General features: G+C 48.2%; 1 protein-coding gene across 1 annotated transcript; it reads left to right on the top strand.

Moving 5' to 3' along the window:
* Positions 1-3,496: 3,496 nt before the first annotated feature.
* SLC7A5 (solute carrier family 7 member 5) lies at positions 3,497-53,807 on the top strand. The gene is made up of 10 exons (XM_053399943.1): positions 3,497-4,169; positions 19,874-19,999; positions 40,245-40,350; positions 41,400-41,444; positions 44,183-44,306; positions 45,250-45,353; positions 45,737-45,833; positions 49,063-49,212; positions 50,239-50,416; positions 52,904-53,807. Exons 1-10 carry the CDS (start codon positions 3,563-3,565, stop codon positions 52,957-52,959), a joined length of 1,593 nt encoding a protein of 530 aa, XP_053255918.1. The 5' UTR covers positions 3,497-3,562; the 3' UTR covers positions 52,960-53,807.
* The last annotated feature ends 4,981 nt before the right edge of the window (positions 53,808-58,788 follow it).

Below are 58,788 nucleotides of genomic sequence, written 5' to 3'. Positions count from 1 at the left end.
CCATAAAATGGGGGTTGCCACTGCCTTCGCAGGAGGAGGAATGAGAATGGGAAGCCTTTGTGCCTACCCTGAACCATTGGGGATACGGCAGGCCATTCACCTAAATAGATGAAGTTCATTTGAGCTGCTTCTGAAAAACTGAAAGGAGTAAGTTGAACGAAACCAAAAGCCAGGCAAACAGCTTGATCTTAGAATTGAATGGAACATGGATGGTTGCTTACAAATCTTCACTGGACCCAGGCAAGAACTGAATTGGGAAAGAGAGAAAAAAGTTACTGGCCCCAACATAAATTTCAGGGCCCACCCTATTTTGGTGATTGTAATCTGTTTTAACTGTTTTTCATCTTAAATTGTTGGTAACCTGCCCTGGGACCTGCTAGGGAAGGATTGGTAATAAATGATCATCTTAATTTGATACTGGCTTCTAAGGCCATGTTGCCCTTTTGGATCAGGCCATTCCCGCCAGCCGCCTCCTAGAGACATCGTAAAAAAAATAAAAATCATTGTATGTATGAATTTATTGACTAGAGAGATCTAGAAACATCACACAAGTACATTCAAATATGTGTAAAAAAACAAAGGCAGTAATAATGAATAGTGCAGAAAGGCTTGATGTATCCAGAATAAGCTGTTGGCTCTGCCCTTCAGGAGGGCCTGGCACGACCCCTGCTGCAGTCTGCTCTTTGCTGTGATGTCAATCAAACTAAAAAAGAAAATGTGTGCTTGATAGGAAGCAAGCAGGACACTTGAGAGGCCTGGAGGTTGGGAGCTTCTTTCTCCCAGGAATGCTTTGAAAATGGCTGACAGCCTGTCAAAGCCTGCAGGAGGTCTCTGCTTAGCTCCAGCTTTCCCCCCATGGCAGGATGGTGGAGTGCACTTATTTGTGTTCATGTCTTGCTTTCTGGTCTCCCACAGGCATCTGGTCAGCAACTGTGAGAACAGGATTCTAGACTAAATGGGCCATTGGGCTGACCTAGCAGGTTCACCCTGTGTTATGAGTTGGAGTCCAAAAAACTCTAGATTCTCCATCCCTCAGGTAATAGGCAGGAGATTCCACAATGGGCCTGTGCCTTGAGACCATGTCCACCCATCTCTTTGATGGTAGCAAAGTGCTTTAAATGTGTGGTGTGGACGTCAATGTGATGATCCTTAGAGCACTGAGTCCACTAGGGGGCAGGAGCTGATAATGGAAAAGCCCCAAAATGAGTGCAATAAGGATGAACTCCAGTAGCCTGGATGTTGTGTATTAAGAACTGAAGCCCAGCCTGATTATTTTACAAGGACTGAGATGGTCACCTACCTTTGAGCCTAGATAGGGAGACTATGCAGACAACTCTGAATGTTTGTCAAAGTTGTTGTTCTTTAACATGTATAACATTGTCTGCAGCAAGCCAGGCCACCATACTGGTGATCTAAGGAGGATGACATTGCTCTCTGATGCAAAAAACTTTTATTTAAAACTGGGGCGTTTGTGAGCTTTCTTCACATGATGCAAGTTGACATTTTAAATCAGGGGAGGGTAACCTTTTCCAGCATTCAGACATGGATATCCTTCTGGGGACTGCTTGCCTATGGTGGCAGGGCCAGAAGCAGAAGCGTGTGAAGCAATGGATGTGGAGGTATTGCAGGGATACTCATCAAATCTGGAGATGGCCCCAAACTGGGAGGAATAGCCAATGGTGCAGAAGACAGCATCGGGATTCAAGGTGATCTTAATGGATTGGACCCAACAGGATCCAAACTAACAAAATGAATTTCAGTAGGGACAAGTGTAAGCTTCTACACTTACGCAGGAAGAACCAGATGCACAGATGGGGGATACCTGGCTTGCCAGGTGAAAAGGATCTAGGGATCTTAATAGACCACAAGCTTAACATGGGTCAACAATGTGATGCAGCAGCAAAAGAAGCTAATGCTATTCTAGGCTGCATCAACAGAAGTCTAGTGTCCCCATCAACAGAAGTCATAGTCCCACTGTGTTGGCCAGACCACACCTGGAGTACTGTGTTCAATTCTGGACACAATAATTTAAGATGCATATTGATTAGTTGGAACGTGTGTAGGGGAAGGTGACCAAGATGATAAAGGGTCTGAAAACCAAGCCTTATGAGGAACGGTTGAAGGAGTTGGGTATGTTTAGCCTGGAAAAGAGTGAGAGGATATAGGATAGATATTTCCAGATATCTACAGAGCTGTCATATGGAAACTTGTTTTCTCCTGTTCTGGAAACTAGGACCAGAACCAATGGTTTCAGTTTACAAGAAATGAGATTTTGACTAAACACCAGGAAGAACTTTCTGCCAGAAAGAACTATTTCACAGTGGGATAGCCTTAAAATAGGTTTAAAACTAGAATTGGCTCTGTCCCTCATTGGGTCTGGCTCCGCCTCCCACAGGGCCTGGCTTTGCCAACTGATGGCATCTCTGCCTTCTATCCTGCCAGTCCCAATGGGCACCAGCCACTGCTGCTATTCTACACTCACTCAGTTCTGTACAAATTTTAAAAGGTGAGGCGAGCCCTTCTCTCACAAGCAAAAATTCAAAACCCAAAGGCTGCTGAGACCTGCCCAACTCTGCAGAAAAAGAAAAAGATGATAAAGATAAAGATAAAGAAGATGATGGCATCGGAGCGATGATGCTATTCAAGCAGCACTGCTTTGGGATGCTCTCTACATGTTGGGTCAGTCAGAATGGCTTTGCACATCTACATTGGCTACACTTCCACGGGGGGCGGGGAGTCGCATACAAAACGTGTTAGCAAGAAACGTCTGTATATAAGACCACGTGTCAGTAAGAAGCGGCAGCCAGCTGGGAAGCTGCTTCCTGCTGGCGCGCTGCGCTGGCGCTTTCTGTTCCTTCGAGGCTTTAAGGCGCTTGGAAGCAACCTTGCAAAGGCAAAGAGAGTACCAGGCAGCGTAAACAGTCCCCGCCCAGTGCATGCGTAAAGCCACCCTTGGGACTCTAAAAGGGCACGAGAAGGCGCACTCTTGCCTTCGGCTTGGCCCGTGAGGGGATCTCGCTTTCCCCGAGCGGTGCGCTCCTTTGCATCCGATCAAAGGAACCCCGCCGCCAGCTGCCACCTCTTCCTTCCTTGCAATGGCTCTGCGGGGCGATCAAGAACCGGCTTGAAGCGGCCGGTGCCAGGATGCACCGAGTCCCTTCCCGCGCGGCCCCGCTGCTGCTTCTCTGGGGCTCCTGTCAGGCGCCCTTCCTCCTCCCGGCCAAACGGGGGTGATCTCGAGTCTCCCCTCTTTCTGGCGCGGCCAGCACGTGTTGGGGAGGGGCCGGGCCGGCCTCCCATTCATTCTCCCCACCCTCCAGCAGGAGGTGCCGGCACCATAAAAAGGGCCCGCGAAGAGGGCGCCGCCGTTCAGGGTGCCAAAGGCGGCGGAGGGAGCCGGCGTGTCGCGCGCCTTCCTCGTGCCGGGGCTGACAAGCCAGCGAGCGAGGAGCTTCGGGTGGCGCAAACGGGCTCGGGGGAGCGGCCATCTCGGCTCTCCGCGGGCGGCAGTGCCCACAACAGCAGCAGCAGCCTCAGCAGCATCCGCCAAGCCGGCCTCGCCATGTCCGGCGCCGGCGGCGTGGTGAAGAAGCGCGGCTCTGCCGCCTCGTCGGGGCCGCCGCCGGAGGAGGAGGAGAAGAAGCAGATGCTGTCCGGGGCGGCGGGCGGCGGCGGCGACGCGGGGCCGGAGGCTCACGAGAACGGCTGCGCGCCGCTGCCGTCTCCGGGCGCCGAAGGCGAGGACCCGTCTTCGCCCGGCGTGGCCCTGAAGCGCAACATCACGCTGCTGAACGGCGTGGCCATCATCGTGGGCACCATCATCGGCTCGGGTATCTTCGTGACGCCCACGGGGGTGGTGAAGGAGGCCGGCTCGCCGGGGCTGTCGCTGGTGGTGTGGGCGGCCTGCGGCGTCTTCTCCATCGTGGGCGCCCTCTGCTACGCCGAGCTGGGCACCACCATCTCCAAGTCGGGCGGCGACTACGCCTACATGCTGGAGGTCTACGGCTCGCTGCCGGCCTTCCTCAAGCTCTGGATCGAGCTGCTCATCATCCGGCCCTCCTCGCAGTACATCGTCGCCTTCGTCTTCGCCACCTACCTCCTCAAGCCCATCTTCCCCGCCTGCCCCGTCCCCATCGGCGCTGCCAAGCTCGTCGCCTGCCTCTGCGTCCGTGAGTATCCGGGCCCGGCGCGCGCCGTCCTCGGAGGCACTCTGTACGCGCTCAGGGGCACGCCGGACGAAGTGCGGAGGGAGCCTCGCTTTCGGAAAGCGGGGCGGGAGCTAGAGAAGGGGCTGCGTTGAGCACGTGGCCGGTGCCATTTCTGACACCGCCCAGGTGCCTAACTCAGGGTCGGGGGCGGAGGAGAAGGGGCTTCTCGGGGCGCAGTTGCTGCCGGTTCAGGGGAGTCCCTCGCGGTTGAGGCGCTGAGGAGGACTGGCCTCCTAAGACGAGGTTATTAAAAAAAAATGGCCTCCTGGGACTAAGGGAGACGAGTGGGTCTCTTCGGTTGGGTGCTGCGGTGGCGAAGCGAGAGAGCTGGTAAATCTCAAGGCATTCATTTAATTTGTTAAACAGAGAACATGGTGCGAAACGCCAACGTTTTATAAGCAAAGTGGCTTACCCTGATGTCCTACTTGGAGTAGACCCACTGAGGTTAATGGATATGCCTAATTTTGGTTCATTAATTTAATCTGAATAGAACTCGGATAGATGCAAACCCTGTATACTAAATAGCAATAATTCCTTAAATGAGACCAGTAATCGGAAGACGTCGGTAGTAATGGAGGGTGCTGGGAAATCGGGAGTGTGTGTGTGTCGGAGCCTCAGCACATGTTGCCGCTTTCAGGTGAGGTTTGACTTGTAGAGCCGGCCCTGTGACTCAGGGAGAGCTGGAATAACAAGGGGGGGGCGCGGGGCGGAGACTCAGTAGAATGAATTAGGCACTGTGTGAAAGCTGCGTTTTGTGCAGTTCAGGGTTTTATGAAAAACAAGATGAAGTGGTCTGCTTTTTAGAGGGGCATTTTTCTTTTGGAGGAGGGGGCAGGAGATCCTGCTGTGGCCTGCCAGGTGTTGTTGGACTCCAAGTCCCATTTGCCATAGCAGCAGCCAGCATGTCCAATGGTCAGAGACGATGGGGACTGGAATGGGGGGGCACAGCAAGATCCCCACCCTCTGCTTTAGAGGACTGTTCTCAGGGAAATAATGTTTCCTTGACTCTTAGTGCCCCTCCCCTCTAGTTTCTGCAAAAACACTGGAAAATATACCGTGCCTTTTTTTTACCTGGCAGGTAGTGTTTCTGAAGAGCCACAATTATCAAAAGCTGGTTCCACTTTCATCTAGTATGTATGTGGTCCCAGTTCCACTTGGCCCCAGAGAAGAGATCTCCTTGCCATGAAAAAAAAATCAATATTTTAACAATTGTGTTGTGTGTGTGTATTTCTGATCCAGAATTTTAGCTCTTATCTTATCAGTCTTTGGGTAACTTGTGTGTTTATGAAGTTTTCTGTTTACTCTTTTTGCTATTTCTCCACTTGCCCAGTATCTGGTTCTGATAAGAATCACCATGCTGAATCAGGCCCAAGGGTCTGTCTAGTCCGGCGTCCTGTTATCACAGCGGCTCGTGGTGGCTAGGAGCTGCCGATACCCTTGTCCTTCATGGACGAGGTGTAGGTGCCTCCTCCACAAGCAAAGTAGGTATTGCTATTTATCTAAAGGGTCATTTAAACACTGTACATTCAAAGCACATTTTCCCTCTAGAGAATCCTGGGAGCTGTAGTAGCAGCTCTGTGAGAGACTGTGGTGTAAATGTGCTTCAGATGCATTTTGTTGCAACTGTTTTGAGTTAAAACTCTTACCTGATGTGATTTGGGGATTAGGGTAGCTGTTTTCTGAATGGATTCTTTACCTGAAGTATGTAGAATCTGTGGCCCTCCCCGTTATTAGGAGACTCCAACTCCCATCATCCCTGACTGTCTGTGTGTGGTTGGGGCTGATGGGAGTTGGTGTCCAACAATATCTAGGATCCAGGTTCCCCATGCCTAGTGTATTTCCATTTCCTAGCAAATGTGGCTTTTCCCTATTGAACTGTTCTTAGTTCTGTTGCTGTTTTGTTAATTTATTGTTTTTAGAAGTATTGCATAATAAGCTTATTCAGCACCTAAATTTTTAAAACTGGTGGATTAGAAGCAGAGTTCATGCTTTGCATCGAAAGGGTTCAATCCCTGACACTTCCAGGGAGAGCCAATGCCAGCCAATATATAAAGACAGTGCTGAGCTAGATGGGCCAATCGTGTGACTTGATATAAGGCAGCTTCTTATGTTGCTATGCACATATATCAAAAGATTGTGCAGGCACACATGCCTAGCAGACATGATACAAAAGGAAAAGTTAATGGGTAGGGCAGAGGAAAGCAAGCACTGGACCAGCTGCTCCTTCACTGGGCAAGGGATGGGGTCCAATTGGTCTCCCTCTTGCCCTGATGGTTCTTCCTTGGAAGCAGAAAGTGCAGCCTCCCAGTGGCTTTCTAGATTACCTGGCTGATGGCAGAGCCCAGAGTGTGCCTCACTGTGTTTACTTTTGTTTCTCCCTTTCTGTCCATGGAGGATTTTCAGTAGGATCCAAGGGATGCAGGCTGTTACTGTTTACACTCCTCCCGGCTTAACCTCCTGCGTAGATAGCTCAGGGCAAATTGTGTTCTGTGCAGGAGTCAGCAGTGCTTTAAAGTCTCCCCTTGCATGTACATTGCCACTCCCTCTTTAATTCCCTTGGCTCCCGCCATCTGTCATTTTGCAACCTCTCCTCCTCTCCCCAGTTCATTTTGCCTCGCATACTTCATGGCCTGTGTCTGGCTGCGGAGGCTATACCTGTCACTTATTTTAATTCCAAAGCATTTATAAAATATCTAAGCACAGTACAAAGCAATAACCGTATCACTGAAAAGAAAAATACTACATAGAACCAATAAAACAGTAGTATAAAAGCATATAAAGAAGAGTCAAATTAAAGCGGAGTCTAATTTTATGGCCTAGGGAAAGTCTGGGCAACAAGATCTGTCTTTACAAGACATCGACTGACGGTTGCGGCTTCACATTCCAAAGTACAGGGGCAGCAGTGAAAAATACGACCGTTTTGGGGTCACAGCCCTGTGATATTCTGTAAGGTGTGATGTCACAAATAGAATTTCATCAGATGAGGATGGGCCCCGTATGTCACCCACTTTGCCTTGGCTGGCGCTAAATAAGCATTAAACATTCATGGGGCTTCTAGTTTCAAATTGCACTTTCTCCGTTGGGGTAGATTTTCTCTCCCCTCCTCTCGCCCCAGGGCACTTGGTCTGGAGCAACCAAGGGGAAGAGTGCTTTGGAATTTGAAAATTGCACAATTGGTTTCGCCAAGAGCAAACCTCTCCTTGGCGTGATGCTCGTTTTGATTGTGGCACTCTTCCCGATAGGTGGGGTAGCTTGGCCTTGCTTGGTGCAGCCCAGCCAAAATTCTTAACTATAAATATATCTTCTTACTTTTCACACCCGTAAGGCAGGGCAGATTCCACCTGCCTCATCATACTTACCTTGCATTCCCTTCCTTGTTTACAGGAATGTTTTCAAAATAAAATGCAAGAGCATCATCAGCTTTCCATCTTTGCTTAATGATGTTGTCTACAACCATGGAGTGTGTGTGTATGGGAGAGAGGTACATTGGAAGCTGTCTTATTCCAGTCCAGGCTTTTTGTCCATCTAGCCCAATATTGATTGATCTGACAAGTAAGCTCTCCAGGGTTGTGCCTTACTGGTCACCTGATACTCAATTCATTTAATTGGAGATGCCAGGGATTGGCCCAAGGCCTTCTGCATGCACAGCAGGTGCTCTGCCATCTAGGTCTGGTCCCTGCCTTCTCAATGTTACTGGCTCCCCTTGTCACCTTGAGGCCCAGTGGTAACTTGGGGGAGAAAAGAAAATGATAACTTGGGGGCACTTTCACGGGGGGTCAATAGTGCGTGCAGATGAGTCTCTTCTTGGGTTGAGCACAGCTGAAAATACCTGGATTGTCTGGAAGCAGCAAACTCAGCATCAGGTTGTGCAGTATTTGGGTGCAAGGTTTTTGTTTGACACCTGCCTGGATTATCTCACGTAGCAACTACAAATAGGTTCACAATTTAGCATCTCGTTGCTATCCTGACTTAACCTCTTCCTGGTACAGAAGCTTTTAATGCATGTCAAGTAAAAATTGTTTTCTTACTTCGCAGGGTCTGAATTTAGGGTACGTGGAGTGAGCTGCTGCCTGGCTTTTTTCTTCTGAAGCTTTTGGTTAAATCCTTCTATATGTTTCCTTTGCTTTGGGAGATTACTAGATCCCTGCTAATTGGTGCCTTTTGATGTGCTCCTCCTTCCCTCCCTGTTCCCCATCCATATACATGCTTGAATTAACTGTGGAATCTCTGATGTGGCTCAGAGGGATTATTTCAACCCCTGTTCCTAGACTGAAAATTTGAAAGGCAGAGATTCCAGCCACACTCTCTAGCCTCCCAAGAGCTTTAGAAGGAGGGGAGGTGCTGGCCTGGAGCCAGTGCTAACAACTTGATCTGATAGTGTTACTTGGGAGGGTAACTCTCCCCCATGTAAGTGTGCTTTGGATCACCACCTTCTGCCATGATCATCCGAACAGGCAAACAATGACCTTTTCCATTGCAGGAGAAATTGCAACTGCAGCGACTGGTATTCAGGGACTACTGACTCCGACAAGTGGCAGCCAAACATGCCCGTTTGCATGTATGTATGTATGTATGTATGTATGTATGTATGTATATTTCATATACCATCTTTTAATCCCCCTCATTTAATCCTCACAACACCCCTGCAAGGTAGGTTAGGCTGAGAGGCAGTGACTGGCCCTAACACATCCAGCGAGCTTCATGGCCGAGCGGGGATTGGAACTCGAGTCTCCCAGGTCCTAATCCAGCTAGTAGCTATGCATAGCTTCTTTTGTCTGCCATGAATTCTGCGCTCTCTCCATTTAAAGCCACCCACACCCGTCAGTGCTGTCCAAAGCGGCAGCAAGCAATATTTGAATCCCTCTAGAAAATTACATACTTAATTTTATTTGCATGCCGCTTTTCTGCTGTTCAAAATATTCTCAAGGCAGATTACAGCGTGGCAAAAATGCATAACCACAACCTAACAAAAGGAGTCATAAAAGGTAAATAAAAGATTAAAAATACACAACCGAACCATCTCCACATCAATCACAAGATCTAAAACAACGTTGTAAAAAACCAGCAGCCCAAGAGTCTGTTCAGCAGGCTCAGCTTTTGTAGCTGGAGTCCGTCCTGGCCCCACCCTCCCAGGCCATGTGGGAAAAGGCCTACAGGAGAGGGAGCAGGTCTTCCAGGACTCAAAACCAAGATGGTCTCTGGCCTCTTCAGCAGCCCCAGCTTTTGTAGCTGGGGTCAAGCAGATTCCCCTTCTCTCGTCAGGCATTTCTAAACTCTGTTCCTGCACAGAGCTTTGTGGGAGTGATCAGGTTATGCCTCATTCCCAAGTCTGCCTCCATTGGGGATTCTGCATGTGCTGCTTGCCATGTTGGAAGCAGGGGCCAGCCTCGCACTGGACCATGTGACATGGTGGCGGAGGCTCTCTTTTGACTTCTGCCATTTTAGCGCCAGGTACTTTGGCGGCAGGCACGGCTGAGCTCAGCAAGCCTTAAAGCGAAAATGGAGACGGGGTGGGGTGGGGGGAGAGACGCACATAGGGGAGGAGGGGTGTCACGTGCTGTTGCCAGGCAACCCCTCGTGGTCCCACGTTGCTGCTGGATTCTAACGGGAATCAATGGGAGACAATTGTGTGGTTGCCCAGCAACTAGGCACGTGACTTCTCCGGTTTCCCCCCTCCTCTCTTTCCAGTTCAAGGCTTACTTCACCTCCTCCCCCCCCCCCCCGCCTGGCCACTTGGTGGCTTGGCTGAACAATAATAAAGATGGCAGACAGCTGTCTGGGTGGGAGAATTGGCTCGCCGCTGGCTACACAGGAATGAGAGTGTTTTATGTTTTTAGGGAGGCTAGCTGGTGGCTTTTACTTGGGCAGAATTGTGCCCAGGGGCTGCCAGTTGCTGACCCAGCTCTGACATGTCATCGGGAGGGAGAGGAGAATTTTGCAAAACTGGGCTTCAGAAATGTTTTGATCTGTGCTTCGGATGGTTTCGTGTGAATGCACCTTCGAAATCTGCTTCCTTGCCTACAACAAAGCCAGCTTTTTGCCCAAGGTGGGAGCAAATCTAGGGCAAAGGGTTCAAAGTGCTTGATCAAAGCAGTTTTGATCCAGAGGGTTTGGCTCACTTGAGAAATGTTTGCTCCAGCTGCTTAGAATTGGCTGTTCTATGATTGCAGTATATCTTTTCCTCGCTCCAATTGGATGAGCAGACGGTGATAAATGGCAAACGCTAAAGATTGCACTGTTTATACTTTCGAAATCCAGGATGTTCTTCCAGAGCTCTCGGCGCTGCTGGTAAATACATCCGTCACAAGTCTGCTTGCCTAGACCGTCCCTTTGCAAGGAGCAAAACAGAAATGACTTCAGGGTTCTAAATCAAAGTTAAGAGGAGCTTCTTCACACAGTGCCATAGTTAAGTCATGCAACTCGTTCCCTTGAGATGTAGCTGTGGCCACCAGCTTGGCTGGCTTTAAAAAGGGAGTCTAGACCAGTAGCTAGGAACTGCTCCCTGGGGGGCAATGGGATTACCTGGGCACAGCACTAAGGCAGGGGGCACTGGAAGCGCAAATGACTATCAGACATCTAAAAGCTTGTATCAGTGCATCACGTTCATCAATTTCATTGAATTAATTAAACTAAATAGTTTTAATTGCATTTGGGGGGGGAAACCATACAATTAAGTGTTATTATTGCCTTTATCTTATCTGTGCAAAAGTGAGAATGGACTGAAGTAACTTGTAACTTGAACACCAGAGCACATCTGACCAAGTGGCAGTCCGGTGTAGTGGATGGAGTTTGGATTTGAGTTATTTATTTATTAAAGTTCTTCAGTGCTCTCAAAACTGTTGATCCTGCAGGGGAGAGTTGAGTTCAAATCTCCATTCACCCATGAAGCTCTCTGGATGGCCTTGAGTATGTCTCCCTCAGCTCCTAGCCTACTTTGTAGGGTTGCTGTGAGGATAAAATGGGATACCCCTGAGCTCTTTGGAGGAAAGGTGGGATGAGACCATTTAGTTTCATTGCAAAAGAACTTATGTGCTTCTGTGTTCCTTGGTTTCTTGAAAGCCCTGGGCTCCTCAATAAATGTAGTGTAAGTTGAGCTCTTTCTGTTTTTCACTCCTTTCCCCCTCCCCAGCCCTGCCTACCTGCATTCAAAGTTTGTACTTGGGAGCAACTTCTCAAACAGTTTCCTTTCTTGTACGTTTTCAACCTGACTCTTTTAATGTGCTTTTCATGCCTCTCTGCAGAGGCAGGATCCAAGCTGCACCCATAATCTCCCCGGTTTGCACAATTCAGGGCTTGTGTGGTGGCTCACTGCTTGCTCCGCTACACTGAGGATCATAAATATTTGTGCGTTTCCAGGGAGCAATGATGCTGCTTTGACCATATTAGGGGCTCGGTTGACTCTGAGCATTGATCCTTTAGCTGCTTGGCCGGACTAGGCGTCCGCTGATTGAGAGCTGCCCTCCAGATCCTGAAAGGTTTTACATCAACATAACCACCTGCAGCAGTGCCCATTTGCTACTGATGCCTTAGAGATGTGAGCTGTCCCACTGCAAGCCAGTAACCTCCCAGGGTCCTGGTTTTTATCTAGGTTATTTATGTGTGTTTGGTCAGGACTCCCCAAAGTGGCCTGCTGGGAAGTCTAGCCATAGTTCCTACCCCCTTTTTGTCTCCCTGCTACCCTCTTGCCACAAATGGGGCGGAAGAGAGGAACATGTGAGAAGTGCATTCCTCCTACCCTTTCAAGAAATCTGGTTAAGCAGGCCAGAAAAAAGGGGTTAGAGGTTCGGGGGCCAAATGGTTCCAGTCCAAGAACAGTTTTGCTTTGAGGGCTGCCAGTTGCCGACCTCCACTCTAAGACTGCGTTTTGATGCTGTAGGTGCCTGATTCCTGTTTGTCTTGTGTTTATCTTTCTTTGTGTGATGCTGCCTTGGCCTCTTGCCTCCTCTCCTAGAAGAGCTTACCTTGCCACAGTCTTTTGGGCTTGTTACTATGCTACCTGAAGGACCATCTCTCCCTGCATCAACCAAGCTGCAGTCATCTGGGGAACCCGTTGTGCCTCCCTCTGCAGCCCAGTAATGTGTGGAGCATAGGGATGCAGGATAGACCTTTCTCATTGAGCTGCAAGTCAGACAGTCTCACTCCATGCCCCAAGAGGGGTCTAGTTCACTGTTTCGCTGAGCGCACATTGGTAGCAGCACATTTTTCTTCCCGCCTGCATCTGGTGGAAATGCATAACCTGCTTTCAACTCTCCTTGCTTTTTCAACTTCAGGCGTCTGGCTCAAGCTTCTTAATCCCTTTGGCCACCAAACTTAACCAGATTTGTCTGTTGCAATTACTCCAAGCTATGAAGTGTGGTCATATCAGACCTGCCTTTGGTTTTCTGGCTTGCAGAAATTGTTCAGTACCTTCACTCAGTTACAGCTGCACTGTGTTTGCAAAGGCACCACTTGCTTTTGCTTGCATCAGGCTCCCTGGCCTCTGGAAGGGCATGCTCCATAACTACTCATCCTGGTGGGGTGGGTTTTTTTTGTCCTTTCGGAAGTGGAGCTTCAGGTCATAGGGATACAGGCTCCTCTCATTATCTGTGTGGCTGTGAGAAGATTTGCTGTTTCCAAGATCACCTGACGCTAACACTGGTGCCTGTGGGGAATGCTTTTGCTCCAGTTGTTTCCTGGGTATGTTTACAGTGTAGGAAGCATCCCTTGCTATCTATTCTAAATGATAGATAATGAATAACGCTGGGTCTGGGATGAAGAAGCCTCTTCTTTTGGCAAAGTTGCCATGCATATTAACAAAAGGTGAGGCTAGCAAAGTGGAATGCAGTTGTTTTTGCTTTGCAAGGCAAGCTGGATAATGAGATTCAGGCACCTTCATTGATAGCTCAAATGGTTAGAGCATGGTGCCGATAATGCCAAGGTTGCAGGTTCAGTCCCCGTATGGGACAGCTGCATATTCCTTCATTTATAAACTGGGTTACAAGGGATGAAAACAAAGTTAATATATTGAGACAGTTGTTCAGTGGTACCTCTGGTTATGAACTTAATTCGTTCTGGAGGTCTGTTCTTAACCTGAAATCGTTCTTAACCTGAGGTACCACTTTAGCTAATGGAGCCTCCTGCTGCCGCCGTGCCACCACCACGCGATTTCTGTTCTCATCCTGGGGTAACGTTCTTAACCCGAGGCACTACTTCCAGGTTAGTGGAGTCTGTAACCCAAAGCGTTTGTCACCTGAGGTACCACTGTACAGCAAAGCAGAGTGTGGGTTCTTTCAGTTTCCTGGGACTTGTACTTGCTGGGATGGAAGGTCCAACCTTTTAATCTCTGGCGTGCTTACTAACATTGGGAAGTTTTCTCTCTAATGCCACAACTGAAGTGTTTAGTTCACAAATCAAATCAAATCGCTCATAAAAAAATAAACACTTTAAACCAACTGAAAGGTTACTCTGCGATCTAAACGAGACAGCAGATTTTTATTTTGAAATGGAAATACTTATTAAAAGCTCCAAATGGCGTGCGCCAACTTCAAATAAGCATTCACTCATATGTGCATGAGAGATGAGAAGCGATACCTCTTCTGATATTGTGCCCTGCGAGAGAGACATGTGTTCCTATTTTAAAAGAAGCCTAGCAGTAAGAACTGTTCAGCCCTTTAAGAGCAGAATCCAGCTCCAGATCTGGGATGTAAATAGTACTCTGAGCAAACACGCACAAGATGCTACAAAGGTAGTGAAGACTGTGGCAAGTCTGATCGAATTTCAGAAGTAACTGACATCTCCTGGTAGCTCATAGTGTTGGCTTCCTTGGTACACAGTGTAGACCAGCGATTCTCATAATGTGATCCGTGGACCATCACGTGAGCTTCATTCAGATGGCATGTATAAAAATGCAGTTAAAACGCATGCAGCATTTTAGCATAACACATTACAGTGGTACCTTGGTTTACGAACTTAATCCATTCCAGAAGTCCGTTCTTAAACCAAAGCATTCTTAAACCAAGGCATGCTTTCCCATAGCAGCGGGGGACTCAATTTACAAATGGAACACACTCAACAGGAAGGGGAACATGTTCTGCTTCCAAGGCAAAGTTCCCAAACCAAAACACCTACTTCCTGGTTTGCAGCATTCTTAATCCAAGTTGTACATAAACTAAGCTGTTCTTAAACCAAGGTACCACTGTAACAGGCAGACAAATTATTAACTGGTCCACCAAGACCCTCAGCAATTTTCTGCTGGTCTTGGAGGTGGGGGAGTTGAGAAGCCCCTGATGTTGACCCTGCAAAAGTGATCAAGCCTCTTATGTGAAAAGAAGCATTGCAGCATAGGAAGGTGCACCATGCAGAGTCAAGTCAATTAATCTACCTAGCTCAGGATCAGTGGCACTGCCTGGAAACTGTTCTGCAGGGTCTGTGACATTCTTGGGCCCCGTTTTGAGATGCTAGGGCCTCATCCTGGGACCTTCTGGGTACAAAGCAGATGCCTTGCCACTGAGCCATGGCATACTTTTTTCCTGGAGAACTATTGGCCTTTCTGATTTCCATTTTCCCATGCATATTTCCTCCGCTGACCAATTCCTATAAGTGAGTGGGCTTCCAGAACCCACTGACTGAAAAACCTGTTCTTGCATCTCTTGGAAAGCCAGACAACCTGTCTTCATAAAAAACAACAACCCCAAAACAGCAGCTGCACCCACTGCACAAGTTCAGTTTCCTGTTGTCTGTTGTGGTAGATGCAAACTCTCTTAGTAGGCCAATCTTTTGCTGAGACCTTCTGCTTTTATGGTGTACTATCACTGCAACTGGCCTTCTTACTTGCTCTTCCATTTGATTATATATTTTTTTTACACCTATCTAATATGTTGTATTTTCCGCACCTTCATTTCCTGGCTGTTGGGATTCCTCTCTGGCTTCCGTTCCTGGTTTCAGAACCCTGCATTGCGCCGCTTCTTTCATCCGGCTCTGGTGCTGTTTTGGTTCCTCATTCGTGGCGCCTTGGAAAGGATGTGGGTCCCTATGTGGGGGAAGCTCCTGAAAGAGGATCACGTGTAAGAAGCAGTTGTTTGACAGCAGATTTGACCAATTTCTGTTGAATCAAAGTTAAGGAAGGAGAGGCCACCACATTCAAAGGTAGATTCTTCCACTGTCCCATCTACAAACGGCCATATTGCAGAGGACTCTATAACCAGTGGGAAACACATATTCTATTGCTTTTTTTAAAATCCTTTGGGAGGCAGATGGGGGGCTGCTTTGGCTTAATACCCCCCCCCCGTTCCTCTTGTGGTTTTAGGAAACACATTGCTTGCATTGTTTGACTATGCTGGGCTGGCTACTCTACCCAACAATCGTTAAATGCTCAGCAAGATTTCTGTTCTCACCCTGAAGCAAAGTTCTTAACCCGAGGTACTATTTCTGGGTTAGCAGAGTCTGTAACCTGAAGCGTATGTAACCTGAAGCGTATGTAACCCGAGGTACCACTGTATCACAATTTTTCCTACTAGACACATATTTAAAGTAGTTTCCCCCCAACACTGCACATTTATGTATGTTATTTCAACTAATACATACATTTATATGCACACTTTACCCTAACCTGAGGTACTGCCTTAGCTGATGGGGCCTCCCGCTGCTGCCGCTCCGCCGGAGCACGGTTTCTGTTCTCATCCTGAAGCAAAGGTACTATTTCTGGGTTAGCGGAGTCTGTAACCTGAAGCGTCTGTAACCCGAGGTACCACTGTATTTATTTTTTAACGGGAGGTTGCTGCAACTAAGAGTTGTGTGAGCTTCTGGCTTACATGTTACTCTCATGCGTGAAAGCAAGCAAGAAATGAGCACCTTCCTTCCTCCGGGAGGGGGTGTAACAGAGGCCCGTGCAGAGTTCCTTCTTTGCAAACACACGTGATCTTGTTTTCTTATAACACTGTGCTCTGTCCCTGGCATGTTATGTGAGGGTGGTGTGGCAGAGGAATACCTCCCTCTGCCTGAAACCTTGGGAAGCTGCTGCCGGTCAGAGTTGGCAATGCCAAGCTGCTTGGACCAATGTTCTTTGACTCAATGCAAGACAACATCATGCATCTGTGTATTTAGCGGGGAAACTGTGTTTCTGAGTGGACTTCTGACTGTAGGAAGATTTCTGTTTTGCTAATTTGAGGGAGGGAGGTGGAGTCAAGTCACTGACACATTACACACAAACACACTCCTTTCCTTGAGGCGTTTTCTGCTACTGGTTTGTTCTGTCCTGATAACCCCTATTTTCACTCAGAATCCTGCTAGTGTGTTCTGATAGTGCCACTCTCTTCTCTTCTTCCCAAGCAGTCTGATGATTTTAAAAACTACTTATGTGTCTTGAAAATGACAAATTTGTGTCCTGTGCAGGCCTAGAAAGAGAGATACACAAATAAGTTACTATGTGGAAGATAATGAGTCATCTTAAATGGCTTGTTTGTACAGTGACTTGGTCTCGCTTTATCTGTTAATGGTGGGAACTTCTAAAATTTAGGGAACGAAGGAGCCACTCATTACCAGCAAAGTTTTGTAACTAAAACCTTCCCTGCTACCCCAGTAAGGTTCTATAAACTTTTTAAAAGTTTCTGCGTTAGGTGACATAATAGAAGTTTGTTTTCAAAATGCACAGCATAGAGAACCGGGATTATTTATAAAATATAGTTTTATTATTTATCAAAGTTCAGAGACACGAAGAGCACCTTTTAAGGCTGCATTCCTTTGCACATTTACCTGGGGATGAGTCCAATTGAGCTTTGACTTTCTGACAGAGCTGTTCGACAGTGGAACAGACTTCCATGAGAGGTAGCAGACTCTCCTTCCTTGGAGGTTTTAAAGCATCTGTCATGTATGATCTAGTTGAGATTCCTGCATTGCAGGGGGTTGATCTAGATGACCCTTGGGGCCCTTCCAACTCTACAGTTCTGTGCTTCTATGAATGTCACCTTGCAAAACAAATGGAGTAGTGCAGCCATCCCAACCATATGTGTTGGGAATGCGCTTCCCACCAGCTCCAGCCAGCATGAGTGTATGATCCTGTGGTTGCTGGGAGTCCAACACATCTGGAGGGCACCAGGCTGGATGGAGAAACAAAGCAAAAACCTTTGGGCTGCTTGCCGCTCCCGTGGGGGGGGGGAGGCTTAAGCAGCTGCTGAGGATGCCACCCCTTGGCATCCTTCCTCTCTGCTGTTTTTACACATGGCACAGTTAGCCAGTTAAAAGTGTGCCAAAATGACAAGGGTGCCAGCCTAGCCCGTCTGAGTTCAAAGTGTCAGGTGCCCTGCTGGATCTTGCAGTGCCGTCTTCAAATGTTGAGTCAGCAGATCTGGCTTCCTGCATCTGTGGTCTTGTAGGGAGTTTGAGATCAGCTCCTGCTGAACATATGTATCTGTTTACTTGTTGCTGTGTATATGAGCCTTGAAAGCTTCTGTCTGGCTGCGCTTCATTTCTATACTTAGATGTGCAGGTGTTCTGACCAGCCTGGGAGGGATGCTACATTAAGAGTGGGAGCACATGATTCAAATCTTTGTTTACTCGGGTGAGGGAAACATGCACTCTGTATATGCTTCAGGGTCCTCTTGGCACTGACGCATCACTCAGTAAGTGTTTCAAAGTAACGTGTGTTGCCGTGCTTGCAGTCCTCACCAAGAGCCCTGTAAAGTAGGGACAGTATTGGCATCGCCCAGTTTGCAGATAGGAGCACTGAGGCTAAGCCGAGAGAGACGGACTTGCTTAAAGCACCCGTCCCCCGTGAGTTCTTGGGAAAGGTTCCAGGGCTATACCTTGGTGCGCCTTAAGCCCTGGAGGTTTTTAAATAAACAGGGCAGTATTCTGAAGGGAGGAGGTTACACAGATGTTGCCCGAAACTTTCAGGCAGGAGTGCCACTGGATGGGATTGCAGTGCGCGTTTTAAAACCGCACTGCTCTAGCCTCAAGGGGAAATGTTCTTTCTCACACTCCTGTGCGCTTGCATTCTCATAGTGTGCAAACATTTTAATAAAAGTGTGATGCAAAGATAGCCAGCGTCCTCTAGATAAGGCAGTGACTGACTCTCTGCAAGGGGATGCTGGGTGCCCCCACCCTGCCGAAGGAGGCAACAGCAGCTTTGCAGGCAAATACAATATGGGGGTGGAGAGGGGATTATGCAAAGGAGCTTCCGGCTTCTCGGGTTGCTGCCTCTTCCTTGCTGCAGGGCCAATCGGTGGCGCTGGGGGTGGCACCTACTGAAATGGGCGAAGGAGCTCTTAGGTGTGAATGATGCAACTGTCCTCCTCTCTTGCTTGTCCTAGCTTTGAATCATCTGCAAGGAAGTTGAATCATTCATTCATTCACTAGGGGGGGGAAACCCCAACTAGGACTTCCTGGATAGCAAGCATTTTGAGTGTGGCTCGAGTCTCCCCTACTCACCATGTGTTACTGCGTCAAAAAGATGCAGTAAGCTTACTTGACGGGAAAACTCCCCAGCTAGGAAGGAGGTATCACCCTCCCCTGTGTTTCAGAATCTGCAGCTGTGAGCTTTGAGTGATACCGTTGTTTCTGCCTTAGGATGTGAACATCTGCTTGTGGGGAAGTGTTAGTGTTTTTTTGTACCTGGAACTGTGCTAGGCACTGCTGCTCATAGACCATCCACGTGGCCCTGTCTTTGCAGAGAGTGTTTTCAAGTCTGCATTAGAGGCCAGGGTGTGATAGGAGGGAGACTGGGGGTGGGGGGGAGAGATGGGCCAGGGAAGAGCTGGGTGGCAGCAGAGAGATCCAGGTACAGTATAGTTTGGAGAAAAGTCCTCAATCTTCTTTCTCACGTTTATATTCTACAGGATGAGCCCTGAAGGGGCCCCAAAGCGGCTCTCAGTTGCCTTGTGTATCCGTGTTGCTTTTAAAACAGTTACCAGCTTAACTTCAGTGCAAAACAATGAAACCAAAAATAAGGTGGGGAGAGTGCTCTGGTCCTGCTTGTGGGCACCTCGGAGGCACCTGGTAAGAACAGGATGCTGGACTGGATGGGATTCTGATCTAGCAGCCAGGCTCTTCTTGCATCCACAGTCAGAATATTCTGAAACGGAACCAGTGCAATGTCTGCTGCTTCCCTAGAGTCTTCCTCCAGAGCTCCCCAGCTAGAGTAGAGGCTGAGCTCTCTAGGCTTTCCCTTTAAGGGGGAAAAAGAGCAATCCTTCAGGTGGAAAAGCTCTCACCAGACAGCACTCTAGAGGAATGTAGAATTGGAAGGAGCGTGCCTGTGTGTTTGTGTGCAGGTGCCGGCAGCATGGGTGCATTTATAGTGGAGACAGTTTCAGAGGAAGCAGTCTGCCAAGTGGAGTCCTAGCAACCACAAGCTTCCAAAAAGTTTGGCCGCAGAAGTGCATCTGTGCATTGGCGAGAGTAGTGCAGGTCTCATTTATTTTGTATGTGTGTGTGTGTTTTTCCCTGGTGTGGGCAAGGGGATATTCATTGGCCTGGATCCATTTGCACAGATCCTACACTGTGCTTTGCAGGTACAATTCCAGCAGATGATGGGGGTGGTGGAGTTGTGCTGAATGTGGCATTCCAGCTGTGCCTTGCCCTCAATCTTTAGTTTGGTGTATTTCTTTTCCTGTTTCTAAAAAAAAAGAGGGTGGCTTGCGAAGCTCCTACTCCAACAGTCAACTAACCCACCTTGATCTGTTCCTTTCCAGTACTGCTCACAGCTGTCAACTGCTACAGTGTGAAGGCTGCCACCCGCGTCCAAGATGGCTTTGCGGCTGCCAAGCTCTTGGCTCTCGCCTTGATCATCATCCTGGGCTTCGTTCAGCTGGGAAAAAGTGAGTATGTGTGTTTTGCTTCTTCAAAAAACAGGATGGAAGTGGAGGAGAAGGTGGTACAGGGGAAGGGGGAGGGGTGGCAGGTGGTTAGGGAAGACTTCCCCCAAATTCTGGCTCTAGCAGCAGAGGCAGAACAGCTTTAAATACTGTACCTGATTTCGCTGTCTGCAGCTCCAAAAGCTCCAGGAAAGGGAGGCAGATTTAGGGGAGCGCAGCCACTTTAGTTGCACTTGGCATGGAGCAACTATGTTGTAGAATGGAAGACAAGAGGTGGGGGCACCAGATTTTGGCGTTTGGGACCCCAAGGCCTGCCACTGCAGGCAGCCCCCCTGTTTCTTCTATTTGAGACTAGACTTGATCGCTCTCATTATGGTCCAGGGAAAACAAAACTGCATTTTCTCAGGTACCTGCAAAAATAGGAGAAACGTTCCAGAAAATGCCTTGTAACAGCGCATCTTTCACTTGGGCAATGTGGTAGTTCTGAGATCTGACCAGATGCTCAGGACAAGCTTTCAGAAAGACGAAATTCAGCAGCTACAGCTATTCCTAGCCTTCATGGATATGAAATGCTAGTGAAAGCTTCATTTGCACAGAGACATCCATGGCACATTTGGTCTCTCTGTTTCTTCTTATTCTAATCTTAAAATTCAGTTCCCTGTATTGTCGCCTTTATTTGTGGATTTCATCTCTCCCCCTCCCCCTCCCCCGTTTAAACCACTCAGGAAAGTTAGCATTTTTAGTGCGAATTTCTCTGAATAGAGACAATTTTTGTATACAATTGTATACAATTTGTATACAATTTGTATACAATTTTGACTACTATACAGATTTTGGAAGCAATTTCCTCTAACGTCAGGCATTATTGTCTGTTACACTCACAAAGTGCATGTATTTTTACTCATATTTCCCTATGGCACACACGTTTTTGTACACATTTTATGGTTGCCGGACTGCACTGCAAAAAAATTCAGAGTACAAATGTCGAAGTGTGGTGTGTTCTGGTTTGCGTATTGGTTTAAGGTGTGCAAATTAGGAATTAGCTCATTAAAATGCAAACAACATCAAATGTCTCCCGCATCCTTAACGATGAGCGACCCTTGACAGCCTTTATCTTCCTTCCTCTGGCAATTGCTGTGCTCTCTGCCCCACATCAGCCTTTTATGAAACGAGAGTTGCTTGGGAAATGCCAAGTTTTCCCCTTGACCCTGTCCGACCTTCCCTGGCTCAGATCTTGTCCTCTTGACTGCATGTACCCTCTGCCCTTCCTGCCTGTATCGCTGTTGTTTTTAGCATGGCAGGACGTGGTGGGCACCTGAGCCAACCCCTCATTCAACAGGGGTCCAGGCAGGCTGGTCACATGGCTTGTGGCAGCCTGTTTCTGCTTTCGCTGCTTGTCTAGGAGAAGAGATCAAATGCCAGGATGGCGTTTCCCTTCTGTGTGTTTTCGCCAGCCGGCAGGGCTTGCTTGGTGCAAAATAGCACACACATGCACACCCCTTCCACTCCCACTTGCTGGATATTTGACTCCCAGAAGAGAGATGCAGGCAGACGAATGACGTCTGTGGGCTGTCAGTACAGGGTAGTCTTCATGAGGAAACTGCGCCCCCTCCTGTCCTTTTGGGGAAATCTAGAAAGCAAGCAGGGGGCTGTTGCCTCCACCCCCATCCAAAGAGATACATATAGAGGATCGATTGCCACAGGATGCTAGAAGTCAGGAAATAGGTGCTTGTAATTTTAACCACACTTGCTTTGCATGCACATGTTCAGTGCTGGTGTCTGTCTTCAGGTAGGGCTGGGAAATTCCTCCTGCCCAAATTCTGGAAAGCTCCTGTCAATCAATGTAGAGTTTATGCTGGGCTAGCTGAACTGGTGGTCTGACTCAATATAAGGCAGCTTTATGTGTTGGTAACATAGGAGTAACGTAGGTTTCCAGGAATTCAGGCATACAGTTTGTGCCTGGGGTTATCTCAAGGGCTTGCCTTCTTCTGTACAAACCCAGAAGCTTGTCAATAGCCATCAGCAGAGGCCTTGCTACACATCTTGCCACCTTTCGGCTTTTCCCTACCGACGCCTAGATGAGCCCCGGGCCCTTGTATGACCTCCATGGTGCATGTGTTTATGTTTCCTGTCAAAAACGAACATTGGAAGAGCCCTGCTGGATCAGATGAGAGGCCCATGCAGTCCAGCATCCTGATCTCACAGTGACCAACCAGATTACCCATGGGGAATCCACTAGTGGGACCCAGAGTGCAGCTTAAGATTTCCAGTAACTAGTGTTCAGAGGCTCTCTTTCTCTGACAGCGGAGGTGGGGCAGCAGCCATCAGGGTTAGCAGATAGCCTCACCTCCCATGAATTTGTCTTCTTAAAGCCACCCAAGTTGGTAGCCATTGCTACATCTTGTGGGAGCAAATGCCATAGGTGACCTATGTCTGAAGAAGTCCTGAATTTTGTGTCTCCTGGATCTTCCTGCTTCCGGCTTAATTGGATGACTCTATGTCTCTCTCTCTCTGTTTCTCCCGTCCCCAGTTAGTAGGCATTGGTGGCCATAACCATGACTGTTCTGTTTTTATTTTGTTAGGGACTGGAAGGTCTAAATGGATTTTTGTTTTAGTTACAGCCCTGGTCTTCAAGTGTTATGCGGTGTGTGTGTGTGTGTGTGTGTGTTTACAGATGGAGATTTGTTTTGCTGCTCTCTCTGTCTTGCACACTCTTGTTTATTTTTGTGCGTGCTTAACTTCGCAAGCTGCTTTCAAGCATCTTGCAGCTTACAAGCGGTCTAGAAATGCAAACAAATAAATGGAGCTTAGTGAAGCAGTTCTGTCCAATGAAGACACAAAGGGATAAAAAAAAGAGCCTGTCTCTTAAGTTGAAAGATTTTCTTCCTTCCTTTCTTAACATCTCAGCATTTTAAAAGAAGAAAGCTAACTTTGTTAATTGTGTTTATTTCCTTCTAAATGGCAGAGCCTCGTGACACAAACTCTCGAAATGTCTTGCCAACCCGGACCTGGTTGGTGTCAGCACAGATCTCTCTGCTCAGCATTTTTTAGTATTTTTTGATAAACGGATAAGAAGCGGATGGGAACTTTTGAGGGAGGAATTCCTCCTTCTGTAAAACAAAACAGGAGGTTGTTTGGGGAGGGGAGGGAGCCCCCCTATTCTGGAGCAATATAAGGGACACTTGTTTAACAACAAAGGATTCAGAAGGAATTCTCCACTTCTCTTTGCCCTCTTCGGAACTTGCAAGATATTATTTTTCCTTTCCCTCTTCTCCTGTTACTGCCTCCCCCTATAATTGCCTTGTGACCTTTGGGCAGTTTTTCAGCGGTGATACTTGCAAAACACACTTCTTTCTTCTTCCCACCCCTTCCATATTGCGTAGGGTGCTTTGCTCAACTTATTTCCTCCTTTAAGGTGGGCTGTCGTTAATGGCCATGGAATGCCGGCATCACCTTTTGGGCTCTATGCTAATAATAGCCTTCCTTTAATATCTTCAGAGATTCCTTTCTCACTCACAGGAATCTGCCTCAAAGGTCTTCTCTGCATCTCAGGTCATGGTTGTGCAAGCAAGAAATCTGCAGACTCACAGCTGTAAACTGACTGTAGATTTTGAAATAGTTGACATTTGTGTTTCTATCACACTCCCCCCCCCCCCATTACCTGTGTGCATCAATAAGAACTAGGGAGTTGGTTTCTTTTTCCTAACAAGATCAACACCCCGAGGCACTCGGCTTCTGGAATCTGCACATGATAACAGGTTCTGCGTTCTTGTGCTCTGCCATCACAGAACTCTCGCTTTGTGCACAGGATGCAACCCAAAAAAGGTAACCTGCACATGCTGTGCATAGATAATAATGGGAAAACTGTGTTGTCTGGTTAAGAGCCATTTGGTCTGGTTGTTGGGTTTACAATCTCAACCCTTAATGTGCTGCACTTCACAGTTCCCAGAAGCGATTCACAGTTTTGATTTTTTTGTTTTTAATGGGCATTTAATGCATTTTATATTAAAAACTTTTGTTGAGGTGGTTCACAGGTCTTATATGCACAAAATAGCCATTAAAACAACCTTGAAACCATCAAATACAATAATATAGCATCAAAGAGGAGCTATACATTAATAACCAAGTAGCGAGAACAGAAAAACTAAGTATGCAGGCAGATCCTAATCCAACTTTTGCCAGCCTTCTTCCCTCCAGATGTTTGTCCTGCCCCAGCCCAGCTTTCTCAGCCACTACATCAAACCCCCAAAATGAGATTCTTCCTCACCTCATGGCTTTTCTCTCACTGTGCCTCAACAAAAGCCCTATATCAGGGCACTCCCATCTTCTCTGGATCCGCATTGCACCATTTTTTCCTGCTTGCAAAGCGGCCTTTGCCAACCCTGGTGCTCTCCAAATGCTTTGGAGTACAATTCCCATCAGCCCCAACCAGAAGAGCCACATGATCCTGGGCTACAACTTCCACCCTCCCTTCTGCATGCTGATGGGAGCTGGAGTCCAAAAACAATGGGAGGGCTTCAGGTTCCCTAGCCCCGACCCCCGTAAATGGAATAGTTTTGATCCGCTGACAAAATGATGCTGAAGTCAGCACTTAGCTCCGTGAGGAGCATTCCATAGCAGGACTCTTTTCTCTGGTCACCACTTACGAAGGGAGGGGTACCTAAAGGCCTTGTGCAGTTCCAGATAATTGGGCTGGGGGGCTGGGGGCAATAACCTATTCCCATCTGCCTTTGAGAACAGAGATCTTTCCAGTACAATGTGCACTTTCAGTGGCCCAGTGAGTAACCGCTAAAGGAAGCATTAGCATCAAAATCTGTAATGGCAGAGATGCATAAAAGCCCACCTCTTCTTCTACTAAGTTGGCTTGGGCAGGGATGGCCTGGCCACAGCAATTCATGCATTGGTAACTTCAGTGTGCTATATGCGGGGCTAACCTTGGGCCTGGTTCAGAGGTTCCAGCTGGTGGAGAATGCTTTGGCCAGACGGTTGATGGGGACGCACTGTTGCCAGCACATAACTCTGGTGCTCAAAAGCTTGCACTGGCTGCCTGCATGCTGCTGGGCCAGCTTCATTGTTCTTGTATTCAGCTACAGGCCCCTTAACAGCTTGAGTCCAGGATGTTTCAAGGGCAGCCCAAGCCCTTACATCCCTGCGTGATCATTGAGGTCTGTTAGTGGTCCTCCGTGGCTCAGACGTACGGCTCATATCCACCAGAAGCTGTGTGCTCAGTATCATGGGCCTGATTTTGCGCATCTCTCTTCCAGTTGAGTTCAGACAGGACAGCTCCCTGTTGAACTTCTGCCATCTACTGAAAACGTTTTATTCAGCGCTGGCATTTTTTATCTTTTCTATATTGAATTTTTGGGCACTGCTTAGAGACAACTGTAGGTATTTAAATTGTTTAAATAAAAAAAATTAAGTTCTGGCTGCTTTTGCATGACTTTGAACTAAATAATTTTTCAGGTCAGCTGTCAGACCCAGCTTTGCAGTAAAGCCATTTTTCTCCCGTCTTCTGGGGCTCTTCTCCTGAGCTTCTGCTGAACAGATGCAGGGTCATTTAAGGACGCTGCAAGCGCACTTAGCTTTGGTCGCTCTTCATGGGAAGCTTAGGTGTGTGACTTTGGCTGAATGTCTTGTTTTTTTAAAATGGTGTTTTACACATCTGTCACACAGATGGGGAAGTTGCAGCCTTCCACATGTCACCCTCCCAACTCCCTTCACCCTTGATTACTGGCTGGAGGTGCTGGGAGTTGGGAGCCCCCGGTAACAATTTCATTACATGCCCTTGTTTTTTAAAGTTTGATTTTATCAGTATTTTGGATAGCTGTGTTACAGTATTTTATGCTGACCTCTTTGATAGTTTTCTTTTCAAGCCCGGATAAACACTTTTGTAATTGTCATGTGGTTCAGACATCTTAGCATGATCTCAGCATTGCTTTTTTTGAGAGGGGTGCCTAAATAATGAAAAGTTGAAAGTAAACGAGGAGAAAAACAACACATTTCATTAGGTGCGATTACATACTTAATTACTTCATCCATTAGAAATTAGTATAATCAAATACAAAAGACACACACAGGAAATCAGTAAAGAGAGGTAGAGAGATAAAAGCCGATGATAATAACTACAATTTGAGGATTTAAGTGGTTTATAAATTTTGGGGAGCGGGAAATTGGACTAGGAATAAAATGTTCCCTTTACACTCCATAAGAAGGATCTCTTGCAGTGTTGCAAAGGATTCCGAGGCAGATCATATATATAATTTCTAGCCGAAGCTTGTGCAGTTGGGCCGCTCTTCACCGTCTAAGGAACCTCATTACCTTGTTCACTCTTGTGAAAGAAATATTTACCTCCAGAAGAAAGAGCGCTTTGTCCAATTCGTTTGGCCGGTGATGCTTCTCCCAGGGGAGGCTGGTGTCTTTATTGTACTCAGATTCCCTTTATTGGTGGACATCGCCCCTTCCCCACCTCTTCCAGCGAGGCTTATCCGACTAATTCCTTGGTTTGGCACCAACGTTGGGGAAGAGGGGATTGTCTCGGATTTTCTTATTAGAACCAGACCTGAAAGAGATGAGAACAGCCTTCTTTTCTCCTCCTGGATGGATGGCACTTGAGCACAGGCACCAAAGTGCGGAACACTCACCTGGCGCTTTTTCTAAATTGTGTACCTCCATTTATGACTGTATATGATGCTGCAGCAAAACATATGGCAATGGCAAACTAGAAAGCACCGGAGCCCTGCTTCTGGGTCCTTCCCAAGGAAAAGCAGTGGTGATCTTCAAAAGCAGAAATTTCAGGAATGACATGGGGTTTGTAGACTGGGCTGCCAGAAGAATTGAAGCCTTTGAGCCTGTTGCGCATCCATTTTTAAACATCTTATTAGTATTGTCAGGTGATCAGTCAGGAACCTTACAGTGCACTTCTGTGTGTTCCTTTGCAAGTGGGCTTGTAGTCAGTGCTGTTTAAATCCAGCACCAGATGCAAGCTGCACTGGGTTCTGTTCCACTTGGGATATCCCAGTTAATTAAAGTTCTAGCACAAGTCTTTAGGGAGGAGCCCGGAACATAGGAAGCTGCCATATACAGAGTTGGACCATTGGTCCATCTAGACCAGCATTGTCTACAATGACAGCCAGCAGCTCCCCAGATTTCGGACAGGGAACAATCACAGTCTTATCTGGAGATGCCGAGGTTTAAACCTGGGAAGGTAGATTCTCTAGCACTGAGCTGCAGCCCTTCCTATATAATGGAGGGACTTCTTTTCATCCCTCCATATTGTGAGGACTGTCCCATTTGTTCCTACTCTGCTTCCAGTTTCTGATCCAGAAGAGGTTCTTTCCTCTTATTCCATGACTGCTAAGCAAACTCGGGAGGTTTTGGGGAGGAACTTCCATTGAAAGCCTTTTGGAAGCTCAAGCTCACCTCTTTAGGTGATGCTAAAATCCCAGATTCTGCTTGTGATGAAAATCCCCAGAGCAAAAGGCAAAGTGGAGTTGGCAATGCCCAAACCCTAAATCACTCCTGATTTGCAAAGTTGAGCTGGCAACATGTTGCGTCGTGCTCTCGGCCGTGCCCGCCTGGCTTCAGGCACCGTGGGCACCCGCCTTTGCCAGCTGGGCACGCCTGGCCCCGCAGGGCCCTCTTTCACCTTGGAACCTGTGATTAAAAGCAGGCAGGCCATATGACACATGCACACTTATCTGTGCAGTTATGCTCCTGACCCTACAGTGCAAGACTTGGTTAGGTTTTACTGTTAAGCTTCTCTGGCAGTGTTGAGGGCTGTGTAGGCAGCTTGTGGCCTTAGACCAGGGGTGAGGAACTGGGGGCCAAATGCAGTCCCTCTTGGTCTCTCTGCTTAACCCTTGGGGCACCTACCAGGACACCCTCTCCTCTAGTACTTTTGCCTTGCTGCCATTTAAAGTCTTTTGCGAAGAAAACACACTTGTCTTAACAGAAGCAGAAAGCCAGACTTGCAACTTTGGTGTTTCTTCCAAAAGCTCAGTGTGGCAGCTGAAATTATATTGGGGCGGGGGGGGGGGATTAAGCAGAGTTTGCATCACATCACATCTAGCATGATTTCCTTTTCTACGTAACTGTGCACATACTTGTCCCCCCCACTGTCAGGGAACTGCCATCTGAGACTAAGGAGGTGAAAGGGCTCATGGAGGGTGAGAGAGACCATTCAGCGGAGGAGGGGACCAGCAGGGGGAGAAGTGGAGTTCCTAGGGAAAGTGAGTCGGAGGGAGGGCTCAGAGACACTTCAAGCGGGAGCAGCGGGGAGATTTCAGGACCTCCTGTAGGGACACCCACTCCTCAGCGGAAACTGTCACGCCGAGAGTCCAGAAGACGCGTTTCCGTTAAGGAGCTTTTATGCTGGAAGAAGTTCCGTAAACGCCCACTGTCCGATTCAACGAGCGATTGATGGAGTCATGCTTAAGGAGCTCCATCACAGACAGAGGTTTGGGGACTTAGCCAAACTCTGAGGGATTAGGATTTTACGCACAAGCAGCTCATCATCCCATCACAGCAATCGGACAGTCCCTGAAAGCAGCTTGTGCAGAGAGGCATCATGAGTAACCCAGCCGGAGCCGGAGGAGCAGCAGGAGCTGGAGAGGGTCCAAGCCTGGAAGAAAGGTACAGAGTGTTGGAACTCCAGCTAGCAATGCAAACGGCGAGGCTAGAAGAAAGGAGGGCGCAGGATGCAGAAAAGGCAAAAGGCGCTACACTAGCAAGAAAGATGCCAGGAATGGTGCAGAAGTTTGGGGGGGACCCCAGGAACTACCAAGCCTTTAGGACAGAGATGCAGTATGCTCTCGAACTGCAGTTTAACGACTTTCCCGACGAGGCATCGAGAGTGGCGTTTGTGATTGGCCATCTCGAAGGAGGGGCGAGAGATTGGGTCAGACCCCTGATGGCAGGGAATAGTGACATGCTGAAGGACGCGAGGAAGTTTTTTCGCGCCATGGATTTGATGTTTTCCAGCGAGATTGAACAGGGGCTGGTGCGCAGACAATTGATGGCGTGCAAATAGGGGAGCCGATCGGTTCGTGAGTACTGGACTGAGTTTACAATGTTGATACATAGATTGGGGTGGGACCTATCGGCGGAACCCATTCAAATGCTCTTTGAAGAGGGGCTTTCTTCGGCGGTGAAAGACGAACTTTCCCGGGCGCCCAGGGCGGAGTCTATGGACCAGCTGACCAAATCAGCGCTGACCATTGGAGCGCGCCAGGAGGCAAGAGCCTTGGAGAAGCGGGAGGGGAAAGGAGAGCGTTGGAGGGATTTCCGCATTCCAGAGATTCCAGAACCAAGTTTCCCGCCAGGAGAGCCGATGGAAGTTGGAACAGCGCGCGCGCGCGCAGTTTCAAATCCCAGTGAAGGGAGGAAGAAGGAGGGAAAGAGCGCCAAGAAATGTTATCTCTGCCAGCAGCCAGGTCACTTTGCCAGAGTCTGCCCGCAAAGAAAGGAATGGCAAGGGATGGCGGGAGCTGTTGGGGGGAAGGAGGAGGAAGTCCAGGAGCCAGTAAAAGCCAACGCCTGTCTGCCTCTGTCAGGGCACTGCAGACAGGCCAAGGAGCAGTAAAAGTGCCCACTCCGGAACCTCCAAGACCAGCCCTAGTAATAGAGGTGTTGCTAGAGCTGGCAAACGGATACCCACTAAAGACTAAGGCGCTGCTGGACTCAGGCAGCTCCTGTAATTTTATGAGCAAGGAGTTTGCAGCTGAACACCAGATACAGACACTCCCTTTAAGCAACCCCCTGCAGGTCACCACGATCGATGGGAGGGAGCTGCTGGGAGGAGAAGTCAGCCTACAAACCGTCCCAATGGTTATGAGGGTGGCCAGCCACACTGAGAAGATAGCGTTCAATGTGGCCACCCTGGGAGGGGCTCCAGTCATTTTGGGAATGAGCTGGCTAGCGTTGCATGACCCGCTAGTGGGCTGGCATCAGAGAGTGGTCTCCTTTGGGTCAGCACATTGCCTGGAACACTGCAGAGAGGGAAAGGTGCCAGAAGGGGCAAAAGCCTCTCTAGCAGGGACGGAAGTGGCGGACAAAGGGAAGGTGCCCAAACAATACGCTGACCTGAGCAAGGTCTTCAGTGAAAGGGAAGCAGATAAATTACCACCGCACAGAGACTTTGACTGCCAAATTAACCTGGTCCCTGGGGCCCAGCTCCCCGTGGGCAAGCTGTACGCCATGTCAGACAGGGAAATGCAGGAGTTAAGGGAGTTTATTGATAAAAACCTGAAGAGGGGCTTCATCAGAGAGTCCAGAGCGGTGGGGGGGAGCCCAGTGTTTTTTGTGGACAAAAAAAACACGGATAAACCGAGATTGGTCGTGGACTACCGGGCCCTAAATGCCGTGTCAGAACCAGTGACTTTCCCCATGCCCAGGATTGATGACATTTTGACCAGGGTGAGGAAGGGAAAGATATTCACGAAACTGGACCTGAGAGGAGCATACAACCTGATACGAATAAAGAAGGGGGATGAATGGAAAACCACCATGTTCACCCCTTTGGGGGCGTTTGAATATCTCGTTATGCCATTCGGATTACAATCAGGCTCCGCCTGTTTTCAATCGCTCATGAACCACGTACTGGGACCTTTGCTCTACAAGAATTGCGTGGCCTTCCTCGATGACGTGCTGATATATTCAGAGAATGAGGAGCAGCATGTAAAGGATGTCAGGGAAGTGCTGAGCCAGCTGCAAGCAAACCAGTTGTGGGTGAAATTGGAGAAGTGTCAGTTCCACACCAAGGAGGTGGAATTCCTGGGGTACCGCTTATCAGACAAGGGATTAGCCATGGATCCAGGCAAGGTCCAGGCGGTGCTGGAATGGAAGACACCGAAAACGAAAAAAGATGTGCAAAGGTTCTTAGGGTTTGGGAACTTTTACCGTAAATTCATCAAGAACTTTGCCCACTTAACGGCTCCCATCACGGACTGTCTAAGCAGCAAGAAGAAATTCGTTTGGACGGCGGAGGCGGAGCACGCTTTTGAGGAATTGAAAAAGGCATTCGCTTCGGAAGAACAGCTCCTGCCTGTGGATTTACAGAAACCCATGAGAGTGGAAACTGATGCCTCAGACTGGGCGGTGGGGGCGGTGCTGCTTCAGCCAGGGAGCAATAAGTCGGAATGGAGACCGTGTGCCTTCTTTTCGCGTAAGCTGAACAAATCCGAGAGGAACTACACGGTATATGACCGAGAACTACTCGCCATTCACGAAGCGTTCCGGAGATGGAGACACTTACTAATTGGCGCACAACATAAGGTGCAAGTGTGTACGGACCACAAGAATTTGGAGTATTGGAGAACGGCACGGGTGCTCAACCAACGACAAGTGAGATGGGCCCAGGAGTTCTCCAAATTCCATTTTGAAATTTGCTATGTGCCAGGTCCAGAAAACATCAGAGCGGACGCTCTCTCTCGCAAACCTGAATATTTGGAGGGGGAGGGAGCGCCGGAAGAGAGACATATTATCCCAGAGGACCACTGGGTGTGTGGTGCGGCCTGGGTGGGGCAAAGAGAACTGGTAGAGGGAACGGTAAATGATGAGTACGCCCAGGATAAGCTCAGAGGTCTAAGGAGAGAGGGAGAAGACCCCGGGGGTTTTGAAGAAAGAAACGGGGCATTGTATTACAGAGGGGCGCTATATATACCCGAAGGGGAATTGAGGGGGAGAGTACTCAAACAGCTGCACGACAATCCCACAGCGGGGCATTTTGGGCAACACAAGACCATGTGGTTGGTGACCAGGGAGTTTTGGTGGCCCAAGGTGAGGGAGGATGTACGGGAGTATGTGAGAAGGTGTGACCAATGCCAGAGAGCCAAAGGAGAAAGGCGGGCACCAGCGGGGTTATTAGAACCGTTACCCACACCAGAACGACCGTGGGAGGCGGTGTCGATAGATTTTATGACTGATCTGCCCAAATCCCAGGGGAAAACCGCCATACTAGTCGTAGTAGACCTGTTAACTAAGATGGGTCACTTTGTAGCTTGCTCACATGCAGTCACGGCGGAAGAAACAGCGAAATTGTTTGTAGAACATATTTTCAGGCTGCATGGCGCCCCCTTGAGGGTGGTTTCCGACAGAGGGAAACAGTTCACGTCCAGATTCTGGAGGAAACTTATGAGCTTGTTGCACGTAGAGGTCAACTTTTCGACTGCCAGGCACCCTGAGACCAATGGGCAGGCGGAGAGAGCAAACGGTATCCTCCAACAATACCTGAGGTGTTATGTCAATGACAGAGAGAACGATTGGGTCGAAAAGTTGGCACTAGCGGAATTTGCTTACAATAATGCACAGAATGTGTCCACCGGGATGAGCCCCTTTTTGGCTAATTATGGGTGCCACCCCAGGGCGTTTCCAGGGGAAGGAGGGGAAAGATGGAGTGTTCCGGCCGCGGAACTTTTTGTAGAAGAAATGGAAGCGATCCATCGTCAACTCCAACTCAACTTAGAAAGGGCCAAGGAAGAATATAAGAGGCAGGCAGACAAGAGCAGAAGGGAAGGTGAAACAATTAGGGTGGGGAGTCGGGTCTGGCTATCAACCCAAGGGTTGCCGTTCAAGGGGGGTTGCAAGAAATTGAGACCCAAAAGATTGGGACCATTTGAGGTCATCCAACAGGTCAACCCAGTGGCGTTCAGACTCCGGTTACCGAACCACATGAAACTGCACCCAGTATTCCACAGGTCATTACTGTCACCATACAGGGGGGAAGGTGAAGGGGCATCCACACGGGGGCCAGCCATAGAAGAAAGGGAAAGCCGCAACCATGTGGCGGAAATCATCGACTCCAGGTGGAAGGGTAATCAGGTGGAGTATTTGGTCGCGTGGGAAGGGGAACCGGAGTCGGAAAACACCTGGGTGAAGGCAGAGGAGGTCCGTGACGAGATCTTGATCGAAACGTTCCACCAAAGGTTCCCCAGGAAACCTCAGCCAGTAGCGAGGTTTCGGAGGGAGTACTTTGGCACCACCGACGATGAGGAGGAACTGGAGGGATTCAGGGAATCGGAGTTGGAAGGAGGAACAGACTCCGATGAGGAGGAGTACTTGGAAACCGGAGACAGCAAAGGGTGGAGGGAAGTGTTCGAAACTTCGGAAGATGAGGGAGGTTCCTTCAGGGGTTTTGCTCCCTCGCCTCCCGCAGAGGAGGGGAGGGAAGGGGGTGAAGGGGGCCCTGGAGGGGAGGTGGATGTCAGGGAACTGCCATCTGAGACTAAGGAGGTGAAAGGGCTCATGGAGGGTGAGAGAGACCATTCAGCGGAGGAGGGGACCAGCAGGGGGAGAAGTGGAGTTCCTAGGGAAAGTGAGTCGGAGGGAGGGCTCAGAGACACTTCAAGCGGGAGCAGCGGGGAGATTTCAGGACCTCCTGTAGGGACACCCACTCCTCAGCGGAAACTGTCACGCCGAGAGTCCAGAAGACGCGTTTCCGTTAAGGAGCTTTTATGCTGGAAGAAGTTCCGTAAACGCCCACTGTCCGATTCAACGAGCGATTGATGGAGTCATGCTTAAGGAGCTCCATCACAGACAGAGGTTTGGGGACTTAGCCAAACTCTGAGGGATTAGGATTTTACGCACAAGCAGCTCATCATCCCATCACACCCACTTTCAAACTGGCACTGCCCTGTGCTGGATTACTCAGTAGGCAGACTAGGAACATCCTTAAAGCACCAGTAAAGCAGGAGCACAAAACAAAAATGAGAATTTTTGTTGGAAACAATTGGACTTTTCAAAAAACAACATTGAGGTAGTTATCATGGGAAAAATAATAACATTGTTAGACTTTCTTACCTATCGTTGTTGTTGTTGTTGTTGTTGTTGTTGTTATTATACCGCCCCTCATCTGAGGATCACAGGGCAGTTTACAGTTTTAAAACACAAAAATACATAACATAACAACAATCAAAACAATATCCCCCTCCCCTGTTTAAAAGGCAGTTGATTGTTTAACAGCCAAAGCCCTGAGTGAAGAGGAATGTTTTCACTTGGCACCTAAAGATATGTAATGAAGGCACCAGGTGAGCCTCCTCAGGGAGAACATTCCACAAATGGGGAGCCACCACAGAAAAGGCCCATTCTTGTGTTGCCACCCTCTGAATCTCTCTTTTTATTATTTATCCCCACCTAAACCAAGGGGACGTCCTACGAACATAGACTGAAATAATGCGAGGAAATCAGATCTGGCCATGAATTGCACAGGACATACATGCATGTAAACGTTTTAGCATGCATGTAAGTTTTGTGCCATTTCAGAAATAACACTTTGTGGTTCAGTATTGTTTTTATTTTAACTGTCTATGTGGCAGCAGCATAATCTTCTCAGTGCTTAGGACCTCTAAAGGTCTTAATCCCTCCCTGGCGCTGCCCCTCTCCATGTCTGCAGCAAAGTTGCTATTCTCTGCGCTCTGAGTTGCTCCATCTCTCGTGGCCTCTTGCTGAAACCAAGAACAGCCAGCAAGCTTCCCTTGGGCAAATCTGTACCGCAGATGAAGGTGTTTTGTTCCTGGCTGTGTTGTGAGCCAAGCAAAGACCCTTAATTAGCTTGTGTTCCGTTGGCCTGGAAGCCCAGTTGGCCGGCTTCTTACTTCTTCATCCTTTTGTGGCCTCTGATCCAAATCTTCTGAGCGGCTCAAAAGCCAGAGGAAATAGGCTTAGGGAGAAGCAAGTCAGACTACTGCAGGGCGTTCTGTCTTGAAAGCCAGGAAGAGGGCGCGCCATGAGAAAAGCTGCAGCATTTGGGACTTTTGGTTTAGAGAAAAGGCAAGAAAGAAGTGATACGATGGACGTTTATAAAATGATGCATGGCATGGAGAAAGTGGGTGGGGAACAGTTTTTTCTCCCCTCATAATACTAGAACTCGTGGATATGAATGTTGGAAGATTCAGGACAGATAGAAGAAAGTATTTCTTCATGTAGCGCATAGTGAAACTATGGAACTTGCTGTTACAGAAGACAGCGATGGCCAACTTTAAAAGGGGACAACTTCATGGAGGAGCTATCAATGGCAACTACCCTGATGGCTGTGCTCTGCCTCCAGAGGTAGAAGCAGTAATGCTTCTGAAGACCAGTTGCTGGACATCACAAGGGGGGAGAGTGCTGTTGTGAGTTTCCTGCAGGCATCTGGCTGGCCACTGTGAGAACAGGGTGCTGGACTACACGGGCCATTGGCCTGATCCAGCAGTCTCTCTTTACTTTCCCAGGAGTTGCTTTCCACAGCATTGTCTATTGGCCTCAGCCAGCATAGCTAGGCTCCCATTAGCCCCTGCATTACACAGCCATGCCAGCTGGGGCACGTTGTGAAGTTGGCATCCCCAAAAACTGGAGGGCAGCAGACGGGCGAAGGCTGTTGTGTTTTGCAAGCAGGCAGAATGATGCAATGGGGTCTGATCGAGATGGGAATGCCCTGATTTGGGCCTCCTGTTGGGGCAAATCAGGAAGAATCTCGCTTTGGGGGTTTGATGTGGTGGCGGCTGATGAGGTTGGGCTCAGGCAGGATGAGCCCCACCTTGTTTGTGAGAAGCCTTCCAGACAAAGTGGAGAGCAGGATGGTACAGGATGCCTGGTGTTCGTTCCCAGGCGCTGGCCTTGTGTGAACACCAGGGGCTCTTCAACTTGAGTTAATAATGTGCTTTTAGCCCAGCAGGGGAGGAGGAAATCTGGCAGCCAAGGCCCCATTTGTGTGTGTGCTTGTCTCAGTACATTTTAATAATAGCACTTCATGAGTGTTTGCTAACAAACTTTGCACTCCTTACCTGCAGCGGAGAAGAATTAAGTCTTCCTTTTGTAACAAGGAGAGAGAAGGAAAGTTCACTCTTGTTTTGCCCTGAATTCACATTAGGGGTTTGGGCACTCTTGGATCGGGGTCCTGAATCTCACCCCGCTTTTTTAGTTTGGAAGCACAGGGCGAAGTAGATGTTGGGTACCCTCTTTGAAGCTCTGCAGCTCAGAGCACATACTTTACACTCAGAAGGTCTTGGAATTCCAGCCCCCAGTCAGGATCTCAAAATCTGGGGAGCCACTATCACTCCATGCAGAGCAGGGGCTGGGCAGAAAGTAGAGCTCAGTCTATCAGTAGACTTGAACTAGAAGTGACTAAGAGTTTTTGACGAGTGCTAGAAACTCAGATATATAAGCTAGGTGCCAAATAGCTCCTTAAACCAAGGTTACAGTCGCCAAAACGGAATGTCTAGTTGCCATTTGGGGGCAAGACATCTTAAAGTCTTATTTTGCAAATGATGGACTGACTGCGACATCTGGCTAGTTCAGATGACAACCTTGAGCTAGGTTAAGAGCTTTGAGAACTTAAAGAATAAAAGTCACTTGATCCAGGGATAGTCCACATATATCTTGGCCTATTCTGACCTTTTTCTTGATGGTGACTGCTCCTGCTCAGGCTGCACGGAAAAAGCATTTTGGTTCCGGAAATTCATTCTGATTGTGCAGATAAAATATAACTGATGGGATTCTACAGGATGTGGTGTGTGAAAACAGTCCAGATCCAATGATCCCAGGCATGCACCTCCAGATGGTGGAAATGTCAGGCACCATCCTGGTACCCAGGCATCTTCACTTGGTCACAAGTGGTTGATTCCTTGCTTTTGACTCCTTGTTTAACAAGAGCAGCAACCAAAGGATGCTTTTCATCTAAAGTGGGCTGCTGAAATTAAAATGGCTAACAAGGAGTAGGCTCTGGGACTGCGAGCTCATTTCAGTTCTCTGACTGGACATTTCACAAGTCGCAAGAGGAAGGGGCGTAGCTCAGTGACAGAACATGCAGAAGATCCTGGGCTCATTCACTGGCAGGATCAGGACTGTCTCCTGTCAGAAACTTTGGAGAAGCCACTGCCAGTCAGTGTAGACAACACTGAGTTCTAAAGTTGGGGTAGCTTTGGGCATTTTGTCTACATACATAATTAGCATTCCGCCAGGATCCAAAACCAGCACCCCTGGGACTCTTGGCTCCATCTCAAACCCACTTAGTGTTGGAGATCAGAAGACTTAAGGTGCCTTTGGACCATTGTGGGGGCCTTTGAGGTATCGCCTTCATTGCCTTTTATCTTGTCAATTATATCAACTGTTCCTTTCCCCATTTTAGGCCTACCTGTACTTATCTTAAATAATTGCAGTTAATAGCCCCTTTATGCCAGCTATCCAGCCTTGTTAGGACTATGCATCCATGGCATGAAAATTAAGCATTCCGAGCATGAAACAACTCAAATTTTCTCTCTCTTTCTTCCCTCATCCTCCCACAAAAGAGCCCTTGGGTAGTAATTAAAAAGGACAGGCCACCATTTCCAGCAGTTCTGCCCTCTTAAGAACTGCGGACGGAAGGCTGTTGTTGGAGCTCGTTAATTTTAATTTGGTTAATTTTAGAGCCGAGTGTGGTTGGAGAGGCATCTGAGCTTGGCGCCATGGTGGGGGAACCTTGGCTTGTCCCAGCAGCTGTTGCTGTGTTGCGAGGGCATTTATGGTTAACCGGTTGAATTAAGAAGAGGGGGTTGGAGGGTGTGCTGGGGAAGAAGGGAAGACTAGCAAGGATGCCTGTAAATGGAGAAGGCCATTTTGAACTGCAGCAGGTGCTTAGGAGGGGGTGGCACCAACCTGATGGCATCATACTCTATAGCAATGTAAGCACCACCTGTCTCTTGCCATCCTCCTCCAGTGATTTAATAGTTTGCCTGCAGTTAGAAGACCTGTGTCATGCCCAAACGACTACATAGCTTATAACCTTGAGAGCATCAGGTTGGTCTTCAGGAAGAAGCTTTTTTAACCTAGCCCTACTACTTGGGGAGATTGGAGGCTGGTCCTGGGATCTTTTCAGGACAGATAAAGAAAGTACTTATGCAAGCAGCTCATAGTCAACTTGTGGAACTCACTCCCACAAGAGGCAGTGCTGGGCACCAACTTGGATGGCTTTAAGAGAACATCAGACCTATTCGTGGAGGAGAGGACTATTGGTGGCTACTTGCCATGGTGGCTCTGCCCTGCCTCCACGCCGGAGGCAGTGATGCTTCTGAATAACAGTTACTGGAAACTGCAGGAGGGGAGAGGGCTCTTGTGCTCGAATCCTGCTTGCTGGTTCCCCACAGTGGTTGGCCATTGTGAGAACAGGATGCAGGACTAGACGGGCCATTGCCCTGGTCCAGCAGGCTCTTAGCTTCTTATGTGCAAAATTCAACAAGCCGTATCCAGACTAAATGTAACAGGATTGAACTCACGGTGCATGGTTGAGTCATTGGTGGCATGTCTTCCCCCCGCACCTGTGAGTCATGTTGCCACGTGGGGATGAGCAAGCCTGAGAACCCTGCAGTTAGCAGGGCCGGTGGTGGAAAGCCTCCAGAGGGCAGGACCCCAGAGATCTCCCTCAACAAAGCCTTCTTTGGAAACGCACTTGCCTTGCCCTTCCGTTGGGCTCTCGTGCCTCTCTCCTCCTCTCCTCTGCCGCCTTGTTCTAGCTAGTGATGCTGGCAGCAGGCCGCCCAGCAAGTAAAAAGCCTAGTGAACTGTTCTGTGTAGTTCATGGAAGAAAGCTGCTTTTGTTGCAAATTTGTCTTCCCCTCCTTTCCCCCTCACCTCATTGTGAGTCGCTGGAATGTGGAGTCGGAGAAAGGGCGAAGAGTTAAACCCCAAATGCAGCCGCAGCACCCATGTGACTGGGCTCTCTGGGCTCTTAGCGCCCTAAGACAAATCACATGTGAGGCAGCAGGGAGGTCAGGTGGCCAACAGTGACCTTCCCAGATCCCTTTTCTACCCCTCCAGGCGCACCTGGGGGCTCCGTCTTCAGAAGGGAGCCAGGAAACGGGAACTCCTATGTTCTCAGCCTCCCTGTTCTGGAGGAGCCTGGGTTTGGCCTCCAGATCAAAAGGCATGAAACGAAACGTCCACCGAGACGTCTTCAGAACTAAAATAAACGCAGCAAACGTGCTGGAAGTGTCTTCAACAATTGAAGACCACCCCCTCCCCTCCTCTCCCCTTATATATATTTTTTCCTGGGCTGTTTCCATTCAAGAACGGATGAATAACAGGAACTCCAAATATTTGGACCCTTCCCACAGTTGACAGGGACGTGAGCACTTGAGGGTTTTCTGGGGCGCCTCGGGAACTGGAGGAATCCTTTATGTCCTCACCAAGGTGGGGGGTGTGGGTGGGTGTGACTGCAGCACTTCGGTTGAAACTTTGTGCTCCTCTTGCCTTGAAAATCCTTGTGGGGCTGGCCTCTGGGGCTGAACTGTAGCCTCTGTCACTCTGCCAGAAGCCGTCTTTGCAATTGCTTCCTCGGAGCTTAAGATGAGAAATGACAGAGTTGCCGCTTGGCTAAGATTGTAGCAGGCATTCTGGGTGCCATGGGATGCTTGGGCACTTGGGTTCAGTTGCTCGGGGTGCCTTGCGGACATGATCCAGTTTGCATGCCGAAGGCCTCAGGTTCCCTTTCCGGCAAATCCCAGCATTGAAGGGCAGAGCTCAGGGGCAGAGCGTCTGCTTTGCATGCAGAATGTCCTTGGTTCAGTCATAGGCATCTCCAGGTAGGACTGGGAATGTTGCCAGTCTGAAAACACCAGAGAGCTGCTGCCAGTCAGTGTGGGCAGTACTGTGCTGGATGAACCGGTGGCCTAACTCTGTTCCTTTTTGTATTGGGGAGAGAATTGTTTCCTTGGTATGGAACATAAAGAGGAAACGGAAGGGCTGCTTTAGGTCAAAACCGTCTGGCTAGCTAATCTCTTGTTGTTTGGACCCCCTTCTTCCTTGGATGTGGACCAGGGCTGGGGAATCATTTTTCAGCCTGAGAGCCACATTCCCTTCTTTGGCCACCTTCTGAGGGCCATGTGCCGGTGGTGGGCAGGGCCAGAGATAAAGTGGGTGGGGCAACAATGGTGAACTTCACCTTTCTACAGTAGGCTGGTTTCCACATACAAGCATCCCCTCTGTCCAGGCAAGCAAAAGCACTAAGGCAACAGTCAAGCAGAAGATCCTTGGTTCAGTCCCTGGTATCTGCAGGTAAGGCTAGGATAAACTCCTACCTGAATCCTCTGCCTGCAGCCAGTGTAGAGATAAAACTGAGCTAGGTGATTCTGTATAAGGCCCTTTCCTTTTTTCTATTGCGTCCAGCATAAAACTGCTCACCCATTCAGAAGAAATGTATTCTTACAGCTTCAGCCATAAAAAGGGCTCGGTGAAATGGAGACACTGTATTTGAACACCTTGTGGTTTTTGTCCCCCCCTCCCCCTGCGTTTTTACCCTGTGAAGATGGTCCTGGAATCCTGAGCCCTGACCACTCCTTTGATGGCACGAAATTGGAGGTTGGGAACATCGTCCTGGCCTTGTATAGCGGTCTCTTCGCATATGGAGGCTGGTGAGTTCTGTGTTCAAGCATCCTAGGCGCACATCCACACTTGACATTTAAAGCACTCTTATACCACTTTAACAGCAACAGCTTCCCCCCCAAAGGATCCTGGGAAGTGTAGTTTGCTATGGGTGCTGAGAGTTGCTAGGAGACCCCATTCCCCTTGCAGAGCTACGATTCCCAGAATTCCCTGGGAACACAGACTTACTGAAAAGGCCCTGCCTTCCGTTGCTCTCAGTATCCCTTCTGCAGGGGTTGGCACTCAGACCAGGGCCTCCCATCCACATCTTAATGAACGGGGAGGTTTGTGGATTTTTGGCACACGCATGGCAGGCTTGCCTGACACGGTAAGTCACAGGTAATGGGTTACTGTGGACAGCTCCCTCATAACTCCTCTTCTAGCAGGAGCAGCAGATCACAATCCATGGCTCAGCCCCTCATTTGAAGAGGGGACTGCAGTTTTGCTCCAAACAAATCACAATCAGAAGACTATGTTCTGTGCTTGGTTCCTCAGTTGTGGTTTGAATAGCAAGTAATGCTCCAGGATTGCTAATTCAGGTGCCGCTGTTATGTCCATGGTTTGTTCCTGTCAGGAGAGGAGCCATCTGCATTCGTGATAAAACAATTACCGTATTTTTCGCTCTATAACACGCACCCGACCATAACACACACGTAGTTTTTAGAGGAGGAAAATCCGTGGGCATGCCACCCGTAGGCATTCCCTCCATAACACGCACAGACATTTCCCCTTACTTTTTAGGAAGAAAAAAGTGAGTGTTATGGTGCAAAAAATACGGTACCTGTGGCTTCCTGTGCCACGCAAGTGAGACCAGCGTGTGTGAGAGAGAAATCTTTCCTAAGCTGCAACCTTTACACCTCTTATCAAACCTAGACTTACTCTCCCACTGAAGTCAATGAACATGGCTAACTTGGGCTTATTAATTTCAGTGGGTCTACTCCAATTTGATTGAGTTGGATGCAACCCTATAATCAAGGGCAGGATGCCTCTTCTCCCACTCAGCAAGCTGAATTACTTTTAAAATCTTTGTCCTTTGCAGGAATTACTTGAATTTTGTCACGGAAGAGATGATCAACCCTTACAGGTAAGAGGTTTCTTTTCATAGAATCATAGAATTGTAGAATTGGAAGGGACTGTGGGGGTCACCTACTCCAACCCCCTCCAGTGCGGGACTCTTCTGGCCCAGCATGGGGCTCGAACCCCACAACCCTGAGATGAAGAGTCTCATGCTCTAGCAACTGAGCTATTAGTTCTGTTTCTTTTGCTCTTCTTTCGCCTCTGGGCAACTCATTGATGAAGGAAGGAGCTGAGCATTCGCCTCTCATCCTTGTTCACCGAAAGTCCCCTAACTCGCCTGCCACAAACTGCCCCACCAGGTGCCTTGCACACAGAACAACAAAATGGCTGCTGGGAGGTCCTTGTTCATAAAAAAACAGCACCAGAGCCATTTACAGCAATTGTACAAACCAACCCGTACTTGCTATGGCTGTCCTGTACTTGCTATGCCTTGGGCACCCTGTGCTGGGTGTGTGTTTGTGTGCCTTTTACACAGATCCCCAAGCTCCAAGAAAAAGTGCAGCGCAAGACAATTAAAACTAATTCCTTAATTGGAAAGCCCATTAAAAATATGATTTAAACCTGGAAATGTTTTTTTAGTGTCCTCACCCAGCTCTCATAGATCAATATTTATTGATCTCTGTTCTCCAGATGCCCGTCCTTATGAAGCCAAAGCAGCCACACAAGCAATAGGAAGATCAGGCAGCTTGGGAGGGTGACCCCAAATTTTGCAGACATTCAAAATAACTTAAAGCTAAGGGCGGATTTGTAGCAGGCCCTGGTTTCAGAATCCTAAAATAAGGCTTCATCTGCTGCAGGAGGTGTGATTGACTTATAGACTTTCAGCGTTTCTCCAGAACTTGTTTTTTGCATAATAAGAGTCACCAGCTTTCTTTTCGGGCAGTGCTCCTGTGCCTCTTGACAGCTTTGTGGCATGCAGAGAAGCCTGGCTGGCAAAGCTCTTCTGAGGTGGGAGCTGAATTTTGCTTCTCAGTCATGTAGCTGTTGAAGAGCGCTGTCGGTTGGCAATGCCGTTATGAACTCCCTTTTCCCCACAAGTCATTCTGTACCATGTTATATACCATGGGAGGAGTGGCCCTGTTTCACCAGACACCGAATATGGAAGCCTTATAATTCGGGCAGTTCAGGGAGAATTCAGATAGCAGGCTTTGTGTCTATTGTTTCAACCAGAAATCTGGTGGAGTGTTAAGAAAAGCTTTACTGAACCTGGCTAAGCATCCTGTTGCCTGCAGCATTGAACCTGGTGCCCCAATAGGAAGCCCACAAGCAGGACCTGAGTGCAAGAGCAGCATCTCTCCCCGCTCACATCCCCCAGTATTCATAGGCATGCAACCTCCAGCCGTGAGGGACAGCATTGCCATCCTGACTAGAAGCCACCAAGAGCCTTGTTTTCCACAAAATCTTCTAATTCACATGTGCAAAGCAGGATTTTGCAGCAAAGTGTGTTGAAATCGGATATGCCTGTTCTGATTCATGCACAGCCCTAAGAAGGCAGAAACCGGCCCGCAGCGGGTGGAGTGGGGTCTGTGTTATTGTTCTTTCCCGGAGGCTGAGCCCCCTCTCCCAACTCCCCGCCATGCGTGGCAAAACTACAAAGGTTCGTACAGCCTCAGTTCATCTGACCTGGATGCTTTATAACTTCTAAAGTATGTTTGTTGTGGCTGCAATTAGATTGTCAAACACAGCATGTCCACTGGCCTCTCCTGGCTTTCTGGTCTGCTGGTTGGTTACATGTAGCATCGAGGAGGTCTTCATTTTTTAAAACTTTCTTGGTTCTTTTAATGATTGGACTAAGGCAGGTAGGGCAGCTCAGCCTAACCCAGCCTGGTGCTTTCCAGATGTTTTGGACTACAACTCCCATCAGCTCTAGCCAGTGCAGCTGTGTGATGTCAGGGCTGACTGGGGCCAATGAGAGCTGAGGTCCAAAATACCTGGAGGCCACCAGATCTTGGGGGATAGGCTGGTCTATCTCTTTTGATTTGTTTGCCTTATTTCCTCCCTTGCCTGCTATAGCCCAGCCTGGCCATGCACTTGGAGTTTAAAAAGTGTTTTCTACCCAAACTAGGACACGTTCCTAATCCACAGCCAGCTGGCTTTGTGGGGTTTAATTCCACAAGATGGCACGGAGGCAACTGTGAATCTCTGCCCCAGTCAGCCTACCAACTAAGCCAGCAAGAAGGATGTGTGGACTGTTTGCCTCAAGGCAGCATATGGCCTGACTTGCAGGCTCTTCCAAAGTAGCTGCTGTTTTGCGAGGAGCAACATAGGAAGCAATGGAATATTTTGAACTGGGCAGTTACTCTGGTGTGGCTGGGGGTGGGAGAGCAAGTGGGCTTCCCTCAGGCATCTGATTCACCGCTGTGGGAAACAGGATGTGGAGCTAGATTGGCCTTTGGTTTGATCCAGCCAGGCTCTCCTAAGGGTCTTAAGATAAGCAGGAGGCTGTTTTCAATAGAAAATAGCTTTTTGTAGCGAGCTGCTCTGATCCCGGGGGAGGCGATGGATTTTCTGCTATCTTGCATATGGCCTCTTAATCCTAAACGTGGTGGGGCTCTGCTGCTATATTCAGTTTTTCCCCTCCTTTGTAACTTGGTGATCCAACGTGTGTACATGACTAAAGAATAATGTCCCTTCTGCTAATGCTGCAGTTGTGACGTGCATCATTGGTGCCCTGGGCCATCCCCCAGAGGTGATCTTAGAACCGCTTGCAAAACACTCTAACCCTCTCCCAATGTTTCCCCTCAGAAACCTGCCTCTGGCCATCATCATCTCCCTGCCCATCGTCACCTTGGTTTACGTCTTGACCAACCTGGCTTACTTCACAACGCTGTCTGTGGATCAGATGTTGGCGTCGGAAGCCGTTGCTGTGGTAAAATATGGAGTGACTCACCCGGAAATGGCTGCTCTTTTAGCTAGCTCGCTTCTCTGGCTTTTTGACATTTCCCTGTGTGCAATCTGGACCTCGTGCTATCTTGGAGTTCCATCTTTGCCATTCAGCCAACGCTGATCTTTCCCCGCTGCCACCCCCTCTGCGTTGGAGGATGCCATCGTGGCTCACATGACGATGAGCAGGGATAAGTGGAACGGTAGCCGAGGATATGCATCTGTCTGAGAAACCATCACCACTGGCTATAAGAGCAAATCAGAGCCTGTGTGGTCTCGTGATCAGTTTCCAAAGTGACACCTCACAGGGGGAAGTGCTGTGTCAGTATTGACGTGAAATGTCCTCTCCTTTCCCCCCCCTTTTTCTTTTGAGGCCAGCTGTTGTTTTGTCGCTTGTAATTTTAAACACTTAGAGCATGTAGCTGCTACTGATTTATGCAGCCAGCGTGATGGTACCCTGGCTAGAGGGTTGGGGAGACCTTGGGTCAAATGGGAGCTGGCGCATAAAGCCCCTGTAGGGGAAGCCTCTGTCTCTCAGCCTTCCTGATCTCACAGGCTGGTTGTTGGTGCTAAAACGGAAGGCAGCGTGAAAGGACCACGCCTGTTCTCTTGAGTCCCCTAGAAGGAAGGGGAAGGGGGGAAATGTGACAGGTAACTTGCTCCTTGTTCTTAACGATTGCCAGCGCAATGAGCCTGCGAGAGAGATCAATTCTCAGTTGGCAGGAAGAGGAGAACCAACCCCCCTGTGCGCCTCACTGGGCTGAGGGTCTCCTGGGTTCAAGTCGGTCTGTGAATCACATGATCTTGCAAATCCAGTTTAGCCCACCTGGGCACTGTCACCTTCCCACTTCTTCACATGCTCAGCTGTTGGCATCTCCTGGGCAGACCTCTGACACTCCTCTTCTTTCCTTCTTCTTGTTTGCTCATAGGATTTTGGGAACTATCACCTGGGCGTCATGGCTTGGATCATCCCCGTCTTTGTTGGCCTGTCGTGCTTTGGCTCAGTCAACGGGTCGCTCTTTACTTCATCCAGGTACGTGTCTTGCTCTTCTGGTGGAGTGGGAGAATCTCCTGTGGTGACTGGAGGGTGGAATTGGAGCTTGGTGCAGGGACCGAATGAAAAGCAGGCAATTCCAGGATCTTTCAGGAGAACAACTTGCATCATGTTTTCCATTTTTTGTTGTGGAATACCTTCCACACTTCTTCTGTATTTATTGGCTGTGCCTTGTATCAGGTCAGACTTGTGCTTCCTCCTTGTCTGTATGAAACTGGTGCAGCTCCAGACAGAATCCTCTGAAGCACAGTAATTTGGCTCCCCAAACCTCACAAGGAGCTCCTTCTAGCTGCACGGCTCTCTTAAAGTAATTTCAGGCAGTGTGATTGAACCGCAGTGTTGTTCTTTCCTCTCTCTCTTAGGCTGTTCTTCGTTGGTGCTCGTGAGGGACACCTGCCTTCTGTTCTGTCTATGATCCATCCCAGGCTCCTCACGCCGGTGCCTTCACTCGTCTTCACAGTAAGGATGCCCACAGGAAAACCTCAATCCTTTTCATTTGAGAGGCGGTATAGGCAGTGATGACCCCCAACCTAGATGGCTTTACAAGACGATTACACAAATTCAGAGAGGAGAGGGATATCAATGGCTACATCTTACTTTCTTAAGTGGATTTTTTAGTTAAAAAAAAAGATAGTTCTGTTGGCATGACCATTACAACAAAATGGCTGGTGGTGTCAGGAGGTGGGGGGAGAGGATGCAGGTCCACCTTCAACACTTCTGCTCATTCAAGTTTCAGTTTGGAGGGGGCGTGTATTATAATCAAAATATCTTCTACATTCATTAGGCAGAGAGTTAGCTGTTGGCTTTCCTTGCAGCTTGGTAAGCATCCAATTTCTGTTCCCAACGATACATCACTATGTTTGGCGAGTGAGGACAGCTCTTCTGTCCGCTGCTGGATTGTTGTGATGGTGTTTACTCTTCCAGTGATGTAAAATGATAGGTTTGGCAACTTGCGGGCCATGACTTACAAACCAGTTCCGCTGCCCTTGGAATAGAGTTCCCTAAACAGCAGCAATGCTGTTTTGTCGGTGGATTTTCAATCTGTTCTCAGGACCAAGTTTATACAGGCAGTGACCTCCGTCCACAATTGAGAAGCAACCGTGTCATTCGGAGATGGTTTAGGAAGAGTTAGTCTTTCTGGCATCGCCTTTTGAACCCCAGGCCGCAGCTGAAGGCTGATGCCATTTGCAAAAGACTGCCTACGTTTTGCTTTTGAATTGGTGTGCCTTTCGTTTGCAGTGCCCAAGCAGCAGCACCTGTTGAACATATCCAACTAGCCAAGGCTGCCTCTATCCTTGCTTGCTTTCCAGCCCACCTTCTCAGTCAGCTTATTACAGCTGCATTGCTTGGGTCCCTCAAAGCAGGGGAAGATCTGCCCTGATTTAAAACTGTGGCACTTTGGGCTAGTGGCCTGTAGTCCTGCTTGCCCCATCTGGGGCTGGGGGCAGGACATTGTGAAGCTGGAGAAAGGTTCATCCAAAACGATCAGGAGGGTAGAGCAGCTTCCCCAAAATGTTTGGGGCTTGTTCACTCCTGCAGGAATTTTGAGATGATTTTTAAAAGTGGATTGAGCAAATTCATGGGCAGTGGCTATCTGTCATTATGGCTAAATATGCTGCTTCTTTAGGAACATAGGAAGCTTCCTTATACCAACTCATATTTGGTCCATCTTGCTCTGTTTGGTGGTGGTGGTGGTTGTTATTGTTATTGTTACCGCTACTGCTACTATTATTTAAATATATATACCACCCTATACCTGCAGATCTCAGAGGTTCACAGCATAAAATCACAATATAAAAACACAAAATATGTAATAAAAACAAAAACAAGAGCAACCCAACCATCCCTCCCCCCCCAACACATTTTAAAAGGGCATCTGATATCAGTGTCTCTCCAGGATTTCAGGCAGGAGTCTCCCCCAACCCTACCTGAAGATGCCAGGGATTGAACCCGGAACCCTCTGGTTGCAAGACAGATGCTCTGCCACATTGCCTCTCTAGCTGGAGGTTTTGTCACAGAATACCAGCTGCTGGGGAGCAGCAGCAGCAGCAGAAGAAGCAGAAGTCTGTCAGAGAGGGGTGGCTTTGTCCCCCACTTGCCAGCTTCCACATAGAGAAGCCGGGTGCTATGATAGATGAGCCTTTGGTCAGATGGAGCAGGGCTGCTCTTGTATTCTCGTTTCCTCATGGACTGTTCTTTATAGCTTTGGGGGATGCAGCAGTGGATGAGGCAGTGTTGGAGCCAGGGGAGGCAACGCGGACAGCTGCCTCACTCTCTTTGAGAGAGAAAGAGAGAGAGAGAGCAGAAGACAGGTCCCAGCTTTGGGGGGGGGCACTCTGCAGCATTCCTGGCTGCCTCTTGCTGCTCGAAGAACTCCCTGCGGCACAGGCTGAAAGTATGCCAGGATCCTCATGCCAGAGCCTGTGGTGATGAGGACAGCAAAGCTGTTCTCACCCAGCTTAAGCCAGCTGCTTCTCTTGAGAACAGCAGTGCATTGTCATCAACACCAGTGGATTTGGCCTGGCAGTGGGGAGCGTGGTGTGGACAGCAGTCACGGACACTGGATTGGATCACCCTGCTGAAATGCACTCAGTTTTGACCAGGGCGGGGGGTGGGTGGGCGTATCTAGATAGAATTCACTTTCCCCTGACAATGCAGAAAGCTGCGGCAATTTTCGGAGAGGGTGACACTGGTCCATCAGAGATGGCTTCCCACTGACCACTCAGGAAGGGTGTGTGTGGGATTAAGCCATGGATAGGAAACATCTGTAGCTCTGCGGATGTCACTGGGCTCATACCCTCCAACATTTCTCTGATGAAAATAGGGGCGTCCCCGATAATAATAATAATAATACCCCACCCATCTGACTGGGTTGCCTCAACCACTCTGGGCAGCTTCCAACACATATAAAAACATAATAAAACATTAAACATTAAAAAACCCTTCCCAATACAGGGCTGCCTTCAGATGGGGGTCGGATAACTCCATACTCTCCAACATTTCTCCGATGAAAATCAGAACATCCTAAGGGAATGCAGGACATTCTGGGATCAAATCAGAAGCTGGGACGGCTTTTGTAAATCCGGGACTGTTCCTGGGAAATACGGACACTTGGAGGGTCTGTGAACTCCAAGCCCCATCCACCCTAGCAGCCAGCATGCCTCATGGTTGCGGAGGTGTGTGTGTGATGGACTTATAATCTATCAACATCTGGAGCGGGACCAACTTGCCACTACTGTGTTGAGCAAATCTTTTGCTTGAGAGATCAGAGTGCAGACCCCTGGCTGAGGTTTGGTAAGTTGTTCCAGAGAACAGCTTCCATTTAATGGAGAACTGAGGGGCGTCGTAGGTTTGTTTGCTTTTTTAAGTTTTGGGGGAAACAGAGAAGGACTAGCCACCTTGCTTGTTTGAGCTTGTGCTCTGAATTTCCTGCTTCTGTCTGCTGGTTCTATGCCTACCTCCACTGCACACGTTTCAAAGGTTTAAAACTCAAGTGCAAGAGCCATGTTTGTTTTCTAGTGGCTGCCGTTCAAATGGCAAAATCGCCTGCGCTACCACGTCCTCCATTAATTCTCATTTTTGCAAGGGAGGGCAGGCATTAGAAGGCAATGATTGTCATTTGGGTCACTCCTGAATTTTATCGATATGTTTCCTCTCCTCTCCCTGCTCCCCTCTTCCAAATCTGCAGTGCATCATGACTTTGCTCTACGCCTTCTCCAACGACATATTCTCGGTCATCAACTTCTTCAGCTTCTTCAACTGGCTCTGCGTGGCCCTGGCTATCATCGGCATGTTGTGGTTGAGATACAAGAAGCCAGAGCTGGAGAGGCCTATAAGGGTGAGAAAGGGATGTGGTGGTGGCAGCAGAAGTGTGGGGGTTTTCATGGGGGACAAGGCTGTCATTGGCTGCCAGCCACAATGGCCATGCTCTGCTTCTACGGTTAGAGGCAGGTACTGGGAAGCGCAGCTGGGCAGACTTCTGATGTTGTGCTCAGGTCCCGCGTTCGAGTTTCCCACAGGCATCTGGTTGGCCGCTGTGAGAACAGGATGCTGGACTAGACAGATCATTGGCTTGATCCAGCGGGGCTCTTTTTGTGGGCTCTGTTTATTGATTTACTATAATTTCATCCTGCTTTTCAGTCAGTTATTGTTTCCTAAATTGACTCATATCAATTAAAAAGTGAGAGAAGCTTCAGCCTCAGATTTACAGACTGAAGAAGGCACTCAAGGCAAGCGGGGCAGGAGGGAAAAGGCGTAGCTGGGCCATTACTTCAAGGCCAGAACCAAGTAGTGAGCTGCAAGAGGGCTTTTACATTCAGCTGAGGACAGGCTGGTCTTCCCTTGCTTGTGTTCCTGCTTCAAAGGTCCCTGCAGATTTACCCCAATCTTCTGGGAGGCATTTAAGCACATGCCAGAAATTTTAAGTTTACACAGTTAAAGTGGAGAGAAGCTCTCTTGTCACGCTACTGTATAATAAATTAGCTTTATTTTTGAAATGGACTTCTTGGGGTTGTAAAATGTGGGGGGAAGTGTGGGAGCCAGTGTGGTGTGGTAGTTAGAGTGTTTGATTTGGGAGACCAGGGTTCAGATCCGCAATTGCCCATGAAGCTCACTGGATTGGACCTTGGGTCAGTCACTGCCTCTCAGCCTGCCAACCTCACAGGGTTGTTGTGTGGGGGGGGGAGAACTACATGTGCCACCTTGATCTCCAAGTGGTCTAGAAAGGTTTTTAATTGAATTAAACAAAACTGAAGCAGTGAGGGGTTAATCCAGTCCAATGGGGTTTTTTTCCTCTTTTAGTATAGAAATTGTCTGACTTCGCTGCTCTTTTGTGTCCCATCCCATGGCCCTTTCCCATGTACAGGTGAACCTCCTTTTGCCCGTCTTCTTCATCCTGGCCTGCATATTCCTGATTGTCGTCTCTTTCTGGATGACCCCAAAGGAGTGTGGCATTGGCTTTGCCATCATTCTCAGCGGGGTCCCCGTTTACTACTTTGGAGTCTGGTGGAAAAACAAACCAAAGTGGCTTCTCCAGCTCATATGTGAGTCCCTTTCCTGGCTTGCAGGGTGATGGTGGCATTGTGCGGGTTAGGAATGGGTGCGAGAACAGTAATCCGTACTCTTGATCTCAGCATAATGGTATTAAATTGATTTGTGTAGGGGTTTTTTTAATCCCCTTTCAATAAATTGTTGAAAGTATGGGAGGAAAAATATATTATCTTTTGACCCACTTGTGTGGGATAAATAACAAAAGAATCAGCTGGATGCCTGGTTTCAAAGTGTGGGACTAAACTCACTCTCCAGCAGGCGAGAGTCACTAGTAGCAGAGTTTGAACTCACAAAGTCAAACAGCAATAGGAATGTAAACCATTAAACTTTTTGCATATCCTGTTCAGTCAGCTTGCAAAGTGCTCCCCTCTTTCTATTCCTCTTGCAATGAACAGACAACACACTGTTAAGTAAGTTTAAAATGCTTTACTTACAAAATGTTCCAAAGGTTAGATTCATGCATTTATCCAAGCAGCACCAAGAAGAACACAGGCATACTACCCCCAGGCACACTTTTTTTCTGCCTGACTGAGAAAGACCAGTCAGGTTTTGTGAGGGCAGCTGGAATTCTAGGTTCTAGGAACTAGTATTTCTGCTACATTGCCTCTTTGCATCTTCCAACCCTAACCCTCCACACACATTCAACTCCACCCCAGTCTTTGTAACCAGGAAGCCTGAACTCTGTAGGTAGGTTGCCTCATGCCAGCTGAGCAAATTCCCTTATGCTTACACATTTCCAGAGTCTGTGCTTGCTTGGTGGTGCCACGGGTGTGCAGAATACTCTCCAACCACATCCTTTGCCTGCCAGATATCCCCAGTTCAGTCCCTGGTCTCTCCAGGTTGAGCAGGGAAAACCTCTTCTGAGTGAAATCCCAGAGAGCCCAGTATTGAGCTGGGTGGACCAATGGTCTGCCTTGACAGAGGGCAGCCTCCTCTGTTCCTATAAGCAGAAAAGCCTAAGATCTGGTTTATTTCACACAACTAAAATGCAACTTTAATCAGCTCCCAGTCACAGTTCTCTTAGCTCTCTCTTCTCCGACTCCCCTGTTGGCCTGTCTCTCTCCTTGTTAACTTTCCTGTCAGGCTAAGACCTTCCTATTCAGACGGGCCTTTGAAAACTAGGTGCAAATGACTTTGACCACTGGGCTGCTCTCAGGGCAATCAATATTTTCATGCTGGTTCTAAAAGTGCTTTGTTGTCTTTTAGCTATTGCTTTTAACTAGTTTAACTTCACTATTTTGCATTTTATGAAGTTGTTTTAAAAATGCTGCAAGCCATCTTGAATTCCAAGTTGAGAGAAAGGTGGGATATAAGAATATATTAAACAACAACAGCAACTTGAGGGCAGCCAGCTTGTATATGTCCACTCCACAGAGCAAGTGTTGGGGGCCATTTGGTGCTCCTGGCCTGCTCTCCTCCTTTTTCAGCCCCAGAAACAAAGTTCTGTTTGAACAGCTGAATCATGAGAAGTCTCACTGGATGGTGTCCATGTAACTAAACACCACCATCTGTCTCTCCGGGGGCTCAAGACGACAACAACAAACAGGCTGACCTAGAAATGCAGACTAGCAGAAGCGCCAAGGGTTTAATGCTGCACTTTCGGGTGGAGAACGACGCAAGAGCTTTTCCGTGGTTCCTCTCTCGGATTCTCTCTCCCTTTACACACACACACTTTCTTCCTCTTCCAAGTATCCGTCGCTGCTCTTAGAGAAGCCAATTTTTAAAGCTGTTGGGTGACAAATCAGCATATTAATTGAGTCCTGCACTGCAGGCCTTCCTTCCTTCCAGAGAATAGCGGGGTGGCCAGGGAGGGGGGAGGCATATGGAATATTCCAGGGTGGATAGAAGGAATATCTTGCAAGTGTCTTAATACAAAGCTAATGCTCTTACTGCCTTGTGTTGTTTATCACCCTCCCGCCCAAGAAAATCTCCTTGTAGCCAGAAAGTGCTGGTGCAAGCCAAGTGTCCAGCCCTTTTGCTGGAAGCCGGCAGAAGTTGAATGGGGAACATTTTGAGAGAGGCTTCACACTCTTCAGGGTGCAGCTATGTTTCTCTTTTGTCCCTCTGGATGAACAGGTGCTACAGGTTTTCTGGGGGGGAAATACTTCCAAGCCCTGTTCGACAGAGGCAAAAGCGGTGTGAGCATACTCACCACTCACCATGACCTAATGCTCAAACCACCTTTAATGATGATGATGTTGCTGGTTACTTTATCTTGTCCAAGGCAACCCAAAGCCACTTACAACCAAGCAAACCTATTGTGGTTTTGTCTGCCCACTGACACCTAGACTATGCATCAGGCAGGGGGCAGGTGCACGTTTGAGAGAGCCACAAACTCCTGCTGATTCTAAGCAGAACAACGATTTGTTAGAGTGTCCTTAAAACTCCCTTCAGTGTTTACGGTTTCCAAGCATTTCACAATGCAGCTTGGTCATTTTTGTTTTTTGTCCACCCCCACCCCCAACCCTACCTCAAAACAGATTCCACGACAGTCCTGTGCCAGAAGCTGATGGAAGTTGTCCCACAGGAATCTTAAAACTAGAGGAAAGGCATTCGGTCCAAATCAACGCACAATATTATTTTGAAAACCACGAGTACGTCGGACTCTTCGTTCAACAAGAAAGCAAACCTCGAAGCCAGGGGCCTGACAGTGACAAGTCCCTAGACCCCTGCTGCCTGCATGGCCCTCCCCTCCCCTCCTCCCTCCCTCCCTCCCCTTCCCCCCAAGCCAGGCAGCTGACCAGAGGCAGGAGGCAAAGAGTCCCAGGTGCAAATTCAATCCAGGAAGAGAAGCTTCTGCTGGGAACCTCAAGAGGCCTCAGTAGACCCACCAACAGGGAAGCCAACAGGATGGCAATGTTTACATGTGCAGCTGTGGGCTGGACTCTTCGGTCTGTCCTTTGCTTGGTCCTCCCTTTCATTAGCAGCCTAAGTTTCTCCACCCTGAGTTCCTTTGCAGAAGGAAAACGAGAGTTGCCAAGAATCACCAGCAGGCCCACAACTGCCCCTCCACATGTCCAGAAAGGACAAAGAATCCAACACAACTGATTCTCTTGCCGGAGGAGGGTTTTCCTGGGGCGCAAAAAATGTCTGTGCCCCTCCCACCCCCAGCTTTACACTCCTTAAAACAGATGGACACGCACACAGGCAAAAACAAGGAAAACTGTGACGCTGAAATTGTGGACTTGCACAGATATCAACTTAATTCCACTCGCAAAAAGACTTGGCTGCCCCAACATGGACTTCTTCTTTTTTTTAATTATTATTGTTGTTAATTTTTTTTTTAGGGATCTGCTTTTTATTTTTCTCCCCTTTTTCCCTTTTAAGATTCCCATGTAGTTCCGCTTTGTATTTGACTTGCAATAAACATTTTGTATATGGTCACCCTTGCGAACATTCCTTCCGGGCGGCTCTTAAGTTGACACCTCTTGGGCACCCAAGCTAAAAGCTCCCTCCGGGGCCTCTGAATCCACAATGATGTGGCACAGTAATCTCTGTGACCAGAATTGAAACGCTGCCAGCTTTGGTGGCTACAGGAGAAATCCAGCCTGCTCTCCATGATCGGCCTTCACCTGGTATCTTCTGCAGGATCGATCGGCGACTTCTGGCTGCACAGACGGTTATGCCAAACCCTGCCACTTTCTTTTTCTGCACAGAGTGTCATAGGCTCCACTGACATCCATTTGCTCTTGGGGCTGGTGGGGGGAAGGGGTGGGAATGACAGTTCCATGTGATGCCGAACCTGGAAGACTTGGAACAAAAGTTTGCAAACAGCAGAAGCTCTGGGTGGGCAGCGGCGGCCTGTAGCAGTTTTGTGTGCCTGGCTCTAGTTCAGCCTGTGTGGAGGCTTTGTAACTGGCCAAGCTTGGAGTGTCTGCTGCCATCTCATCCCCTGCCCCCCTGGCAGTGGTCTTATGACTTCACGTCTTAGGGGACCAAGCAGGCAAGGGGGACCTGCTTGTATACATTTCAATATTAATGTTTTGCTTCCGTTGTTCTGGCAAGTCCTCTTATTTTTATTTAAAGGTTTTCTCCACTCTCCCTGTGCTAATCGTTGGGAATTAAACTTGACCCCTGGAAGTCCCGCCTTCCAGCCCCACAGAATTTCCAGCATCCGTCAACACAGGAAGTAGTTCAGTCACACTAGGGCAGTGTTATGGTCCAGCTGAGAGGCCCGTTTTTGAGGCATAGGAGGAGTGTAGCAAATGTTTTACAACAGGGGTAGCTGCCTTCCAGCTTTGGTTAGACTCCAGCTCTTATCAGCCCCAGGCAGCAAAGCCAATGTTGAGTCCAGCATCATTCAGAGGGCAGCACACTGGCAACCCTAAAGAAGTTGTGGTGTTTGAGGCTTGGGGTTGTCCTTTTCAAAAGGCCATTTAACCGCATGGCTACTGAGTGGGGTGCACTGTAGGTCTTCCACCTCAGGCATGGCAATTGTGTTTTTTGTCGGGCTGGCTGTATCTGAGCTGGCCTCAACCATTTCAAGCCAGTGTTGTGCCTTTCACACTCCAAAACGAACCCTGAGAAATTCATCGTTTGGAGGGGTTACCAGGAATGCTTTGACAGCAACCGTAGCCCAGTCCTGTGCCCTCCAGGTCTTGTTGGACTGCAACTCCTGTTGGCAAAGTTTCCTTTCACGAAATTACAGCCTCCTGCATTGATTCATTTGATTAAGAGTCATGAATGTTAACACCAATTGAAGCAGATATTATCCCTCCCCTCCCCATGCTTTCATAGTGCAAACAGACTTAAGGAGAGCCTAGCTGCTGGATCAGGCCAAAGGGGGCCCACGCAGTCAAGCATCCTGTTCTTACTGTGGTCAACCAGATGCCCCAATGGGAAGCCTGCAAGTGGGACCTGGGTGCAACAGCACTGCTGCTCTCTCCCCTCTTGCGATTCCCAGCAACTGGTATTCAGAGGCATATACTGCCTCCAACAGTGGAGGGGGAACATAGCCGCCTCCTCTTCTTACAGTGGCCAACCAGATTCCCATGTGGGGAGCCCACACGTATGGCATGAGCACAGTTGTCCTCCTGCTCGTGATCCCGGCAGTTTGTGCTATCCAAGAGGCATACCCACATATAAAGGCAGCACGGGAGTCGTGCAAATGTTTTGCTGAGAATCTGTATTTTCATAGCTAAACCAGCAGGCAAGGGTTGTGGGGGGGGGGGGCAACAATCAAGTCCTTCCATGGGAAGCCAAAAGGAAGAATGTATTACTTCTCTTGGATGAGACTTGCTTTATGGTTTTGGCCCACCATAAAGAGGAATAAAATGCCTGCCTTTTTATAGTGGCATTTACAATGTCCAAGACACAATGTACCAGTATCAGTGCTGCTAAAGCTGCAGGTTTTGCTGTTGGTTACCCACTTTGTGCAAGGGGACCTTTTAGAGGAGGACCAAGCATTTAGCGTAATTAATGATATGCATGTAATTCTCTAGCCGTCAGTTTACTGTTTTTAATAATGATGTCATCCTAATCCTGGAGATCATGAGTTAGGGGACCCTGTTTTTGCATCGCAGAAATCTCCCCTCCCCCCCCAGGTGTCACCTAATTAAAATATGTATTAATTGGTTGATCAAATTAGTTTGAAGCAATTAATTGAGTTTGCATATGGTCAACTTATTGTTTTGAAGATATGGGAGGCTTGTGGCCCTTCAGCGGTCAGGCTTCCAACTCCCAGCAGCAGCTAGCAAGGCCCAGGGGTTCAGGAGTGATGGGAGTCCTAGTCCAGCAATGCTGGAAGGGCCGCAAGTTAGCGTCTTCTGCTTTAAGTGGTACATGTATATGTCAAAACAGGCACCATCTTTGTGGGAGAGTGAAGGGAGCACAGATGCTGCCTCTTGTGGGGCCACATTCACACCATACATTTAAAATACCATTATACTGCTTTAAGCAGCTGTGGCTTCTGCCAAAGAATTCTGGGAGCTGCAGTTTGTTGTGGGTGCCTAGAGTTGTTAAGGGACCCCTACAGTCCTCTCCCAGAGCTCTGTGTAAAGAGGGGTCAAGTATTTATCCACTCTGAGAATCAGTGGCAAGCCTACATTTTGGGCCCCCTGAAGCTCGACCTGTTGCTGGCAACCAGCAATGAAGTCTGGGTAGCCCCTGTTCTCTTCTTCAGTGGAGTTATTCCATGACAGATCACTACACCCTTTCAACATCTGTGCTCCTGACTTTGGGATTGTTAAAATATATACAACAACAAAAATAATCAGTTTGAGTTGTTCGACTCAAACTGAAGCAACATGGACCGAAGTTGCTTCTGGGGCTCCTCCATGATGAGGGGCCCTGAAGCTTAAGCTTCATTTGTTTCATAGTAGATCCCCTGTGAGGGCAATCATGGTCTCCTAACAACTCTCAACACCTTTAACAAACAAGCTTAGAGCTCCCATAATTCTTTGGGGTCAGCTACCTCTTGTGGCCCAAAGTAGAGGTGACCAAGATGTGTGTATTGTCAGAAGTATTAGGCATATTTGTGTCTTTATCATTTTTGAGAGTTGGGTTCCATGGTAAAAGTGCCTAACAGACCCCACTTCTTAGCAGTTAAGAACACCCCACCCTGTCAACACAGAAGTTGGCCTTAACCTCCCTATTGTTCTCTTTTCAGACGTGTACCAGAATAATGCAGTTGCTGCTTGTTGTTAACATGTATGTGTTGTTGAAATGTGGCAACTGTTCTTTCCAAATAGGCAAAGTAGTTTTGTAAAAGCAGAACAGGCAGACAATTGAGGGTTGACTTTGTCGTCTGTTGTGGTGCCAAGAATGGCAGGCAAATAACTGGAGGGCTCAGAATATTACCAAGGGATACATTTCTAAGTCTTCATGACTGCTGTGAATGGTTTTTAGAGCTCTATGAGTGGCTGTGTACCAAACACGTCGTCTGTCTTCAGAGCTTTGTGCTGCAAAACTGCTTGTATCTCCCCGCCCCCAAAATACGAACTTCAAGGAAGTAAGTTGACACTGAAGTTACTTTTTATGAATAGGGCAAGTCATGTATTGTACAAGATATGAAGGGCCCTGTGGATGATCACCCTTTTCGGAGAACAGGTCACCTTTTTACAGTGTTTATTGTGACCTGTGGCATGTTTATCGTAAGTATATATTGGATGAACGCTGCTAACTACTGGGGCAAGAGCCTAATACAAGCACCTCGTTGAAAAGTTGGTTTTGAGAGCAAGATGTAGTGTAAAACCAAGAATGCAGGGGAGCCAGATCTGAGGTTGTTAAGTTGCAGGCAGACTAGCATGCTTTTGTGGTTTTCTTACTTCTCCTCATGCTTCCCTAGAAATTTAGATTTGAGAAAATGTGCTAGTTTTAGTCCAGTTCAGTTTTTGCATCTGCCTTTCTCAAACATGCAAGTAGAATCCAAAATATTCCAATTCCTGTTGTTGGCAGCTAAAATCTTTCTTAAGTATTTACTTGAAAGAAGATAAGAGATGCCCAATTTGAAAATATATGTATTTGTATATATTTTAAAAAGAAGGTAACAGATCAAGACTTGCCCTAGCAGTAATTAAATGCCACTGGGATACCATTTCTCTTTTAAGTTTGACTGAACCCTTCTCCCCCTTTTTTATTGCAGAATACGACAATAATTCCAATGACGCTCATAATGTGCTTTATTTTATTTTGCAAACCACTACAGCTGTTTCTGGACTTGTAATGAAACGTTTTGTTGTTTGTTAACTTTGTTTCTTTAATTATTATTCCTAACGAAAGGTCTTGGGTAAGAGGATTCCTTTTCTTTCCGCACGAGGCATCAGACACATGGCTAACAAACTGTGGAGCCATTCTAATTGTGCAATGTCTCTTTGGGTCCTTAAGTTTTACTAAAAGAATGCACCCAAACACTTTCCTCAAAAGAGCTGAGCTGAAGTTGATGACTAAAGCCACTGGTTGCTTTTAATGATGTTCTTGTGGGTTTTTTGTTTTTGTTTTCATCAAGTAATGCTACCTAAGGCCACCATACATTTAAAGCACAGCGATATCACAAGCCAGTCATGGCTTCCCCCAGAGCTCTCTCTTTCATGCCTCCTGTGTTAATTATGCTGTAATCTTCTAAAGTTTTAAGGGCTTCTAAAGGGGCACAAACAAATGAATGATTAAAGCTGGGTGACTTTAATCTATATCCATTTATTCCCAGTGTGGGTGAAATCCACTTTGGTGCTGCTCGTCTAAAATAGGCTGCCCCCGAATGGTGTAGGTTGAGAGCTGCTTCTGGTTTCAAAAAACAGGAAGACTCCCACTAAAATCACTTGCCAGCAGAATATTAATACATCAGGCTTGTGGGAACGCTTGGTGCATAACTAGCTGAGTTGTGCTCCACAAAATGACTCTTATTACATGTCGGTTTCACCTTATATAG

Source organism: Podarcis raffonei, chromosome 8 (assembly GCF_027172205.1).
Source record: "Podarcis raffonei isolate rPodRaf1 chromosome 8, rPodRaf1.pri, whole genome shotgun sequence".
Lineage (NCBI taxonomy): Eukaryota > Metazoa > Chordata > Lepidosauria > Squamata > Lacertidae > Podarcis > Podarcis raffonei.
The sequence above is the reverse complement of the archived record's forward strand: the minus strand, read 5'-3'. Positions and strand labels throughout refer to the sequence as shown.

What these genes read in the sequence shown, in the direction of transcription:
- SLC7A5 (XM_053399943.1), top strand. Translation starts at nt 3,563, where the DNA reads ATGTCCGGCGCCGGCGGCGTGGTGAAGAAGCGCGGCTCTGCCGCCTCG. An exon ending in GAGATGATCAACCCTTACAG is followed by an intron (nt 41,445 to 44,182) that starts GTAAGAGGTTTC and finishes GTTTCCCCTCAG; the next exon opens with AAACCTGCCTCTGGCCATCA. An exon ending in GTGGCTTCTCCAGCTCATAT is followed by an intron (nt 50,417 to 52,903) that starts GTGAGTCCCTTT and finishes ACCTCAAAACAG; the next exon opens with ATTCCACGACAGTCCTGTGC.